General features: G+C 44.4%; 2 protein-coding genes and 2 long non-coding RNA genes across 21 annotated transcripts in view; 1 reads left to right on the forward strand and 3 right to left on the reverse strand.

Annotated features, from left to right (window-relative positions):
• LOC127301638 (uncharacterized) overlaps positions 1 to 599 on the forward strand; it is a 7,482-nt gene extending 6,883 nt beyond the window's left edge. For all 18 annotated transcript variants that reach the window (XR_011749462.1, XR_011749457.1, XR_011749458.1 and 15 more), the window contains one exon: positions 1 to 599. This exon is cut by the window's left edge. The gene's annotated coding sequence lies outside the window, so the exon portion shown is untranslated.
• A 1,879-nt stretch (positions 600 to 2,478) lies between these two features.
• On the reverse strand, positions 2,479 to 3,365 carry LOC127304021 (putative F-box/LRR-repeat protein 22). Its single transcript, XM_051334733.1, has 2 exons — positions 3,268 to 3,365; positions 2,479 to 2,878 (listed from the first exon to the last, which is right to left on the reverse strand). Exons 1-2 carry the CDS (start codon positions 3,363 to 3,365, stop codon positions 2,479 to 2,481), a joined length of 498 nt encoding a protein of 165 aa, XP_051190693.1.
• Positions 3,366 to 30,177: 26,812 nt separating this feature from the next.
• On the reverse strand, positions 30,178 to 32,920 carry LOC139834052 (uncharacterized). The gene is made up of 3 exons (XR_011749397.1): positions 32,623 to 32,920; positions 31,571 to 31,633; positions 30,178 to 30,392 (listed from the first exon to the last, which is right to left on the reverse strand). It is a non-coding gene; the product is annotated as an uncharacterized lncRNA (long non-coding RNA).
• A 2,486-nt stretch (positions 32,921 to 35,406) lies between these two features.
• Positions 35,407 to 35,821, reverse strand: LOC127301642 (uncharacterized). Its single transcript, XR_007852297.2, has 3 exons — positions 35,732 to 35,821; positions 35,578 to 35,670; positions 35,407 to 35,498 (listed from the first exon to the last, which is right to left on the reverse strand). It is a non-coding gene; the product is annotated as an uncharacterized lncRNA (long non-coding RNA).
• Between the last annotated feature and the right edge of the window lie 36,268 nt (positions 35,822 to 72,089).

The following is a 72,089-nucleotide window of genomic DNA, read 5'->3' on the forward strand; positions in this document are numbered from 1 at the left end:
GTACCTTGGTGAGCTTGCTTTGGCTCATGTTTCCAAGAGATTGGCGGCCTGCCGCAAAGGGAGGCGACACTGAATGCGCTGAGCCGATGTCATCTGAAGAATCAAGCACCAAGATACTGCTGCTTCAAGCTCTACCACTGCTCGCCGTCTCGCGGCTCCATGGCCAGGTACAGTGGCGATGTGCTTGGTGCAGTGGAGGCAAGCGCCGTGGGAGAAGAGTAACTTCGGGAGGGGTCAAGGTTGAGCAGGAGATGAAGGGGTTGCCTTGCGCAACACCGTGCTCGGTTTACCTTGGGCTCATCATCAAGGATGATGGCAGCAGTCAGGCCTGATCCGGAGGCGGTGTGGCCAGCGAGTTCTCTGCCGGAGGAGGAGGTGAGGAACAACACGAGGTTTCATATCTTCAAATCATTCAGTAATTGATCTTCGGGAAATGTATTAAGAGCGTCGTATAGAAGTTCATGATTGTTTGACTCAGTTATGGCAAATGAAGCAAATGAGCTTTTCATGTATTCTTGTTTGTAGCAAAGTATAATTTTTCAGAAGGTTGGCTTATTAACATTTGTGAAATAGTGAAGATGTTGCTTGGTCCTTTACCATACCACATGCTTCAGAGGGTGGAGCATGTCTCCATCCTCAATCCATGAGTGTGGTAAGCATCCGGTGCTTCATGCTGATATTACATATGTGTACAGGACTAGCCGAAAAATATGCAAGAAAGGTTGAACCATTTAAACTTGCCTGAAGCATGTGCTTCAAGAGCATGGGAGTTATGAAGTTGCTTCTTCTCTTGAGTGTTCTATTATCTGCGTTCGTCCTCTGAATCTGGTTGATCGTCTGTCAAGCGGAAGGAGTCAGCTCATGCAAGATGAAGAATTTTACATCATTCTGTGGGGAGATTACATTATCTTTTCAAGGGGATGCTTAGTTATGTCGTTTGATCTCAATACATTTCTTATATAGAGCCGGTATGAAAATTGGACCAGTATCCCAAGTAGCGTTAGGGATATTTTCCAATTTACTTTGCTGGTTATAGTTTGTGCCTCCAAAATTAATAACCACCACTAATTTCATTACCTCTATTACACAATAATTGGAATTCTCTTGTCAAAACAAAGGTGAACAAGGAGCCGATTATCCCAATCATTTCAGGACCAACCCTGGTATATGCGCAAGTGGCACACCCGTCCTAATTCCGTCACTCACCTGCACAAATACAAATAGGCACTTACCCGCATGGATACTTCCCAAATGAGCAATTTGGGAATTGATCTTACATTTTCAAAGGGAATGCGACGCCTTGAATCCTACTTATTGTTTATATCATTAATATATCACTTATTTGATAATTGAGAGACTACGCTTAATTTTCTTTTGAAAACTACTTCCATTGTATGTAATTTTGTTTGGTTATATGCTACAGCATAAATATTTTTCATAAGGTTTGCAACTTTTTGTTTCAAATATTTTTCATTAGTGGAACAAGATACAAGAGAACCACCAACGTGTCTTTCACCGTGTTATTCCTAACAATAATATTAGTACACCAAGCACGACCAGAACGTAAAAGTGGAAGCGCACACATAACCCAATACTCCCTCCGTTTCTTTGGACAAGGCGTATTATTTTTTCCCTTTTCACCAAAATACAAGGCGCATGTTGAGATTTAGTTGCGTATTATTTTTTCCCTTTTCACTAAAATACAAGGCGCATGTTGAGATTTAGTTGATATCTGACCAAACTACCCCTCGATATCTGATATGTTTTCAAAATTGACACTTCTAAATGTAAAAATAGTGGTATCAACTCTTTTGTCTTGAGATACATTCTTCTTGGAATTAGCAATTATCTTTTTATGCTTCTTTTATAATACTACCTCGTTTGGTATAATAATCATAATTTGGTGGAGGAGCTTATACAAAAACATAAAAACTGAAAAAATAGTGTGAAATCGTACCAAATTGTCATATCTTACTACAACACCTTGATGTAATGATGTGTCTGCAAGATACAAAAGGAGTTAAATTCCAGGCCAATTCTTAATCTTAAAATAAGCTAAAACTTATAGTTTAAATTCTGACTTGATTCTGCCATTTGCGCGATAGCGCAACAGGTCATCTAGTTTGGTTAGTTGTTACAAGGAATACATCACTGTAACGGGACTTTTCTTTTTTGTAATTATTCTTTCTTTTTTAGCTATGTGCATCCGTGTTGCCATTAAGACACAACATTGTTGTAGATGCTGGATGTAATTGGTACCTTCATGATATTAATATATTTATATTATCGAAATAAATAACAAGGGAAACATAAGCATTGAGGATTAAAAATTAACATGTTTCCACTATGAGCACAAAATCTTGAGAGATGACAAGCACCTATGCTACAATGCTAGTACTCAAAATAGAAACAAGAAAATAGGTGATCAAATAAGACTGGTGTAGTCCAAGACTCAGTTTTTGTTGCCTCAGTTAATGACTACCAATTATATGAATAGTCAGAACCATAGTCATAATCGGTGCCATGGATATTAAGATAATGGGAGTAGTAGTCGTAATCAGCATCATGGAAGTTATGATAATGGTAGTCATATCCAGTATCAGAGTAGCAATCGGATATTGTCAGATTCTTGATTCTGTCACATTTTGCTCGCAGGGCTTCATCGTCATTTAGTCGGATGCTGTAGCAGCTGCGCATGCTGAGAGTCTCCAGGCGAGGACAGTTGTCAAGAATGGTTGTCAGTTCTTCATGGGTGAACTCAATCTCAGCGAGCTCAAGGCACTGCAGCGCTGCCAGCTGTGAATTCCGAGTCAGCTCAACGAAAACTTCGCCCGTGAACTCGCAATTTTTTAGATGAAGTCTCTTCAGGGAGAGTGACCTGAAAGAGTACCGCCTAGCTGCAGTTAGTACTTAGTACTCAACGAGCAACTATGAAAAACAATGAGGTAGTATGTGATCATTGCAGGAAAAAAATTAATGACATATATGAGTGGGCATCTAAATAATCATGCGGAGTATATCAATTCAACAAGTAGTACATAGAACTTTCTATTGCGTATTAGTACTACTGTATTTACTAAGCTGAACAACAACATCGTTCTCAGTTCTATGACTACAATTGCTTCAGAAGACAACATATATAGATCGACGGTATAAATCTGTAGCAAAAGTAGAACGTTACGTACGTTTCTTTCCTAATCAAAACAAGACATCAAGATATTATTGTAACACAAATCTAGCAGCACTGAAAGAGATGTACAAACTTACCTTTCAGCAATATAAAGGAGGAGCTCACTGTTAACAAACCACTCCCCCGCGAACATCTCAAGCCTGCCAACGGAGCGGTCTACGGCCGCCTTGGCCATAGCCTACAAGCTGGCCTGATCCTTGCTCCTCCACACGAACTTGTTGTCCTCGTCCTCCTCCATTTTCACGGATCGCCACAGGCCGGGCACCTTGGCCGCCTCGAGCCACGAGTTGCACACAAGGCCCGCGCCCATTAGAATGTCGATGGCGCCCAGCTTGACGAATATGAAGGAGAGTATGTCAAGAGGCAGCTCCGCCCAGTCCCGGACCAGCAGCGTTGCCGCGGGCACGTCGTCCATTTCCTAGCAATGGCGGAATGCTGAAACCGAAAATAATCCGGATTTAGATAATCAAGAGAATCAAGTGATCAGGAACGAAAAGTTTCGTACCCCTGTAAGTTGATCCGTACCTTCGTCAGCCGGCGCCGTGTTCGTCAGTTCCGCCGGGAAGATGCGGAGCTCTAAGTTTGTGCTATTGGATGCAATTTATAGAAGCGTATGAATGAAACCATTGATTTTCCCCCAGGTTTTGGGGATAGCTGAAGGAGAACCGGCGGAGTGAAATCTTACCGTGGAACCACAATCTGACGGGCGAGAGCTGGGCAAGTAGCAGGAACGCCATCCGTCGTTGACCACAGAAGAGGGAAGGTTGTGCGTGGGAATCCGGTGGAGGCCTGCACTCGCGGGAAACCGTGCGGTGTGGGCGTGTGGTCTTTCGCGTTATGTGCCAAATTGATTAATTCACTTCAGACTTAGTTGGAAAGTAATATGAAGTAGTAATAGAGTGCTGCTATACATACGATAAATTTGCTCCGATTTCTGTACGATAGAACTTACCACACGCGAGGCAACAAACGGTTTGGCTTTGGGCTGAAAGTGTAACTTGGGACCGGGAAGAAAAGACCGTGTGTAAACAAATTTTAAATGAAGGCAGGCTTTCTTCCTTCTCTAACTCATCCCTTTCCACAAACACTGCACACATGTAGGGACTGTTACGAGTAATCGGGAGTAACCGAGAGAGACAATGAATAGAATGAATTAAGTGTATTTTACTGATAGAGATAGAATTCTTATATACAACATGAACATGCACCACGAACAGATGCGTCATTTACAGAGGCGGTTCCCTAGAGGCGACGCTCCAGGGTCTAACCGCTACGACGGTTCCCAGATACGTGGGATTACAAGTGTGGGGCCATGCGGGGATTATCCCATAATTAACGGATATTAATTATTTCTAACAGGGACGACAAGTACTGTTCATTACATTGGATGGCATCTCCAACGCGGCGACGCAAATTGGACACCCAAAACTACCGGTTGCGTCCGTTTCCGTCGGCCCGTGGACACGAAAATGGTCATTTTTAACGCGCGTCCGTTTGCGTCTGGGGTGCCTCCAGCTGACTGACACATATTATTATTCCAACATTTTTTCATTCATCAATTGAAAAGCATAATTTATCACATGCAATAAACAAAAAACAAGAAGAAACAAATACTAAAATGAAAATGGCCAGGCCCCTAGACTACCTGTTGCCCCTCGGGGCGGTTGATGACCTGGCCCCATCGTTGCCTCCCGCCCTCTTCTCCGCCGCTCCATCCGATGCACGCTCGCTGGAGCTTGGTGGGCCTCCGCGGCCTCCAGTAGCCGCTACCATAGCGCCTCGTTGGCGTCATCCTAGGCCTTCTTCAGCGTCTCAAAGGACACGACTAACGCCCTCTGCCCCGCTGTTTTCTCCTCCGGGCCAGGTCGTGCTCTAGTCATCGTTGTCGTCGTCGTCCGACTCCTGCTCTACGACCGGCGCATCCCATCGGTGTTGCTGCTCCGTACCAACGACGTGTGGGCCGCCCACTCCTCCTCTGCTTCCTGCTCCGCGTCAGCCATGAACTCCGTGTTCATCGCCGGGAGATGCCCTAAGACCCGGGACTGTGGTTATCCCCATGTGCTCCCGCTTTCACCCCGAGCTGCCTGTCATTGATTCAAAGAAACAGTTAGGGTGGTTTTTATTAATATTTGGACAAAAGTGATATAACTTTATAGAGAATGTTAACATAAACTACGATGGCCATATCTGCTCGCCGCCGCGTGTCCTACCATGGTCGGGACTATTGGCAGTTGAGTTGTCTTCTTGTCGTCGACATGGCTAGAGGGGCCGATATCGTTGGGGCCCCGACGCAAGTCCCAAACCTCGTGCTCCTGCAGCACGCGAGGCGCTGGAAACTGGCCGCGGACACTATCTTCTGCATGTCGCGGTAATTAAGGCTGGACGTTCGGGCCGAGCTTTTGGTGCCCCTCCTCCCACCTGGGGCGCGTCTATCCCTCGTGAGGCCTTTTGAGCCGATTTTTTTTGTCTGTGATCCAGCCCAAACAGACTAAAATGGAGACATTTGATATGTAAAACGGGTCTAACCTTTGAAATGTCTTAACAGTGAAGATATTTGCAGAAACAAAACAAGCTAAATCAAAAGAATTGAATTAGGAAAGGCTTATATATTTCGTAGCCGACTCCTGGCAGTACTACAGGTTTGCGTCTGAGCTGGACTTGTACTTGGGAGAGAAATAATTAGCACCAGATGAAAGGAGCAGCGTCGTACACGGATCGTACAGGTATTGTCGTGTGTGAAGCATTTTCGGTAGTAATATGTATATGTTACTACTATATGTTACAATCTCCATAGTGAGTAGTAACATATGAGTGGTGTCATGCAAAATTATATTTATTAAATTCTAGACTTATCTTGTCCTGAAAATGTGTGATGTGATGATAACATAGCTAGTTACCATAACCTTTTTTTTTCAATTAATGACTTGTCATGTCATCAAAATGCTTAGGCTGCTCATAGTGGGGACTGGTGAGTAACTTAGACTAGTAACATATGTCATGTTACTAGTCTAGGTTACTACCTTCATAGTGGGTAGTAACTTATATGTGGTGTCATGCATTATGTCATTTATTATGTTGTAGACTCATTTTGCCTTGGGGTGTGTGATGTTATGGTAACATAGCTAGTTACCACCTCACTCTCTTTCTTCATTTATTCGCATGTCATGTCACAAAAATGCCTTGAGATGTGTGATGTTACTAGCTATGTTACTCCCACTATGAGCAGTCTTAAGACTAGTCATAGTGGGGAGTAACATAGAGTAGTAACATGTGCATGTTACTACTCTATGTTACTACCTTCACAGTGGAGAGTAATATTTATGTGGTGTCATGCAAACTAATATTTATTATGTTCTAGACTCATATTATCTTGGAAAGTGTGATGTTATGGTAACATAACTAGTTACCACCTCACTCTCTTTCATCATTTATTATCATGCCATGTCACCAAGGGCCCTTTTGTTTGGGCTTCTAGGTGCTTTCCACCAAAAAAAGCAGGGGATTTGAAACAAAGAGGGTGGCTGTGCGTTTGGCTTTTCCAGAAGTAGGTCCTTCCCCTGCGTATGAGAAAAAGCACGTGTATGCGGTGCTTTCCGAGCTTTTTCTCCTCGAACCGAACAGGTGTGTTCGTTTGCCCCTTCCACCAAACGAAATTACACGAAAACTGCCACCGCGGATGCCCGACCCGGACGAGTCACAACGTTACGAATAGAAACCGAGCAAAAAAGGAAAAAAAAGAGGAAAAAAGAAAAACACCCCGTGTCTCCCCACCCTCGAGCGGAACATAGGCGAACGCGAGAAATAGGGCGAGGCTAGGGTTCCGCCGCCGCCGGCCGGAGCTTTCCCCCACCCCCGCCACCCCTCTCCTCCACGACCCCTCTCCTCCGGCGCGTCCTCCTCGGCACACCGGCATCCTCCTCCCATCCATCTTCTCCGGACCCCAGCTGCAAATCGACTCGCCGCCAGCCGCCAGAGAGTTTGCTCGCCCGCCGCCGGAGCTTGTCCCCGTCCGCCGCCGGAGTGGATCCCTGTTGCAGATCCTCGTCGGCTGCAGTCGGTGTCCATGGTGATGCAGCTCCAGGTGGACAACACACGAGAACGATGAACTCAACACGTGACGACATTGCTAACTCATCGTTCAATGCTAGACAAAATTAGTATTATTTATGTTTCTAGTATAATGTGATGGATATGTATTTTGGATTAGCAACTTGTATGATGGATATGTATTCGATGAGTAATTTATGTGAATATCCATGCATAATGATAGTATTACATAGTGAATATTTGAATTATGGTGATTGAGACATTGATTCTTACATGTAAAGCAGCAAAAATACACATTCTCTTGACTTTGAGGGTATTTCAGAAAAATCCCCATTCAACAGCTAGATAGCCAGCCAGACAGCCAAAGAGTACAACTCGAAACAGCAGCTTTGTCTGGACAACAGCTTTTCCTGCACAGCCGCACAGCTAGCCACAGCCAGCCCAAACAAAAAGGCCCCAAAATGTCTTGAGATGTGTGATGTTACTACCTATGTTACTCCCACTATGAGTAGTCTAATTGGCACTGCATGTAGTACTATGTTATTACCTATGTTATTTCCACTATGAGTAGTCTCAGACTAGTACTACTAGTAGAAAATATATAGCTGATGCATGTGTGCGTTACATTTAGAGTGCAACGGTCTTCAGACTCTTTTTTTAGACAGAAGGCTGGAAATGAGCCCGGCTTTAAATTAACGAAGCCATCACCCGGCTAGGAGTTACACGAAGAATTACAACACACACGCGCCAAACGCATACCGAACCCACAACAAAAGATAACACAGAAAATCTCAAGCTTGATCCATGACGAGGGAGCCTTGTCTTCTATTGCACCGAAGCAATCATGACCGTGTCCACACGACAAACCTCCACCGCACCAAGATTGCAACTCAAGGGGACCTCAACGATGGGCCGACCACCGAGCAGAGCTTGACGAACCAAAGGAGGGGGTCTTGCGGCGATGCCTCAAAGAAGGTGAATGACGCAAGAACGCGTCATTATCGTCGGGAGAGACATAGGTCCTGCAAAGTTTTCACCCAGACCCGAGAACCACCACCCCTAGAGTTCAGGCTAGGTCCAGACCAAAAATGCAACATCTGCACCTGGCGTTGGGATAGGCACACCGGCAGGAGCTGCGACCAGACGCCGACCTAGCAAAGCCCCCCAAGGCCCTAGCGAGGGCGCCAGCCACCACAACAGAGCCGTGTAAATGTAGCCAGGATGGTGTTGCGAGAGGGTGCTGGCTTGCTTGATGGAAGCGGTTGGGGAACCCCAAGAGGAAGGTATGATGAGCACATCAACAAGTTTTCCCTCAGTAAGAAACCAAGGTTTATTCGATCAGTAGGAGAAATGTGTGACTTCTGAAGGTGTTGCTAGCTGACTATTGACAGGGCGCACTACCGACGTCAGCAACAACGTGGAACTTGCACACAACACAACCAAAATACTTTGCCCCAATTTACAGTGAGGTTATCAATCTCACCGGTTTGCTGAACACAAAGAATTAAACGTATCGAGTGGAAAAAGATGTTTCCAGTAATTAAAAAGAACACAACTTGCAGTAAGTAACATAACAGAATTGCAGTGGATGAATTTATCAGTGTAAATGAAAGGATTGAGGTCCACAGTTCACTATAGGTGTCTCTCCATAAAGATAAATCACATGTTGGATGAACAAATTACATCTCGACAATTGACAAAATATCGACCATATATGACAAGATTATTACTATGAGATTCATTTGAGCATTACAACATAATACATAGACCGTAATCCAACTGCGTCTATGACTAATAATCCACCTTCCGGTTATTGTCCGAACCCTTCCAGTATTAAGTTGCAAGCAACAGAATATCGCATTAAGTAATGTGTGTAAAGTAAACAACAGAATTAACCTTGGATAAAATATTGTTGTTTTCTCCCTAGTTGACATAGGCATCCCCACTGGGCCTGCCGAAGATGGTACCCGAGGTTTATTGAAGGCTCATAAGTCGACGTATACGAAGCTCGGAAGCCCAATTAGCTGTTGATATGGAAAGATAGAATTGTATTAGGAATAAAGAGATTTGTAACTTTACGGGTCGAACTCAAAGAGTCTCCCGGAATATGTAACTTGTACAATACGAAACCCTCGGCTCCGCCTCCTATATAAGGGGGAGTCGAGGGACGAAGAAAGGATCGATTTCATTGTCAACATAACCCTAGTTTTCTAGTAGTCGAGTACTTTTCCGGCTAAACCCTCGAGATCTACTTGCCCTCTACTTCTACGAAAACCATAGTCTATAAAAGAGTGGATTTGGTGTTCAGATGGGTACGTGCGCACGCATCAGCCGTCGTTGGATTGGCTTTGAGATTCTGCCATCTCACTTTCTGAATTAACGATGACATACGGTGTTAAACAGAATAAAAAAATATGCATATACTCTTCCTTTTGTCCATACGTGTTTTGTCGTTGGAACTCTTCCATCGATTTTTCCCTCTCCACGCGCGCATGACCTTTCTCTCAGCATGCGCTGGCGCTAGCCCTCGTCGGAGCTCCAACCCTATCCACTCGCTGACGCTGGAGATACGGTCGAGAAGCTCGAGCAGGCATTCCGCTACAGGGAGGCAGAGGCAGGGGCAGTCGCGAGCGGACCAAGCTACGGCGGCGGCCGCGTGGGTGCTCGGCGAGAAGCGCGAAGTAGGCCGACGAGGAGGCGGCGCGCTGGAGGAAGGCGTCGAGATGACTCGTCGACGGAGGAGCAGGCCGACCTGCGGCGGGACGCACCCGACGAGCTCGTCCCCGATGAGCACAATCTTGTTGAGCGTCTCGGCCATCTTGCCGATGGAGGGCGGGATGCAGCCACCGAGCTTGTTGTGCGCGAGCACGACGACGCCGAGGTTGGTCGGGATGGGCCTGCAGAGGCGGTTGGAGTTGAGGAAGATGGCGTCGAGCGGACGGTCGAAGAGCGCCGGCGGGATGGCGCCCTGACCCGGACTACCGCTGCCCCTCTCCCCATCGTGGACGCGCCCAACGCTGCGAGGGACGCGACCGCCGCCGCCCCGCACCTCACAAACAGCCCACCGTGCAGCAGATCGAGCGCCCGGAGGAGACTGCTGGCACGTCTTCGGTCTCGACCTCGCACGGTTCAGCGGCTCGTCTTCAGTCGACCAACAGCGGCGCCGCCCCCACCCTGTGAATCCCGTTCTCTCGGGCAGCCTGCCGCACCTTTGTCTGCGGTGCTATATGTGACGAGGTGGACGAAGCTTCCACCTTTGTCCTCCATATCGGGCGGCGGCGCGGCAGTGGGTGGTGGTGAGGTGCCTCGGCGACCGGTCGGCCCTCTTCCTGGTCGTTGCCCATCTCCTGTCGCCGAGGCCACCTGAGATGAAGAGGAGCTCCTCGCTGGGATCCAGTGGTGTCTTGTTGTGCAGCTTCTCCGCAGCAGCAGTTAATAAGCTGATCCTAGATGATTATTCCGCCAAGCAAAGCAACGGTTCCAGGGGAATGGAGGTCAATGCTGGTGATAGTTTTGGCTTGCTATCTCAAACAGTAGGATGCGAGAGTACGGAGACAAGCTCATCATTAGTTGGTGAAGCACTCAGTTCAGCAAAATTTACTGACAGGGATGATTCCATGGAACCCCCAAGGACCATGGCAAGTCACCTGTTTGGTTTAGCAGACTGTTTGGCTTAGGAGACAATTCAACTGTATGTTTGCTGCCAAACCTTATCAAGCGTACTCTGGTGGGACAGATGATATACACTACTCTTTAGTTTGCTCTCGACCCTTCATGTTTGCAGTTCCTTTCATACACCGAATTTCCTGGTTAATATCTGAGCAGCATTACTTATATTTTGTGTGCACTACACAAGTAGATTGTAGGTTGCTGAACCCGAAAACCTCTGTTGATCACATTTCACTGTAGATGTTTCTTGTCTGTCATTCATACTCTTACAACACGCTTTTATCCTAAAGACTAAGCACCATTATCAGTTGGCCATTTAGTTTATTACTGCTACTTTAATTATGCATTTTATAAGGGATATTGCATTCCCTAAAAAATATGGTAGCTATCAAATTCATCGGTCTTTCTTTTCCTGAGAGTAGCATCTCCTCGGAATAAAGCAGAAAGCCTGGGTATCATAACACCCCCAGTACACCATGAATTGATCCTAGTAACTTGCTGAGAATAAAGCTATGGTCCTAGTAACTATTCCTGTTCACTCTTTGTTCCCAGATGCACTATTATCAGATCACTTCCTGATAGAAATTCAGGTTGATCATTCAAATTTTGCAGCTAATTTGTTTGCAATTATTGCAATTGATGCTACCTAATCCTTAGGGACGGCATGTGATGCTCCCGAAGGTTCCAAAATCTGCCCTAAATCAACCATGTGTTTCAGAGATTCCAAATTGTTCGTCTGTTGACATAATTCTTTCTTATAAGCACATTTATCTGTCTATTTATGAACCAGGGTTTACCTTCAGTGAATAGTTGGTTAAAAGAAAAATTACAGTACTGTAATCATGGTCTATCTTCAGAGATGAACTATGAATCTCCAAGGCAGTGGAGCAGCAGATGAGCTCAAGGTCTTGGATGAGCTATACCGGCGACAGGGAAGAAGAAGCACGCGCGAGCGTGGGCGTCACTATTGTGGCGGCCGCCCGTTTTTTGTCACCGGAGGAGCTATGGTGATGAGCTGCAGCGGCCGCGAGCGGTGGACCACGATGGTCGGGCAAGCCAACAAGCAATCGAGAGGGGAAAAGGGTCCTGGAGGACCAGCAGATCACCCTGAAACTTTTGAACGGCTCAGGGAAGCCTGGGGAGATGTGACGGCGTCGAGGTCATGTGGGGAATCGACGGCCGAGCATGGAGGAGACAGCTTCGATCCGGGCGAGGCAGAGCTCCTGCTCAAGCGGAGGAGGAAAGGAGGAAGCGGAGCTCGTCCTCTGCGCCCCACCGGCAGAGCTCCTGATTGAGCGGAGGAGACAAGGAGGAAGCGGAGCTGCTGGTCGAGCGGAGGGAGCTGCGGAAGTCAAGTGGGGGCGGCATACGGCGGCGGACGGCCGAGGCGTACGGCGGCGGATGGCGAGGGATGGCTGGGGATGGCCGGGACGGTCACAAACACGATCTTTGATTGGACCTGATGGGAGAAGAATTATAACTATAAAGGGGTTCTTTGTAAAATCTCATTTGTACCGACATTTTCCGCGGGAGCGGAGAGAGTACATGTGATTCTCCCACTTAACGTTTTTTTAGACGGCGTTAGACACGTGTCGAACAGCTAACGCGTGCTCACGTACCCATGTGATCATCGAGTTTCATCCGTAGTCTACAATCCGTAGGCATTGACAAGTCGATACCTTGTCAATTGGCGCCGTCTGTGGAAATTAGAGGCATCAAGGAGCTGATCTCGATGGCACGTTCAACATCGTTGACATCTTCGGTGGCGAGCAATGCGATGGACGGAGGTAAACAGACCAAAAACTGGTCCGGTTGATTTTGTTCCTCACCCCCCGCCCGTTTAAATGCATATGCCTATCTGGAAGAGCCAATGGAGATGAAGTTCGGGAGCTTCTACTTTTGTGTCGGGAGAGAAGGATCACATCGTATGGCGGCACCGATCCGTTTGGGACCGCTAGCGTGTGGTTCTGATTCCTCGAGATCATCATCATCAACTAAGTCGAGCGACGGTGAAACTTCGTCGACAAGCAGCATCAAGCCCGCCGCCGGCGGAGATCTCACCAACCTGTTTGGCGGGATGTCGTTCGGATCGTTCACGGATTCCGATCCGGGCAGTGATTCGGAAAGCGTCGACAGCTTAAGCTTCATCGACAAATCTACCCTTATTTAGAAGGTCTTCGCCGATCTTTACGACGGTGTCACCGATCCAGGGGATGATCAATCAAGGTGTAACACCCCAAATTTCAATAAAAAGAAAGTTAGAGAATTCCAGAAAACAAAATTTCAAACCATCAAAAACTTTTCTATTTGCATATAGTACCATGCATAGGACTTGTGCATTTGAGTGATATGCCATGATGATTGTTATTACTTGTATTTGATATTCTCTAAAACCCTAATGTGATCATATGAAGATCACCAACCAAATAGATCAAAGAGGAAGAAATTCCATAAAATGCAAAACCCTAAAAACCCTTACATATGCCCTATGGCATTTTTATAAATTTTGACCCTAGACCTATTTGGTCTTCACCATTAGTTGAGTAATGTTATTAAACACTTACTACAACTTTTGGAATCAAAGATTCACATTTCAAATGAAATTCAAACACAAATCCAACTCACATATGATAATGGTCAATTTGGACAATTCTAGTCTGATCACCACTTTGAGCCCTTGCCATTCATTTTTCCCAAACCAACTCTTGCTCACTCTTTGCACCATTTCAAAGTCAACATCAAGGTGAACAACTTTGGTGAAGAGCATCATGCCAAATTCATCTTTGATCATGAGCAAGGCTCATCCAAAGTTCCAACTTTCTCACATATGCAACATTCTACACTTAGCCATTTTGGCCAATTCTTGAATTCTAATTTTTCCACCACCACCTCAAAACCTCTCTGGTCATTTACAACTTATATCAACACTCACATTTCAAAAACTTTCACCATTTGAATTATTTCAAATTTGGTTATTTTTGAATTTCACAAATTCGGGCACTATTTGCAATAGTTGCAAATAGTGAATCTACCTAACCTAAACTACCCTAACCTATCACATTGTGTTCCCTGGTCCCCTTAAACCTTAAGTGGAGCATAGTGAGGCTAAGAGAGAGAGAGCAAGCTAGGGCATGGCCATGCCGGCCATGTCCCCGAGCTCGTCGACCTCCCTCTTCTCCCCTTGCTCCTCTGCCAGGACCACCTCGCCACCGTGCGCCAACGCGTCCCCTAGCAAGCCCTAGCACCGCCATGGTCGAAGGAACGGCGACCAGACGCCGGACGACGAGCGCCAGCACACGCCCTGGACGCCGCTCACGTCGCACGCATGCATGACGCGGACACGCCCAGTACACGCGCCGCGCCACCACCTCGCTCACTCCCTGGCCCTGCTCTCAACGCCTTGAGCACGCACTCGACACCTGGACGCCGCCAGACATGGCCAAGACCGCGACCCGTGCCCACCGCCGCCGGAGAAGGAGACCCTGCTCCGCCGCGGGCGCCACAGACACGGAAGCAATGCGAGCGATTCCGACACTCCCCGACCACGCTGTCGCTGCCAGTAGCACCGCCTGGACCCGTAGAGCATCGCCATAGCCTCGCCCAGCTCGACCAGCCACCGGAGACGCCGCGCCCATGTCGCCCACCTCACTGCCCCGCAACCCTCATGCGATTCTATAAATAGGAGGCTCCCTGGACCAAACCAACCACACCAGCTCACTCCCCACCTCTCACTGCTTTGCCACCACCACTCCACTCACTCGATCGTCGCCGGAGCAGCTCCAATTTGGAGATCGGAGCCGCCAGTACCTGGTGGACGCCACCGTCGATTGGAGCCACCCCAGGACGAGCCGCTGCTACCAGTCGACTCGCCGTCGTCCACAACTTCATCGCGCACCTTGCCAACCCTAGCTGGAGCCACGGTGAGCTCTCCGACCCCCTACCTGAGCCGCCGGTGAACTCCCCTCTCGCCGGCGGGACGATGAACCACAGCCGTTTGATCGCGTTCTAATCCAACGCCTCAGACTCGCCCGTACCGCTTCGGCGTTTAACACTCGGCCGACAAAGGGACCCTCTGTCAGGCAGCCCGCGCGGCACTGGACCGTGGCTGGGCTGGCCTTGGGCCGTTTTTAAACCTTTGAGCCCAACTAGCTTTTCCCGCCGGCCCTTTTATTCAAACTGGATTTAATTAATTCAAATAGTTTTGAATACTGCTGACACTTTGAAATTCAATAGAATTAAATTGGATAAACCAAATTGGATGAACTTTATATGGTTGGAAAGCTAGAGAAATTATCTAACCAATGCCACTGGTCCCATAGCCAGATTCTTTGTAGAATTAATGTGATAAAAATAACAAGACAGGGACTTTTCCCTATTCAAATAATTCTTAAAAATCAACCAAAATAGATATTAAGTTAATTCCAACTCTAATAGCTCACATTTGACTTATACTAATTGTTTATGCAATAAAATGGTGTGGTCACTTTGTATGATCATGCCATAGTTTAATTAATGGATCATTTGACTAGTTTAACTAGTTGATATTGTCCAAAACTATTAAAGTAAATTTTGTGAAGTCTTATACTTCATTTAAACTTGTCTCACATGAATTCATGGGATGTTTGGACCCCTGGTCCCAAACTCTCTTATATGAATTACTTGAGATTTAAATCAAATGTAGTGTTATTTAAATAGTATGAGGTGATCTACCTCATTTAAATCATCTTCACAAATGATGATGATGAACATTTGACTTAGGTCAATATGAGTTCATACATGATTGTTTGAGAAATTAAATCTTAAGAAGATTTCAATGAGAGGAAATTATTTCTCAAGAACCCTATGGAAACTATCATTTACATATGAAATACAAAGAAGTGAATTCTTTTCAAACAACACAACCCATGCACCTAAGTAGATTATTTTGTGTGCATAGAATAGTTTGTGTGTTTATATGTGATGTATGGAATAGCCATTGAATTAGTGAGTAATTATACTCGTATTCAAAGTTAGACGGTAGCACCGGAGAGTACGCCGAAGAAGAAGGTTGCTACCAAGAGGAAGAGGAGGAACAGTTTGAGAACTACCAAGGCAAGCTAATATTCTTGCAAAGTGCAAAGCCCCTTGGGGCAAGGCACCATGATTCTTATCTTTTCTTACATGAACCTATCCCAAGTTTTTACTTTACAAGTTTTACTTGTTTTCGAAAGGAGTTACTTTTATAGTTAACTTTGGTCAAAGTGCAAGTTGGTTACTAGAGTAGTGAGTTAGTCTCTTCCAAGCAAAGCAAGATAGCACCCCTCATGATTTAGAGCTAGTGCTAATGAAATAAAACTTGACTACTCTAGATGGGAACAATGGGAATTTGAAATGAATTTGAAACCTTGGAATGATGATGCATTCCATTGAATGATTTTTGAAGGTGAATGTGAACAAGAGAAGATGGTGATTGTTGATAAACAATGATGTTGGTTTGAATGCGATACCTTTCCAATTATTAAGTACCCCCACAATACCTGATTATGGGTAAGGCTTAACTGGAAGTTTATGCGTCTTAGTATGGGTTCCCTCTGAACACACGTCATAGGGGTTACGCTTGAGGCTGCCTCCGTTGTTGAGAAATGATGTGAAATTGAGGTGAAGTGTACGGCCAAGCCCTGTGCAGTTCCCAGGTTGACAGTTGGTCTTCACTGGGAGGCCAAGCTCATGGGGAGAGGTGCTCATACTAGGACTTGTAAGTGAAAGGTTATGGTTGATGATCCGCGTACTGTGTTACGATGATTCGGGGTAATCCCGACGGATGAAATCAAATGTTGTGGCACAAGTGTGCAACCTCTGCAGAGTGTAAACCTATTCGAATAGCCGCGTCCACGGTTACGGACGGTTGGAAAGGCCATACAGTTTCCGATGTCATATCTTTGAAAATGATGTTGAAAAGGATGATGGTGAAATGACTTGTGGTGAATTGAATTGAAATCACCACTTGAATGGTGGGAATGACACTAATGTTCCCACTTGAGTTAGTTAGCACTTGAATAAGCTTTTCTCAAACTTTGTGAACTAAAACTAACTTTATGCAAATAAACTAGAACTTAGCAAACCATACTAGAAATGTCTAGCACTTACATTAGTATTAGTTTGCGAGTACTCAACGTACTCACGGCTTTGTCCCTGGCTATTCAAATGGCCAGAGTATGAAGATGACCAAGGAGATGACCAGCAGGACGCCTACGACAACTAAGCGCCTTCCGACGTCAAGCGTTGGCCTGTGGACTAGAGAGTCCTTGGATCTTACGCTTCCGCTATGTTGAACTATGAACTTGTGTTTGTTCGTTGATCAATAGATCAACTATTCGTGTAATATGGATCATGTGATTCCAAATTTGTAAGACTTATGGTTTGTAATGAATGATGACTGTGATACTTAACTATTATGCCTCGCAACAACAATATTCCTGGGATTGCGATGTATGACATAATAGGCATCCGGACTTAAAAATCTGGGTGTTGACACAAGGCCAACGTACCATCAAGTCTACGTGATTGGTGAGTCAAGTCGTCCCGAGGATGAAACATCAGAGACTTTCGATGATTTGGGAAACCCATACATCGATCCCGCTGATCTTACACGAGGTTTAGGCAGCAAATATGTCGGGCCTACACCGCGTCACAGAGTGCAACTCTCGCAAGCAGCATGGGATAGAGCGACAACGGCCTTGAACGGTATAGATCTGTTGTCCACCGCCGCGACGGTGGAGGAGTTGCAAGCATTCCAGTACTGGCTCGCGCGTGCTCGCCGAGAAATAGAGAAAGAAAGGCAGATACTTGAAAAGAGAAAAGCGGCAGCCTCCGCGTCGAGCAGGCGAAGAGCGGAGCTAAGTCGACAATCAGGTACTTCGGGAGGAGACAGTCACAGAGCAGCTCGCAATAGGGCAAGGTCGCGGATGCAGCATATACCTGAAGACGAGAGGGAGAATTTGGTCCAAAACCTCGACATGTCCTTTATGTAGATAGACACAAGGGGAAATATTATTCCCAAGACACCAGAAGTTGAATATATGGCGACCCAGGCTTTCATATTGGCATCCAGCCCACCTCCAGGAGATCCAAGAGAAGCATTGTACAATATGGCCATGGCAGGAGTTGGAGCCATGGGAACAACGTTCGCAGGTACAAGTACACCTCCCGAAGGCACTCCAAGGCAAAATAGTCCACGACCTACATCGGTAGTGCAAGACCCTCCAAGAACGAGTGGTGCGAGAGATACAGTGACACAGACGCGGGTTGATAGAGCACGACAAGAAAGGAGAGAATGTTGCCGCTCACCAGAGAACGATGAGGAGGATATGTGCGGACTCCCTTGTTTCACCCGACGAGTTCGTAAAACTCGGGTCCCATCTGGGTTTAAGTTGCCCGACAACTACAAGAAGTTCGATGGCCTGCAAGATCCTAAGGACTGGTTAGTCGAGTACCTAGAGACGGTGAAATTGACGGGTGGAACTAAAGCAATGGCCATGAAGAGCATCCAGGGGCACTTGAGTGGAGCAGCACGGTCATGGATAAAAAATCTACCACCTGGATCCATCGACAGCTGGGAAACTTTCGAGGACATATTTGTGAAGAATTTCCTATCCACATGCAAGAAACCCGCGTCATTGGAGCAACTAAGGTCCTGCAGACAAAAGTATGATGTACCAATGAGGACGTATATCCAGAGGTGGAACATCATCAAAAACTCGGCAGAAAACATATCTGACGAAAAAGCAATATATGCGTTCGTTGCTGGAATCCGAAGAAGGGATTTAGTCGAGGATCTGGAAAGGACTAATCCAAAGACAATAGCAGCACTTATGGAAATAGCGAATTGCTGGGCGGATGTAGAAGATGTTGTTCACAAAAAGCGGCATAGATCGCCCGAGGACGACCGCAGCCGAAATAATCAAAACAGATGACGTTTCTCTCGACAGTTTTCCGATTACGACGGTCCTGGCCAAATATCGGATGGTTTCCGAGCAACTGGTGGAAATAATAATCGAGACGATTACCAGAGAAGCAACGAGCAGCAGAGCGATCAACGGGACGCTCCCCGTCCAAGCAGACAAAATAACGGGCCTAGGTTCTAGAGGCCATATGTATCACCCGAGGATCTCCTAAACGGACCATGCCAAATGCACTTTTTCCTCGATAATAATGGGAAGAGGCACTCAGGGCATCTGCATAAGGATTGCCGAACTTTCCTAGCACTGCACAGATATGCAGGGCATACCAACGCGCAGGCAGTAAACAGGAACCCCAGGGGCCAAGGATAGAGATTCCCCTTCCACCTCCACCCGCAATCACGGATGAAAATCGACACCAGTTGCAATTGGCGGCACCTCCAAGCAATGGTCCGTATATCGACACCAATGGGGCCGTCTCGATGATTCAGAAGGGCAGGCCCTCCAATAGAGCTCAGAAAGTGATTTCGCGACAAGTCTTTATGGTAGAAAAGATGCCTCCGCCAAAAATCGAATACCTGAATTGGTCGGGGAAGGCCATCGGCTTTACCATAGCGGACCACCCGCAGCAAGTTCCACGACCAGGTGATCTCTACTCATGCTTCTTTTCCTGTAGACAGTGTTGGGCCTCCAAGAGCAGAGGTTTGTAGAACAGCAGCAAGTTTTCCCTTAAGTGGATCACCCAAGGTTTATCGAACTCAGGGAGGAAGAGGTCAAAGATATCCCTCTCAAGCAACCCTGCAATCATGATACAAGAAGTCTCTTGTGTCCCCAACACACCCAATACACTTGTCAGATGTATAGGTGCACTAGTTCGGCGAAGAGATAGTGAGATGCAAGTAGTATGAATGTATATGAGCAGTAGTAACGGCGCCAGAAAATAGCTTGCTGGCGTGCAGTTGATGGTAGTAATATTGCAGGAAGTAAAGATGCAGTAGAACAGTAAATAAGCGATGATTGCAGTATTTGGAAACAAGGCCTAGGGATCATACTTTCACTAGTGGACACTCTCAACATCGATCACATAATAAAACCACTCTACACTATCTTGTTGGATGATGAACACCATTAATTGTGTAGGGCTACAAGAGAACCTCAATGCCGGAGTTAACAAGCTCCACAACATTCGATGTTCATATTTAATTAACCTTAGAGTGCATGATAGACCAACGCAATTATACCAAGTACTAACATAGCATGCACACCGTCACCGACAGACTATGAAAGGAGGAATAGATCACATCAATACCATCATAGTAATAGTTAACTTCATAATCTACAAGAGATCACAATCATAGCATATACCAAGTACTTCATGATGCACACACTGTCAACATTACATCATGGAGGAGGAATAGACTACTTTAATAACATCACTAGAGTAGCACATAGATGAATAGTGATACAAAGCTCATATGAATCTCAATCATGTAAGGCAGCTCATGAGATCATTGTATTGAAGTACATAGGAGAGAGATTAACCACATAGCTACCGGTACAGCCCTTAGCCTCGATGGAGAACTACTCCCTCCTCATGGGAGACAGCAGCGTTGATGAAGATGGCGGTGGTGTCGATGGAGATGCCTTCCGGGGGCACTTCCCCGTCCAGGCGGCGTGCCGGAACAGAGACTTCTGTCCCCCAGATCTTGGCTTCGCGATGGCGGCGGCTCTGGAAGGTTTCTCGTACCGTGGCTTATTCGTATCGAAGATTTAGGTCAGGGGGCTTCTTATAGGCGAAGAGGCGGAGTCGGGGGGGTTACGGAGCCACCACACAATAGGGGGGCGCGGCCCCCCTCTTGGCCGCGCCAGCCACATGTGTGGGCCCCCTGTGGCCCTCCTCTGGTCCCTCTCGGGTGTTCTGGAAGCTTCGTGGAATTATAAGATGCTGGGCGTTGATTTCGTCCAATTCCGAGAATATTTCCTTACTAGGATTTCTGAAACCAAAAACAGCAGAAAACAGGAACTGGCACTTCGGCATCTCGTCTATAGGTTAGTTCCGGAAAATGCATAATAATGACATAAAATATGTATAAAACATGTAGGTATTGTCATAAAACAAGCATGGAACATAAGAAATTATCGATACGTTGGAGACGTATCAGCATCCCCAAGCTTAGTTCCTACTCGTCCTCGAGTAGGTAAACGATAACAAAGATAATTTCTGAAGTGACATGCTACCAACATAATCTTGATCATACTATTGTAAAGCATATGAGATGAATGAAGTGATTCAAAGCAATAATAAAGACAATGATTAAACAACTGAATCATATAGCAAAGACTTTTCATGAATAGTACTTTCAAGACAAGCATCAATAAGTCTTGCATAAGAGTTAACTCATAAAGCAGTAAATTCAAAGTAAAGGCATTGAAGCAACACAAAGGAAGATTAAGTTTCAGCGGTTGCTTTCAACTTGTAACATGTATATCTCATGGATAGTTGTCAACATAAAGTAATATGATGAATGCAAATATGTAAATATGTAAGAATCAATGCACAGTTAACACAAGTGTTTGCCTCTAAGATGGAAGGAAGTAGGTGAACTGACTCAACATAAAAGTAGAAGAAAGGCCCTTCGCAGAGGGAAGCATGGATTGCTATATTTGTGCTAGAGCTTTCATTTTGAAAACATAGAGAGAGCATAAAAGTAAAGTTTTGAGAGGTGTTTGTTGTTGTCAACGAATGGTAATGGGCACTCTAACCCCCTTGCCAGACAAACCTTCGAAGAGCGGCTCCCATGAAACATTTTTATTTTTAGGTGGCACTCCTTCCAACCTTGCTTTCACAAACCATGGCTAACCGAATCCTCGGGTGCCTGCCAACAATCTCATACCATGAAGGAGTGCCTTTTTATTTTAGTTTTATTTAGATGACACTCCTCCCCACCTTTGCTTTCTCAAGCCATGGCTAACCGAATCCCCGGGTGCCGTCCAACAATCACATACCATGGAGGAGTGTCTATTTTTTGTAAAATTATGAAGGTTAATTAATTGGGGCTGGGAACCCCATTGCCAGCTCTTTTTGCAAAATTATTGGATAAGCGGATGAAGCCACTAGTCCATTGGTGAAAGTTGCCCAACAAGATTGAAAGATAAACACCACATACTTCCTCATGAGCTATAAAACATTGACACAAATCAGAGGTAATAAATTTTGAATTGTTTAAAGGTAGCACTCAAGCAATTTACTTTGGAATGGCAGAAAATACCATGTAGTAGGTAGGTATGGTGGACACAAATGGCATAGTTATTGGCTCAAGGATTGGGATGCATGAGAAGTATTCCCTCTCAATACAAGGCTTAGGCTAGCAAGGTTATTTGAAGCAAACACAAGTATGAACCGGTACAGCAAAACTCACACATATTGCAAGCATTATAAGACTCTACACCGTCTTCCTTGTTGTTCAAACCCTTACTAGAAAATATCTAGACTTTAGAGAGACCAATCATGCAAACCAAATTTTAGCAAGCTCTATGTATTTCTTCACTAATAAGTGCAAAATATATGATGCAAGAGCTTAAACATGAGCTATAACAATTGCCAAGTATCAAGTTATTCAAGACATCATACCAATTACCACATGTAACATTTTCTGTTTCCAACCATATAACAATTAATGAAGCAGTTTCAACCTTCGCCATAAACATTAAAAGCTAAGAACACATGTGTTCATATGAACCAGCGGAGCGTGTCTCTCTCCCACATAAGCATGCATTTATTCAAACAAAAACAAAAATAGAAACAAATAGACGCTCCAAGTAAAGTACATAAGATGTGACGGAATAAAAATATAGTTTCACTAGAGGAACCTGATAATTTTGTCGATGAAGAAGGGGATGCCTTGGGCATCCCCAAGCTTAGATGCTTGAGTCTTCTTGAAATATGCAGGGATGAACCACGGGGGCATCCCCAAGCTTAGAGCTTTCACTCTCCTTGATCATATTGTATCATCCTCCTCTCTTGATCCTTGAAAACTTCCTCCACACCAAACCCAAAACAAACTCATTGGAGGGTTAGTGCATAATAAAAAATTCACATGTTCAGAGGTGACACAATAATTCTTAACACTTCTGGACATTGCACAAAGCTACTGGAAGTCAATGGAACAAAGAAATCCATTCAACTCAGCAAAACCGGCAATGCGAAATAAAAGGCAGAATCTGTCAAAACAAAACAGTCCGTAAAGACGAATTTTTTAGGTGCACCAGACTTGCTCAAATGAAATGCTCAAATTGAATGAAAGTTTCGTACATATCTGAGGATCACTCACGTAAATTGGCAGATTTTTCTTAGTTACCTACAGAGAACACTGCTCAAATTCGTGATAGACAGAAATCTGTTTCTGCGCAGTAATCCAAATCTAGTATCAACCCTACTATCAAAGACTTCACTTGGCACAACAATGCAATAAAAGAAAGATAAGGAGAGGTTGCTACAGTAGTAACAACTTCCAAGACTCAAATATAAAACAAAATTGCTGTAGTGAAATAAAAACATGGGTTATCTCCCAAGAAGTGCTTTCTTTATAGCCATTAAGATGGGCTCAGCAATTTCAATGATGCTCTTGCAAGAAATAAGAGTTGAAGCAAAAGAGAGCATCAAAAAGAAAATATGAAACACTTTTAAGTCTAACCCACTTCCTATGAAAAGGAATCTTGTAAATAAACAAATTCATGAAGCATAATGCAACAAGCATAGAAAGACTAGACAAGCGCAACTTCAAGATTTTCAACAAAAAGAGAGGTGTTTTAGTAACATGAAAACTTCTACAACCACATTTTCCTCTCTCATAATAATATCCAGTAGCATCATGAGCAAACTCAACAATATAACTATCACATAAAGCATTCTTATCATGAGTCTCATGCATAAAATTATTACTCTCCACATAAGCATAATCAATTTTATTAGTAATAGTGGGAGCAAATTCAACAAAGTAGCTATCATTATTACTCTCATCAAGTGTAGGAGGCATAGTATAATCATAATAAAATTTACTCTCCATAGTAGGTGGCACCAAAAGACCACTATCATTATAATCATCATAAATAGGAGGCAAAGTATCATCAAAGAAAATTTTCTCCTCAATGCTAGGGGGACTAAAAATATCATGCTCATCAAAACCAGCTTCCCCAAGCTTAGAATTTTCCATATCATTAGCAACAATGGTGTTCAAAGTGTTCATACTAATATGTTCCATGGGTTTTTTAATTTTCGCATCAAACCATCCATGTCTTAACTCAGGAAATAGACTAAAAAGCTCTATGTTGCTTTCCATTATGCCTAACTAGTGAAATAAAAACAAGAAAAAAAAAGATGCAATTGCAGGATCTAAAGGAAATAGCTTCGAGCACTTACAACGACACCAGAAAATAACTTAGTTACCTGGGACCAGAATGTGACTGCCTTTTACCTTTCCTCCCCGGCAACGGTGCCAGAAAATAGCTTGATGTCTACTCACGCTTCTTTTCCTGTAGACTGTGTTGGGCCTCCAAGAGCAGAGGTTTGTAGAACAGCAGCAAGTTTTCCCTTAAGTGGATCACCCAAGGTTTATCGAACTCAGGGAGGAAGAGGTCAAAGATATCCCTCTCAAGCAACCCTGCAATCACGATACAAGAAGTCTCTTGTGTCCCCAACACACCCAATACACTTGTCAGATGTATAGGTGCACTAGTTCGGCGAAGAGATAGTGAGATGCAAGTAGTATGAATGTATATGAGTAGTAGTAACGGCGCCAGAAAATAGCTTGCTGGCGTGCAGTTGATGGTAGTAATATTGCAGGAAGTAAAGATGCAGTATAACAGTAAATAAGCGATGATTGCAGTATTTGGAAACAATGCCTAGGGATCATACTTTCACTAGTGGACACTCTCAACATCGATCACATAATAAAACCACTCTACACTCTCTTGTTGGATGATGAACACCATTAATTGTGTAGGGCTACAAGAGCACCTCAATGCCGGAGTTAACAAGCTCCACAACATTCGATGTTCATATTTAATTAACCTTAGAGTGCATGATAGACCAACGCAATTATACCAAGTACTAACATAGCATGCACACCGTCACCGACAGACTATGAAAGGAGGAATAGATCACATCAATACCATCATAGTAATAGTTAACTTCATAATCTACGAGAGATCACAACCATAGCATATACCAAGTACTTCATGATGCACACACTGTCAACATTACATCATGGAGGAGGAATAGACTACTTTAATAACATCACTAGAGTAGCACATAGATGAATAGTGATACAAAGCTCATATGAATCTCAATCATGTAAGGCAGCTCATGAGATCATTGTATTGAAGTACATAGGAGATAGATTAACCACATAGCTACCGGTACAGCCCTTAGCCTTGATGGAGAACTACTCCCTCCTCATGGGAGACAGCAGCGTTGATGAAGATGGCGGTGGTGTCGATGGAGATGCCTTCCGGGAGCACTTCCCCGTCCCGGCGGCGTGCCGGAACAGAGACTTCTGTCCCCCAGATCTTGGCTTCGCGATGGCGGCGGCTCTGGAAGGTTTCTCGTACCGTGGCTTATTCGTATCGAAGATTTAGGTCAGGGGCTTCTTATAGGCGAAGAGGCGGAGTCGGAGGGGTTACGGAGCCGCCACACAATAGGGGGGCGCGGCCCCCCTCTTGGCCGCGCCAGCCACATGTGTGTGCCCCCTGTGGCCCTCCTCTGGTCCCTCTCGGGTGTTCTGGAAGCTTCGTGGAATTATAAGATGCTGGGCGTTGATTTCGTCCAATTCCGAGAATATTTCCTTACTAGGATTTCTGAAACCAAAAATAGCAGAATACAGGAACTGGCACTTCGGCATCTCGTCAATAGGTTAGTTCTGGAAAATGCATAATAATGACATAAAATGTGTATAAAACATGTAGGTATTGTCATAAAACAAGCATGGAACATAAGAAATTATCGATACGTTGGAGACATATCACCAGGACAATCTGCCTTGATCCTACCAGAGGTAATCGCAGGATTCGATGTTTCACAAGTGTTCATAGATGGAGGCAGTAGTTTAAACCTCATGTATGCAGACACATTGAGGAAGATGAACATATCATTGACAAATCTAATAACAACTGACACGCGTTTCCATGGTATCACACCGGATAAGCCAAGTTACCCATTTGGAAAGATCAACCTCGGCGTTCAGTTTGGAACTCGAGAAAACTACAGAAGAGAGAAGCTGGAGTTCGAAGTCGTGGATTTTTCGTCACAGTATCATGCTTTGTTAGGGCGACCCGCTTATGCCAGGTTTATGGCAGTACCACACTACACATATTTGTTGTGGAGACTCCCTGGACCCAAGGGCCCAATCACAGTAAAAAGCAGTTTCGCGCTAGCTGATAAGTGCGACAAGGATTTTCATCGGCTGTCAGAAACCTTCAGGATGCAAGCAGAATATATGGCGTCAAGGCTAACAACTGATTATGATGTGTTGCCTGACGGAGGGATACCACTGAAGGATCCAACCTTTGGTACCACCAAAAACTCAAAGGAAGTACATATGCACCCGACAGATCTTAAGAAGATGACAGCCATCGCAACAAACATGGATCTCGCACAGGAAAGCGTGCTCGTTGAGTTCCTCCGTGAGCGCTGGGAAATCTTCGCATGGTGTCCAGCTGACATGCCAGGAGTACCCAGGGAACTTGCCGAGAACCCTCACAACTTGGATCCAATGGCTAAACCAATCAAACAACCTTTGCGGCGTTTTTCGGAACCAAACCGCAAAGCTATGCTGTCAGAAATTAATCGACTCAGAGAAGCGGGATTTATCAAAGAGTTACACACAGAAGCCACATGGGTAGCTAACCCAGTGTTGGTCCCGAACAAAAAACACAGAGGTCCTTCGCATGTGCGTCGACTTCACGTGTCTCAATAAACACTGTCAAAAGGATCACTTTCCCCTCCCGATGATCGATCAAATTATCGACTCCACGACAGGTTGTGAACGTCTTTCCTTCCCGGACGCATATTCTGGTTATAACCAGATCCGACTAAAAGAAGAAGATGAAGTCAAAACAGCTTTCATAACACCTTATGGTGTGTTCTGCTATAGAACGATGCCTTTTGGGTTGAAAAACGCGGGAGCCACTTATCAGAGGATGATGCAAAAGTGTCTCACTACGCAGATTGGCAAGAACGTTCAAGTATACATCGACGATGTTGTCATAACAACAAAGCAATGATCAACCTTAATCGAAGATCTCAAGGAAACTTTTGATAACCTCGACAAGTTCTGCCTCAAGCTAAACCCGACGAAATGTTCTTTTGGCGTCCCTGCAAGAGAGCTTCTCGGGTTCCTGGTGTCGGCAAGAGGAATTGAGGCTAACCCAGAGAAAATTCAAGCCATCGTCACAATGCGGAAGCCAACCAAGCTAAAGGAAATACAACAGCTAACTGGGCGAGTCGCGGCCTTAAGCAGATTCATCGCCAGGCTGGGAGAAAAGGCGTTGCCATTTTACGCGTTGATCAAGCAAGGAGAAAAATTCGAGTGGAACGAAGAAGCAGACAGAGCCTTCGAGGACCTCAAGCGCACAATCTCGACACCACCAATACTGGTGGCGCCTAAAGAAAATGAACCTCTCCTGTTGTATATTGCAGCCACACCTCAGGTGGTTAGCACGGTACTTGTGGTCAAAAGAGAAGAAGAAGGAAAAGTTCATGGAGTACAGAGGCCGGTATACTTCATCAGTGAAGTTTTATCGCCTTCAAAACAGCGGTACCCACAGTATCAGAAGTTAGCATATGGAGTGTTTACAACCGCAAGAAAATTGCGACACTATTTTTCGGCGCATCCGATAATAGTGGTCAACAAGGCGCCTTTATCAAAGATGTTAAACAACCCAGAGGCTACGGGTCGTGTCTCCCTTTGGGGAATAGAACTTCCCCTCGGGACATCACGTATGAGAAAAGAAAAGCAATAAAATCGCAGATCCTACCAGACTTTGTCGCAGAGTGGATGGAGCTGCAGAATACGGGACCCCCGGATTTGTCGAGAACCTGGACCATGAACCTCGACGGGTTCAAGAGGCTAGAAGGAGCTGGAGCAGGCGTGATATTAGTATCACCTCAAGGAGACAAGATGAAATATGTGCTACGGATGACGTTCCCCAACGCATCCAATAATGAGGCGGAGTATGAAGCACTCATACATGGGATGAAGATGGCGAAGGCCTGTGGAGCAACCTGATTAAAAAAATTCGGTGATTCACAACTGGTGGCTCAATAGGTGATGAACCAGTGCGACGCAGTCAATGACAGTATGATAGCATACAAAGAGGTATACAATGAACTCGAGAAACTCTTTGACGGGTGTGAAGTAAATCATATCAGCAGACTCAACAACGATGAAGCCGATGTTCTGGCAAACATCGGATCGCAATGTTTAGCAATACCACCCGACATATTTTGGGAAGAAATAACTGAAAGGTCAACCAAGGCGAAGAAACATCCAAAGAAGAAGGAAAAGCTTGAGAATGACTCGGGGCTCCATCAGGATCATAAGCAAACACATCGGGAGATGAGGAGGAATCACATGAGGTAATGGTGGTGCAAATTCCTTGGATGCAGGTTTATGTAGCATATATCCTAAGGAAAGAAATACCTGAAGACCCGGTAGAAGCCAGACGAGTTATTCGACGATCCAAAGCTTTTACTGTGGTAAAGGAGAGCTGTATAAACGAAGTATATCGGGAGTATTGCAGAGATGTGTTACACCCGAGTAAGGAAGAGTTATTCTGAAGGATGTACACGAGGGAGTATGCGGACACCACGCAAGCAGTCGAGCAATAGCAGCCAAGGTTTTCAGAGCGGGATTTTACTAGCTAACAACAATAGAAGATGCATAGGACATAGTGCGTACTTCCGATGCGTGCCAAAGATTTGCGGCAAAGCCTCATTCTCCGGTAGCAGAGTTGATGCCAATACCCTTGTCATGGCCCTTCGCTCAATGGGGTCTCGATATGGTGGGAAAGCTACATAAGGCGTGGCCAGGAGGATACATATATATGCTTGTGGCTGTCGACACGTTTACCAAGTGGATCGAGGCAAAACCAATAACTTCGCCAGATGCAGCATCGATGGTAAGCTTCGTCAAAGGCATCGTTTTCGATTTGGCGTCCCTCATAGCATTGTCACGTACAACGGCAGCAACTTCACCTCCAAGGAACTCAAGGCATATTGCGCAGAGGTAGGCATCAAACTACACTTTGCGTTGGTTGCACACCCGCAAACCAATGCACAAGTCGAGAAAGCAAACGGTGTCATTTGCAATGGCATCAAGAAACGATTGATAACACCTCTGGAGAAAGCTCGACACACTTGGCCAGAAGAGTGGCCTAGCGTCTTATGGAGTATACGGACAACACCCAATACAACAACACGGGAAACCCCGTTCTTCTTGGTCCATGGAGCCGAGGCAGTGCTCCCGATAGAAGTAGAACACAATTCTCCAAGAGTGGCGGAGTATGATGAAGAAACTTCGAGAAAAGCACTAGAAGACGATGTCGACGCACTGAATGAGGCTAGAGATGAGGTGCTGTCAAGAGTCACCAAGTACCAGCAAGACTTGAAAAATTACCACAGTCGACGTTTACGTCCAAGGTCTTTTCAAGTTGGCGACCTAGTTCTTCGGCTTACCCAAGACAGTCATGAAAAGTTCGAGTCGCCATGGGTAGGACCATACATCGTCACAGAGGTGATCGCAGGAGGAGCGTACAAAATAAAGGACAAGAAGACAGGGGTCGCAGAGCCAAATCAATGGAACATGGCGCAGCTTCGGCGTTTCTACGCATAGAAGTCAAAATAGAAATATGCATGTAAACATACAATGTACTGAAAAAGCTCGCGAGTTTTCAGGCGCACTCTTTTCCTTTCAGGGCACCGAGTGGGGCTGAAAAGTTTTTAATCAGGCGGGCCTGCGATGCTTCAATATAGTAAAGATATTGGTGATATACATCTTTTTTGACAGGCTTGGGGGTTTACAATTCACAAAACCGACAAAATAGACTCGATCTTTACAATATATGAAACACAAATTATTTGCCTTGGTTACAACACCTCGCAAGTCATAAATATACATACGCCTATTGAAACACTCGGGGGCTAGAGAAGGAAGAAAAAATAAAAACACATAGTTCTCGCAATATACATACTTGTGAGAACCGGAACTTAACCTTCCGACCCCCCCCCCCCCCCTTGTTACTCGTCAATCCCAAGATCAAATTGACGACACAGCGAAATGAATATCATTGCAGAACGTGCAAAGAGTAATAATTATTACAAAGTTTGAGCCACATGGTGAAATGTCTTGTGACATTTATTACAACCAGAAAGCACAGTGGATAATAAAATGCGAAGTAACTCCATCTCAGCCACAGGCAGTCGATGTAGTCCACGAGGCCTCACTCCTCAGCGTCGTCATAGTCGCCATAGTCTTCACCATCTTCATAGTACTCTGAATATCAACAAAAGTTTTGCCATGAGTACATTTCGTACTCAACATGCCCCCTCGATGCAAGCCCTAATATATCTACATGAGGCTTCAAAGGAAGGCTGTAGGTTCTTTTGCATAAAAGCCAATTTTATTTGCAATATATATTTGATAAAAGAAGTTTTAGACGAAAACATGTTTTATAATGAGTGTAATATTTCTCATCAATGTGGTTGTCCTCGACAACTCACGTATCTCATAGGATTCAGATTCTAAGGGAAAGAAGGAAAGGAGATAGAGAGAGAAAGAGGGAAATAGCAAAACAGGTTCCTGTATGTCAAGAAAGATTCATGTGTCGTCCATGACCGTGGACACGGCTATTCGAATAGTTTTTAACTCTGCAGAGGTTGTACACTTTGCCCACACGACACAACCCCGTCTTGTTGCCCACCAGTGGCCTCTGGTTTAGTACACACCATTTGGTGTACCGGCAGAGGGATTGTGACAAGGTCTTTTAGCTAGATCCCCCAAAGGTGTGACATGCCCACCGGGTCTGGCGCACGGTACTGAGAGTACGTCCTCAAACCGGTCCCCCCATCTGTGCCGAAGGTTCTCCCGTAGGCAGCCACCTCATCTGCGGTACGGCGACATCAACACCTAAGGCTGACTAACTTACTTAACCAGGCCAGTGCCCATATAGCATGTGGTTGTACGGTTGTCACAATCTTCAAATCCAAGACTTATTAGGACCCTTATGCGGCACGAACGACGGATTGCTCCCTCCAACTAGTGAAGGGCAGCCAATCGCTCCTTCAACATTTGATTCAGCTGTCGCCCGCGCCATGTTTAGATGGTAAGTTTCACCCAGAGTAGAAGAGAGAGAGTAGAGGAAGCAACAACGGCTAATCAGCGTAGCTCAACGAGCTCAACAACTTTCAAAAAGGGTATGTTTGACCCGAAGGTCGATCAATTCCTCCAAAGAGGCAATAGTCCTAATAATTATTTAGCATGCTAAGCATCTCTACTCTATCAGGATAATTATATAATCTCTACTCAGGGTATCAAGTAAAAGGCGACAAGCAGATCAAGGTTGGTGTGTCAATCGACACGCTAGCTACTGGAATAAAATAGCATATATATTTGTAAAATATAAAATATCATGCAATTTGTAAAACTAGGATAAATATGATGAGAGGGCATGCCTTCGTTGTCAAACTCCTGCCCTTCGCCTCCTTGGTCGTGATCGTACCACTCTCCGTTCCCTCCTAATCGTCGTATCGAAGCAATAACAATACAAATAAATACAAGCAATACAACGAATAAGATGCAAATGAAAAGTGAATAAGATCCAAATAAAAAGATCCAAATAATAGGTCCGTGTCTCTCGTTTGGCTTACATACAGTACATGAAAAAGACCGGAATGACGACTGGTATGGGATTTAGGTTAACTAAGGAATAAGACGTGGCTACTGTTCCATATCGGATAACAAGATAATTTAGAAAACATATTAAGCGAACATGTTTAGATGACATAGAATTAATATGTAATGTGCAACCAGACTACATGCTACTAGTCATAATCATGCATATATAAATGATCTAAGATTAGAATATGCCGCAGTGAGAAATGTCTAAAATCTAACATGCATAAATCTAGTCCGCAAGTATGATGAGCAAACGACACTGATCACGGTCTACAAATAGCCTGACATGATCTAGTGACAACACGCAGACTAAGTAACCATCTAGAAAATATTTGCAAGACTTTAATTACTAACAATTACACAAAAGCTAACCATATGAAATCATTTGCAATTGTGCTACGATCAAACTGGACTATGGAAAATGCATGAACGACTACTAGCAGTATACTAGCTAGGAATAGGCAACTGCTAGCAGTAGTATACCAGACAGATGCAACTCGACCGTATGCTTACTTGCTTAGACTATACTGACATGCATGATCTATGCCTCTAGTGATGCCACACTTTCAACTCACGTTTCAAAAAAATAGGTTCAAGACGTCGGATATAAACATCACTTCTGGTTTCGTCAAGTAATATGGAACGTTTTCTAGTTTGGGCTCAAGAACAGGAAACGTGTTCTAGATGGCGTAACATGACCATGCCACCGGATGGCATTCGGTTCACCGGCGACACGACGAACTACCGAACTAGGGTTGAGGATCATGTCTAGGAGGTAGCTCTATGGATGGGGATCGCGTTTCGAGCAAAAGAAACGGCTGGTTCTCACCGAGTTCGTCGCAGTTTGAGGTAGACGTCGGCGACCAGAGTTGACGTTGGTGCCGTGGGTGTCGTTGGTGAGCAGAGATTCTTCCTTATGGTTCCGTCGATGAACTCCCCCTCCTTCCGTGATCCTCTTGGCGCAGCAGCTCCGTTCCTCGTGCCCCGAGTCGTCGGGAACGCGAGCGGCGTCCGACGGCGTTCTTGCGAGTGTGGCTTGCTGTGTGAGAGCCTATGGCTCCAGCGATGGCTTGGGATGAAAGAGGGTAGCAAGGCGTCGGTCTGAGCCTGTATAGAAGAATGATGGGCGTTCTAAGGGACATGCTTAAAGAGATGTTTATGGAAGGTAATGGCAGCATTTTATGGTGACGTTTATGGCTGGCGTTTCACTTGGCTGCAATTGTGCGTGGGGATATGGGGGATATGAAGAAGAAGCAGCGCGGGGCTTCGACTGACTGGGTGTGCTGTGCTCCAACTCATGCGTACGAGTCCTACACTCCTGCTTCTGCTGGCGCTGCTGGCCTCACTCGGTCCGGACCAGGTGTGTCGCTTGCTTGTCGAGGCGGTGAGCCTAAACTGATCTTGATTCAGTTGACGGTGAGAGGAAAAGAAAGAATAAGATGAGAGAGATGGAGCGATGGGAAGAAAAAGAAACAGGTAAACAAAAGGAAGATCGTGCTAGTATAGTTTGCCAAACCGTGCATGCATGGCTAAGCTCAAATTACTACAACAAGTAATCCTGTTGCGATCGGCGGCTTCTCAGCGATTTGCCGGTCGCGCTTGTTTGTGGCCGTCCGATCTCGGACAGATGGACTAATGCTGGCCCCCTCCCTCAGACTCATCCCTCTTGGATGACTTCCTAAAAAAATCACCGTTCACCCACCTGCTATCCCACCCCCCGGCGCACTCCAAACCCTAAGATGTGGTGGCCGCCTTCGGCGCCTACCGCCGCCCGGACTCCCCAGCCCTAGCTTTTCGCTCCACCAGCCGAGAAGAGAGAGAAAAGGGGATATCCGTCGCCGCCCCATGCCACCGCTGCCCCAGTACCCCGGAAGCTCCCGGGAGAGCCACCCTGGTCGGAGGCGAGAGGAGGGGACGCGTCGGGGAGGTGGTGTAGCTTCAGGCTACGACGGTCGAGTAAGGAGGGGCGAGGAGTAGGCCCTCCCACAGGACCAAATGAGAGGGACATCGGGCGGGTACCGCAGGGGAATGCCCTGCCTTACGGCCGTTGCCGAGGATGAGGGTGCGAGCCCAGGCTCATTTACATCGTGTACGGCGACTCGACAGGGGGAGCGCGAGGGACCTCCAAACAGCACCCGAGGACAAGACGGAGGACGGCGGTTCGTCTCTCTCTCCCTTGGCGGCATGTCGGGAAGGAATGGACGTTGGTGGCTTGCCGGACAAGAGGCCAGAGAGGCGGCAGCTCCCTGGCACAGATGTCTTCCACGGCAGGGGTTAGCACTTCTAGGGCGCGATTATTGCCATCTCACTGAGATTTTACTCCCTGAGATTTTCGGTCCTCATCTGAGTTGATCTATTGCCCAGGTGAACGACCTGCAGGACTTGGCAAGGAGGAGATCGCTGGGGTCATTTTCATAGGTGTGGAGTTTCCTGACTCACACTCAACAACTCCACCTTGACCCTGTAACGGATTCACCATTGTTTCCAGCCGGTGACGCAGGTTGAGGTTTGTCTGCAAGCATATGTCTTTCTTTGCTGCAATAAATAATCCATTTTGGAATTCTGAATGTGGTTTGGGCGTTTAAGCCCAATAGGAAACATGAGCTTTTTAGGATTTAGATTGCACATGTAAAGTCATCAATCGGAATGGTTTCGAAGTCAACTACTTGGATTTGGGTCAGTGTTCTTTGCTGGTAAAAATAACAAGCTTCATATTCCACCACATTGCACCTTTCATTTTACATTTTGTTTTTATTTAAGCTACTCAATTCTTGATGTTCTGTATCTATTCAGAGGTAATTATGTTGCAGGCTGGAAGCTATCAAAGACTCCACACCATTTATTATCAATAACCTAGCATAAAAAACATCTTCGAATAAGAATGGATGTTTCACAACGCTCAGTTTAAGGTTGTTTTCCATTGGTCTACTCCATCTTGCTTTTTTTTCTATTGAAAAGATATTATCATCTTTGGTGATGAAAAATACCGACTTGTTGGATGGACAGTGTTGTGTCAAAAGATATAGCACTCTCAATTTAAATATATGCATGCGGCAATGATGTACTGGGAGTCACTAGCATAAAAAAGCTGATTAAAAAACCTGCACAAATATATGCCTCTGGCAATGAAGTACCGGGAGTCAACAACTACTTAAATCCAGATCATCCATGTACGTGGTAAAGTTCATCTCATTTATTTTTCTCCATCGTGAAAACAACATAGTCGAGGATCACCATATGCATATTTGATTTGTTATGTTTCTATTCACGTGTGTCCACCTCGATTTTTCCATTAATTCTGCCAGACTTACCTCAACACATATGTATATTGAGAATTCACGGTGAACTGTAAGTAATTATCCATCAGATCTGGCTGATGTCTATCTTTAGGATGTATTTACATGGTAACTTATGTCATCCCTTCTAGATTTCCATGTTGTTTTCAACTTCCCAACTTCCATCGGCAGATCGGTCTAAATAAAGCAAAGGCAGCCCCGATCCAATGCACACTCTCACCAAACCAGTTCATGTTTAACCTTTGAGTTTCCGTAGCTTCTGAATCTTTACCACGATGCAATATAGCTCTCCTTTTAGTCCGATCAATTCCCAATTTCCCATGATGATGGTTGCAGCGGACACATGTTTCAAGAGCAGGGTCCAACAGCTGCCGATGGCGACGCGTGTCGAGGAAGAACAAAGAATCACCTAGCGGGGAAAAGGGTCAGTTTCTCTATTTTCTCTCATATATTATTTTCTTCACGCTCGGATATTTTTTTGTAATCACCATTTCTCACATCCTGTCACCATTTCTCATGTCCTGATAGAGAAGTATCCCTTGATGACGTCTAGATAGTGAAGTATCCCTTGATGTTTTGGCCTGAAAATTAAATGAACTGATTAAAAATTTGCTCCAGTTTGCTAGCTAGATAGTGAAGTACCCGTTGAGCCTTGATGTTTTGTCCTGAAAACCTAACTGATTGAACCTTTGCTCCAGTTTGTGTGGTCTTGCAGAATAGCCTGCTTGGTGGATTTAGTCACATATATGATTAGTTTTACTGGAAAGGTGAAGTAATGACATTGGTTTTTATGTTAGTGGAGGTGCTACAAAATTTATCTTATCTTGCAGGCTGTGTGTGCGCTCTTTTCTTGGTAGAGGATTATTTTCCGCCGATGATCCCTTTATTTTTCTGAATAATAATTTGAGAATCCATGGATAATATCAGTTCAACCATGATATGCAGGTCAAATTTGCTCTATGTTTTCTACTTTCTTTCTCAATAGATTTCAGGATTTAAATCATTCCCAAATGTTAAATGTGCCATGTGTAGTGTTGAGAGTGGATCTAAAGACATCATTATGCACTTTTAATTTTCATTCGTGCCCTCGAGCAGAATTATGCAGTCTACATAGAGAAGTATACGAATGGTATCACAAAATCTATCATGGATGCTTTGAAAAGTATCACATCTAACCTTCAGATTTGCATTATCTGCACTTATTACTTCATTCCTATTTTTTCATCCAGTTTCTCTGGTATTTTGTATGAACACTTAATAACGTATAAGTGCAGATTTCCGCTATATTCAACACAAGTAACAAGTTTCATATGTTGAGATCACGTTCATAATATCTTTTCCCATTGTAATGACATCAAACTACTCGATATGCATCTATACACCATATTGTTCTTCTCACCATAAACAGCTCATTTCATATAGCTAACATTGTATAGTCCTAATTATTTTTCACCATTATCTTCTGTGATGCATTATCAATCAATGGATATATGTCCCTTTTAATTCGAGAGTAGCATAAGAGGTTTTTTTTTGAAATAAAAAGAAATACTCACTAGAATGGAGTGGACATTTCTCATCGGAGTTAACCTTCTTTTGATGTAGTGTTAAGAGTTACTACTTCTATTCTTTATTATTGCTTTGTGTAAAACATTCATGTGCCATAACTGAATGTGGTAATACACTTTATTAGTAGTAAACCACTTTCATTATATTGGTATAATTAATTTTTAGTTTGTATTGTAACAATTCTGATTTTGGAGAAAGTTGAGTAGAATACTGCCAGCATACAATTAGAGAATAATACTTCAAAGCTTCAAGTTATTATATTCATGTACATTTTTCAGTTAATTTCCATAATTGGTTCAATCATCATCCAAGTGTTACTAGGATAAATGTTTAGTTTATTTTTGATATTTCTACTTGCTAAGAAATGAATGAAGTGAGAAAAGGTGCAATCATAGTGGATTTGGTTTCAGCTCTAATTTGAGCTAAACAGGAGATCATAGCCCCATAAGATTGCTTGCAAGCAACCAGAAGGTTTGAATATTACCCTAACAAGATATCCATCTCTTAGTTACCAGATTGATTGTTTTCTTTGGTTTTCACAATTCAGTGATATGGAAGAGAAATAGTCCTGTGCTAACATCCTTCCCATTTGAGCAAAAAGGGTGAAGCCATAGTCGTAAACTGAATTTTCCTGCTTAGTTATCACCATTTTAAGATCTTATTTATGTTGTAGGAGTTTCCTATACTAGCTTAACATTACAAGTAACCTACTTGACAGAAGAAAAATTAATTTAGGCATGTAATGACCTGAAGGAGAATAATTCATTATCTCGAGCAGAAAAAATAGTTCAACCTTATGTCCCATTTTCCATTCATGTAAAAGCACTTTATGTTAGTTTGAATAGTATTTGAACATGTGCTTCAGAGAATGCTTTTTAGCGCATCAAGGTTCTGTTTCAAGATTAGAACTTAAGAAAAAATAGACTTGATAATGATGAAAGAAGGTGGGTGAACTCATTTCAAGTTGCCCTTGCTTCGAAATTTAGTATTACTATTTCTGCATCCGTAGAGAAATAAACCAAAAATCTGAAGGGTTTGTAGGACTTGCACAATAACCCTAGGCTCAGTGGTTCTATGTTGTAAGTTATTTATTCTCATTGAGTAGTATTTATGGAATACACTGGAGATCAAGAAGTTTTAGCTTTGAAGTTAAATGTCACACATGGGAGCATTTCAAAATGTTGCGATACTACTAAAAAGGAACACATATTCTGAATTACATCATGTATACCTATGTACAGAAGGTGGTCGCAGAGTTGAACATGCGTGTCATATACCTGCTATTTCAGCACTTGTTGAATCATTTTAATCTAATTGGATTTTCCAACTTTTTTTTTGAGAAAATATTGGATTTCTCTAACTAATGGTCTTGGATTTTTACAGACGAAGATGGGTTTGGGACATGTGACGAACAGTTTGCTCTTAGATCTGCCGCTGAAACAATGCCTCCCAGAACACTTCTTTCCAAAAATTAGAGTATCCAGGCCTGGAAAAACCTCGATGTGATAAGCTTGGTGATATTTGTGAATGGTTATATTTTTAAAATTCTGTACACAGCATTGTACTATTGTTCTTGGAGGAAAGTAACTGAAAACTATTGGGCTCCTTTATAGTATATTTTTTGGAAATTAGTGCATTGCTCAAAATGAGAAAAGATTCAAAAAATAAATAGTTGTGTGCATTTTTTTTATGCTACCGTACAACAAGGATTCACGATCCGCTAGCATAATTTAGATTAAGAAGTTGATAGTATTAGGAGCCAATAACATTTTTTTTGTGAAGGAGGAAAAAACGTTGGTGTGGTTAATATGTGTAGCTTGACTGCTAGCTCCTTGGTTGTTATCCTTTGTACTTTAGGAGTTTCGGTTCTAGAGTTGGATCAACGTTACGGTATTTAAAGTAACTATTTGCATGTGATGATGCTAATATCCTTCTAATCCAGTATGATACATTTTGTTTATTTAAATCTCTATGCACCATGTCTGAATATTTGTATGTGCACTTATCATGGTTAAGCATGCCAAGATCGTGATCAAGATCATTTGTTGTTATATTGCCTCGCCCCTATGCAATATGGAGTACCTTGCAATATGGAGTACCTTCTTAGGTGAATGCAAATATTTGTTGTTGCCTGAATTGGACATTATTTCCTAGGCAGAAGGATTTCATATTTTCCGCCTTTGCCCAATAGCACTCTAGATAAATGCATTGTTCTTATATTGAGTTTTGAATTATTTTGCTTAAAACATACGTCGTAATACAACATTTATGCCCTCCAAGAAAGAGACATTATAAGCCCAATAGAGAGGACAATGTCCACAAAAATTACACTACTTGCAGTGTCACGTGTTATTGTAAGGTTACATTAGCGGTAATACCTACATTAGGTAGCACCGATTTCCGGTGCATGTAAATGTGCCCCTGGTCTACAAGGTATGCATTATGTGGCAAAGCAAGACAAAAAGATTTTGAACATCTTAAATTTCACCGATCCAGCGAAGCACACCTAATCTTCTATGTATATGATGGTATTAAAATAAAATAAACACGTTACGAAGGATATATATACATCTAAAGAACAGATTCAGACCCACCCTAATGTCAAAACGCAATGTAGCCGGCGAGGCGAAGCTCGCATATCCTTCTAGTGTACATATAGGTCGTTGTCCAATGGGATTTTAGGAAAAGCACCAATAAGAAACAAAATGGCAACCGGAAAGCAGATCCAAACTTTTAAGAAAACAAGTACTCTGAGAAATCATTCCTCTTCTTTTATATGTCAAATTAATTTCAAAGCTTTTGAAATTAAGTTTAACAACTCCAAATAAAATATTTATTTTTATTCGACCGCGTTGCAACATCCTTTGTTTAGAGAAAAAAAAATCCAGTCCGTAAAAAAAATCAGGATGTTACAATTCTACCCCCCTAAAAGGAATCTCGACCCCGAGATTCGGCCTAAGAGAAAAGATTTGGAAACTCCTCCTGAAGGGCATCTTCCCGCTCCCATGTCGCTTCTTCTTCACTATGGTTGCTCCATTGAACTTTGCAGAACTTGATCACATTCCTCCTAGTTGTCCTTAATTGTTCATCGAGAATTTTAACAGGGTACTCTTCATAAGTCAAGTCATCTTGAACTTCTATGGCATCCAGCGAGGTTTTCCGAGCCTCTTCCTCTGGCTTATCAAAACATTTCTTAAGCTGAGACACATGGAACACGTTATGCACTTTCGACAGCTTCTCTGGTAGTGCTAACTCATAAGCAACTTCTCCACGTCGGGCGGTGATTGTAAAAGGTCCAATGTATCGAGGTGCTAACTTTCCCTTGAGTCCAAAACGTCGCATCCCGCGAAGTGGGGATACCTTCAAGTACACCTCATCACCTTTCTCAAAAGATAACTCATGTCGACGTCTATCGGCATACACCTTTTGTCTAGACTGGGCAGCCCGTAGTCTTTCCTGGATCATCTTCACTTGTTTGTCTGCCTCCTCTAGAGTATCGGGTCCAAACACTTGGTTCTCTCCCACTTCATGCCAATTGAGTGGGGTACGACACTTCCGTCCATATAAGGCTTCAAATGGAGACATCTGCAAGCTTGCTTGAAAGCTATTGTTGTAAGAGAATTCTGCGTATGGCAAACTCTTGTCCCAAGTGCGCTGGCAAGTTAGAGCACATGCCCGAAGCATGTCTTCTAAGATTTGGTTCACTCGCTCGGTTTGTCCATCAGTCTGCGGATGGTAAGCAGTACTAAAATTCAACTGTGTGCCCAGAACTTCATGTATCTTCTTCCAAAACCTTGAGGTGAACTGAGTACCTCGATCAGATACAATCTTTTTAGGAACTCCGTGTAGGCAAACAATTCTAGCCATGTATAACTCAGCCAATTTCTCCCCATTATAAGAAGTCTTCACCGGAATAAAATGAGCTGACTTGGTTAATCGATCCACGATGACCCAGATAGAATCATATCCGGAAGATGTCCTTGGGAGTCCTGTAATGAAGTCCATCCCGATTTCTTCCCATTTCCACTCAGGGACCTTGAGCGGTTGAAGCAATCCAGCAGGCTTCTGATGCTCAGCCTTGACCCTTCGGCATACATCACATCTTGAAACATACTCCGCAATCTCACGTTTCATGCTTGACCACCAGAAACTATCTCTAAGATCATGATACATCTTTGTACTTCCCGGGTGTATGGAGTATGCTGATTCATGCGCTTCCCTCATGATTGAATCCTTGAGATCCTTTTGGTCTGGCACCAATAAACGATCTCGAAACCAAATATTTCCCTTTTCATCCTCCTTATACTCAAGTGCTTCTCCCAACTTGATCTTTTCTCGAATCTCTTCGATTCCCTTATCATTTTGTTGAGCCTCTCTAACTTGATCCTCTAGAGTGAACTTGACTTCTAGTACATCCTCATTCTCAGCGAGGCTCACATTCAAGTTTAACTTCCTGAATTCCTCATGAAGTTCTGGTTGAGCTTCTTGAATCATCAAGTTATTACAATAAACCTTTCTGCTCAACGCATCAGCTACGACATTCGCTTTACCAGGGTGGTAATTGACGCCAATATTGTAGTCCTTAATTAATTCTAGCCATCTCCTTTGTCTGAGGTTCAAGTCTGGTTGAGTGAAAATGTACTTCAAACTTTTGTGATCCGTATATATTTCACAACGGTTACCAATAAGATAGTGCCTCCATATCTTCAAGGCATGTACCACGGCAGCCAATTCCAAATCATGGGTAGGATAGTTCACTTCATGAGAACGTAATTGTCTTGATGCATAGGCTACAACCTTGCCTTGTTGCATGAGCACACAACCCAACCCTTGTTTAGAAGCATCACAATAAACTTCAAAGTCCTTTCGAATATCCGGCAGTATTAACACTGGAGCAGATGTCAATCTTCTCTTGAGTTCTTGGAAACTCGTTTCGCAAGCTGGTGTCCATTCGAACTTGTTATCCTTCTTTATCAATTGTGTCATCGGCCTTGCAATCCTTGAGAAATCTTCTATGAAGCGGCGGTAGTATCCTGCAAGTCCAAGGAAACTGCGTATCTCTGACACATTCTTTGGTTGTTTCCAGCTAAGTACTGACTCCACTTTAGCTGGATCCACTGCTACTCCTTCAGCTGAGATAACATGACCAAGAAAGTCCACTTGCTTCAACTAAAACTCGCACTTACTAAACTTTGCATAGAGTTGATGTTCTCTAAGCCTTTCCAAAACAATTCGAAGATGTTTCTCATGCTCTTCTTCATTATGAGAGTAGATCAATACATCATCAATAAACACCATGACGAATTTATCCAAGCAATCCATGAACACTTTGTTCATGAGATTCATGAAGTAAGCTGGTGCATTTGTGAGTCCAAATGACATCACCAGAAACTCATACAGACCATACCGAGTAACAAAGGCTGTCTTGGGTACGTCTTCTGGTCGGATCTTCAACTGATGGTATCCTGACCTGAGATCTATCTTTGAGAAGACAGAAGCTCCTTTCAACTGATCGAACAAATCATCGATCCTCGGCAAAGGATATTTGTTCTTGATGGTTACTTCATTTAGGGCACGATAATCCACACACATGCGCATGGTACCATCCTTTTTCTTCACAAACAACACGGGTGCTCCCCATGGTGAGGTGCTCGGTCTAATATATCCCTTCTCTATAAGCTCCTGAATTTGCTTCTTCATCTCAGCTAGCTCATTTGCTGGCATTCTATATGGTCTCTTTGCTATAGGAGCGGTGCCTGGGACTAACTCGATGGCAAACTCTATCTCACGGTCTGGTGGTAGACCTGGTAACTCATCCGGAAAGACATCTGAGTATTCCTTAACAACTCTAACATCTGACACAACCATCTCCTTCAAGCTGTTCAACAAGCTGTCAGCTGCAGTATGGCTTGTTGACTTGGGTTTGTAGTCCACAACAATTCCTTTATTACTGGTTAACGAGACCGCCCTAAGGCCACAATCTATCATTGCCTTGTGTTTTCCTAACCAGTTCATGCCCAGAATGACATCTAACCCTTTAGAGTCTAACACTATGAGGTTTGCTAGAAACTCTACTCCTTCGATCGTTATGATCACGTTAGGGCATTTTAAACCCGTGGTAAGAATTCCCCTAGGTGATTGTACCGCCATTGCCCGACTCATACCCTCAGTTTTCAAATGATGTTTTTCAACAAATTTCTTTGAAACGAATGAATGGGAAGCTCCAGAATCAAATAGTACTGAACCATAACATGAGTTGATCGGGAACATACCAAGAACAACATCTGAGGCTTGCTGAGCTTGTTCTGCTGTGATGTGGTTGACTTGACCACGTCCAGGCTGTCCTGAGGCTTGATGTCCACCTCCTGGTGTAGGCAGTATGCCTCGTCCACGTCCCGCTGCTGGTGTCTTAGCTGCCGACCCTAAATTAAACTTTACTGGCGTCACCCCCGTGTTCTTGCTCGGGCACCCAGCAGCAAAGTGACCCTCTATGCCACAATGGTAGCATGCCCTTCCTGCAGTGTTGGCATGATTTCCTCCAACTTCAGCCCTTGGGGTACGGTAGGCGTTGTGCTGGAAGTTATTAGGTTTTGCAGTTTTGGTACTTGCTCCACGATAACCTGGGTGGTTATTGTTCTTCTGACGTGAGCTTCCTGCTCCATGTTGACCTTGTGGTGCTTTGCGCTTGCGATGTTCGTCTAACTCCCTCTTAGAGTTCTCTTGCAGAATAGCCTTGTTGACCAAGCTTTGGAAATTGGCGAACTCATGCGACACCAATCTGTCCTTCAGACCTAGGTTCAAACCCCTCAGAAATTTAGAAATCTTGTCTGCCTCAGTGGGAATATCCGCTCTTCCGTAGCGAGATAATTGGGTAAAATGATCCCAGTATTCAGAAACTGTCATCTTCCCTTGAACTAGAGCTCGAAATTCATCCCTCTTCAGCTCCATGAGACCAGCAGGAATGTGTGCAGTCCGGAATGCTTCAGAAAACTCATTCCAAGTGATCCCCTCAGCATCATCATGCGCTTCGCAATAGTTCTCCCACCAATCTGCAGCCACACCCTTGAGTTGGTGTGCAGCAAACTTCACACGGTCTTGAGCATTGACATTAACCAAATTGAGGTTTCGGCGCATGTCCTTCAGCCAATCATCTGCCTCTATAGGGTCTGCTGATCCCGCAAAAGTGGGTGGCTTTGTCCTCATGAACTCTGCTAGCCTGGACTGTTGTGGAGGATGATTCTGATTCTGGTTTTGGTTCTGGTTTACCAGGTTCGCGGCCATCTGCTGCAGTAACTGGGTTTGCATCAGCATCACTTGCGCCATGTCAGGTGGCGGTGGTGGCGGCGGCGGCGGCGGTGGTGGTGGTGGTTGCTGTCCCTCATCCTCAGTGTCCGTGTCAGTGTCCTGGACTTCACCCTCGAAGAAGTTCTCCTCAAAAGCGGGTCCACGACCACGTCCACGACCGCGACCTCCGCGTCCTCCACGACCACGACCTCGGTTCCCGTTCATCCTGTTGTCTCTCAAAGTTAGGATAGACGAGAGGGAAATAAACTAACCCATAACCAACATATAAGAAAGTAAGCATGGAAAATCCAAATAAAACTCCAAGCAAATTATTTTGAAAAAAAAAGGTTTTAGTATGACTACATAGAACAACAAACAAATGTAGTCGATACTCATAAAAAACGCTCTAACATACGTAGTACCTATCTAAAGGGTTCTACAAAAACTCATCCTATATGTTTGTCTTCTCTTGGTATCTTCGGCCTTTTAGAATGAAGTGCTTGATATAAGAGTCTTGAATCCATGTGTTCTTGAGATGACTTCTCCTAAATAGGAAATGGTATACTAAAGAAGTAGCTAGGGAAGAAGAATCAAAACACAATGGTGAAGAAGGTGAGACAAGGAATAGCAATAGTCAAGAATTAGACTACGAGGATTTTTATAAATAACTTTTTTTTGTTTTTAACAAAAGAATTTTTTTTCCTAAAGGTTTTCCATTCTAACTAAGGCCACGTGACTAGGTCGACGTCGGCTCTGATACCACTTCTGTGAGAACCGGAACTTAACCTTCCGACCCCCCCTGTGTTACTCGTCAATCCCAAGATCAAATTGACGACACAGCGAAATGAATATCATTGCAGAACACAGAACACTGGAATATCATTTCGCTGTGTCGTCAATTTGATCTTGGGATTGACGAGTAACACAGGGGGGGTCGGAAGGTTAAGTTCCGGTTCTCACAATACTTCTCGCAATATATAAGATATTTCTTTGTTATAGGAAAACTCGGCAGAAGGAAAATTTTCATTCATCTCCCACAAGGTCATCTATGTTTATCCTTTTGCCTTCTGCAGGAGCACCCATGGAATCGGCGTAATGATTCTCGGTGAAGTACTCAACATCCATCTGAAGAAGATCCTCAATCATCTTTTCGGCTACGGGTGTTACCTCGTCGTTGATCCTGTTGACGTTTCTCTTTCGTTTCCTTAATCTGGCATGACAAAGTTCAACAACGTTGGGCATGTCTAACTTCGGGTGGCAGAGTTGTAGCATGATCATAGCAAATCTAGCACCAACAAGTAATTGGGCTTTCACAAAACCATGGATCCGATCTATAGTTTTGAACTTATTCATCAATTCAGGAAGAGTTTTTGGCTGACGATTCTGAGGAAACATGGCGTTATAAACCATGGCTAGAGTTCAGGTGCAGAATTCAAGGTACTCTCGCACCTGACCAGCTCGATCATGGAACCACACAATTTGTCGGGTTCGGTCCGGGGAAGCCCAGAAGCTGGAGTTGTTTTGTTGAGCAAGGCGAAGAAGAACTTCAGATTTCGCATCAACACACTGATCTTCGGTAGTAGCATCCAAGAAGGAGCCTACCCATGTCAAGAACTATAATGAGGATCGAAAAACTTGTCCACGGGCAAGGAAAAGGAGAACACAAAAGGAGGAACTTACCCGCCATATCCAGACTTGCGTCAGTCAGCATATCAAGCATATAATTTTCTCGAGAGGTGGCCTGTAAGGCCTCGGTAACCGCAAACTCTTTCAATTTCAAGGACTCTTGAGCTTGCTGAAGAGCTATTTTATCCCGCTCAGAAGATTTGCAGGATTGTTCCATGACAGTAAGAGATTGTTTCTTCATGGCTTGGAGTTGTTGCCGAAGTTCAGTTAATTCTAAGTGATTTGAGTTAGCACACGAAGAATCGTTGAGGAAAACATCACCAGACATCCGTTCTAAACGAGACGTGGCAGGGGAGGCAGATGATGGTCCAACAGTCTTAGAATAATTGTCAAACACCAACTGGAAGAAAGGAAAAGTAGATATCAATTACCAAATGAGAAATCTTTCCTTTTTCCATTCATAAAGTTGAAATATTTACATAGGCGAAGATTCATTACAAAAGATCGACTTCTAGTAAGTCGGCAAAAGCAGTCGCACATCATAAGGATGTCGACATCTACCAAAAGAAAGAGAACAAATGGAGGAGTAAGTAGGTCTACTTGAACTCCGGCTTGGCAGTACTGGAGGAGGCAGCTGGTTTGTATCCGAGGAAGGAGAGAATCTTCTTCGAGTGCAGCTTGGTAGCCTTAATCAAGGACGTCCACTTCTCCTTGTTTATCCCCTTCGTCTCACCAGCTTTTGCCCAGCCGACGTTTTGCTGGCTCTCGACAACCAGGGCTATGGTACCTTCAACGCCAACCTTTAAGTTTTCCTGCCAAAAATCTAGCCCAAGATCCTCCTCAGGAATGAAGTGCCTGGCAAGCTCAGAGAAGGTATCTGGTTGTTTTTGCTTTGGGAAGAAGTAGGGGAAGAGGCGTGTAAAAGCGGTCCGCACATCGACAATACTGCGGTGCGCCAGATCCCCATGAATTTCAAGGAGGGAGAGGGCGTCGAGAAGACGATCCTCCTCAGCTTCCTGAAGCACAAAATCTTGACCCATTTTTCCTGCTGAAACAAAATTCGGGTTATCAACAGATATGAGGAGAGTAGAGTGCTCCGGCCATGGCCAACTACGAGGTTGATCCTACGCCTTGGCTTCCGCATGGACATCAAATCATTGATGGCGGCCCCACCCGTCTACCCAGGACTTTCTATAGTCCTTCGGTCGATCCACCTCGGCGCCATGACAACATCTGCGTCGCTGAGCTTTTACCTCCACCGCCAGCTCCTTTGATCCCGCATTGGAGGCAGCAGGTACGGATCTTCATCGAAAATCACCTGCAACGCACTGTGGAGGAAGTCCAACCTTGCTTGTTGGGGCTAGCTTTCTATCGTCTGCGAAGCCCTGCCGCTACAGCTGCTTTGGTGAATCATGTGCCTTATCAGATACAGCAGGGGGTTTTTGTTCGATTCCTGAAACATGATGATAGGGATAATCATAGAGCTGTTCAGGGATTTCGTAATGGTTGGCTTATGTTCCTCAGCATCCCTTTGGATTTTAGGACAGACTATGACTTAGCTAATGCCATCAGCTCTTTTGGGAAGTTACTGCATTGGCATCAAGATGATGCTCTGCTTGAGAGGACGATTTGTTATGTGGCTTTTTCTTCTGAAGCAACTGTTCCCAGGGATGTAGTGTTTACCAAATTTGCTTCTGTTGGTGCGATCAAGGAATCATGGACTGCTGCTTGTTATATTTTAACTGCTGAATTTGCTGATGCTCTGCCCAATGATGAGGACCAGATGCCTGTCAATGGTAACCCACATCCATTGCCTGGACAGCTCTTGCCAAATTTGAATAACTTTCTGCTCCCACAATATCCTGAAATTGGTTGGAATGACCCTATGCCTATGAATATTCCTGAACAAGTGCAACCTCCAGAACAGGGCTTTCAGCATCCACAGATTCCTTTGGATCAAGACCAAGGCAATGATCAAGATCAGGTGATGGAAGTGCAGGGGGAAGTGCAAAGAACGACAATGTTCTAGAGCAGCAGGTGGAGCATGAAATTCAGCAGTTCAATGAGTCAGCTGTTATTGATTCATCAAGTTCAGAGGGTTCAGTTAACATGATGCAGGGGCCCCAGCAGATGATTGTCAACACAATTGAGCTTCAATTTTCTGTTCTGGACAAAGACCTTATCTCTTTTCTGGACAGACAATTTCCCAGATATAAAAACTGCATGGATGGTCTGATTGTGGGCCCTATCTTGCCTACGGGTTTATTGTTGGATAAAATCTCTAAGGAACTAATTCCTAGCATGATTATGCACACAATTCCTGCTGCAGTTACAGTCAATAAGCTTGCTTGGCTTAAGTGTTCTAATGACATCTTCAGGCTGCAGAATAATTGCTTTATGACTCCTGCTGATATGGAACCTCTTGCTAGGAGAGTGGCAACCAGGAAAGGCAAGAAAGTCATCCCACCAAGTTCTAGGGTCACAAGGAGTGCTCTTAAAGCTCAGATGAGCATTCAGAAGCATACTTGGAGGAATAAGGATAGGAGCTCTGCTGCTGGTGTCTCTTTGTTCACTGATCCAGTGGATAGCTCAGACTGGAATGAGAGTTCAGTCAGGAGGTGTACAAGGCACATGGCTAAGACTGGTGGGTACAAGTTTGAATTCATGAAGGACAAAAGCACAACAAGGAAGAAGGCACAAGCATCCAAGCCTGATGAAGCAGAGGAAGAGGTGGTTCCTTTCATACCAGTACCAACTCTGCAACACATTGGTAGACAGCTGCAGATACCAGAAGAAGAATTGACAGAGGAGAGGCTTATGGCTACTTCTGATGACTCCAAGGGCACCACATCAACCAGTAATGATGATTGAAGGAATTTGTAATGCAATCAGTGTAGCTTTTGTGTCAGTTCATGAGGAGGCTTTTGAGAATGCACAACTTGTTATTTTAATCACTATCTGTAATGACATTATTAAGTACTCATGTGGTAATGAATTCTCTTTCTGTGACCTGCTATGTATGGATCACTTTGGCTACTACCAGTTTGGTTTTCAATGAATAGTTACTCAAATTTGAAGGTTGACTGGAATGTGCTCTGTTGGAATGTTAGAGGCTTAAATGATAAAGATAAGAGACTAGCTGTATACAACAAGATTGATGAGAGTAATTGTGCCATTATATGCTTGCAAGAAACCAAATGTGAAAATTTTGAGCACTCATTCATCAGGACTTTTTGCCCTAAACGCTTTGATAGATTTGTGTTTGTGCCTTCCATTGGTGCTTCTGGAGGTATTATAGTTCTTTGGAACAGTAAGGTTTTTATGGGCACTTTAATAGAAACAACTCATTCGGCTATTAGAATGCAATTTGCTTCTGCTCACACTGCTGAAATTTGGACTATGATTACTGTTTATGGACCTTGTAGAGGGGTTATGAGGGATGAATTTGTCCAATGGTTATTTGATTTGGATATCCCTGTGCATGATAATTCGTTACTTCTTGGAGACTTCAATTTCATGAGATCAGTGGATAATAGGAATAAACCTGGGGCTGATATGGCAGACATTTTTCTCTTTAATAATATTATAAGTCATCTGGGTTTATTGGAGCTGCCTCTAAAGGGAAGAAGATTCACTTGGTCCAATATGCAAGCTACTCCACTCTTGGAGCAAATAGACTGGTTTTTTACATCTTGTGAGTGGACATTGAGATTTCCTAATACAATGGTTTTTCCACTTGCAAAATCGACATCTGATCATACTCCCTGTGTGGTATCTATCTCTACCTCTATACCAAAGGCAAAGGTTTTTCGATTTGAGAATATTTGGTTAGAGCAGCCAGGATTCATGGAAGTGGTTACAAAGGCTTGGAATTTGCCAGTAAATAAGAAGAATGTGGCTTCAAAGATCGATCGCAAAATTCAAAAATCTTAGATATGCTTTGAAGAAATGGGGGAAAGGTCTATCACATTTGAAGATACTTATTGAACAATGCAATAAAGTTATCCTATTTTTGGACAATTTGGAAGACTCCAGAGACTTGAATAGAGCTGAATTCAATTTTAGGAATATTGTCAAGACACATCTGAAGAAACTTTTGAGTATACAATCAAACTATTGGAGGAATAGATGTACAATTAGATGGATTAAATTAGGAGGAGAAAACACCAAATTTTTCCATGCAAAGGCCACTGAAAGGTATAGGCATAATGTTATATCAGTAATAAAGGATGAGCAAGGAAACCCTTTGGTGGAACATAACCAGAAAGCTAATGCATTGTGGGCTTGTTACAGAAATAGAATGGGAGTTACCAATGATAATGCAACACAAGCCAATATATCACATCTGATTACTCCAGTGGAAGGTTTGGATATCCTGTCTAAGGAATTTACCATAGAGGAAATTGAGGGAGTTTTGAAGCATTTGAAAACTGATAGAGCTCCTGGACCTGATGGTTTTAATGGAATGTTTGTCAAGAAATGCTGGAATATAATCAAGGATGACTTCATTAATCTGTGTAGGGATTTTCACAAAGGACAAGCCCCCCTGGAAAGTATTAATAGTTCATACATAACCTTGATTCCTAAGAATTTGTCCCCAGAGACAGTGAATGATTTTAGGCCAATTTCTTTAACAAATACATGTCTAAATTTTTTGACAAAGTTGGCTGCCAACAGGTTACAGTTACAAATCAAAAGTTGCATTCATGAAAATCAATATGGATTTATAAGAGGGAGAACAATTCAAGACTGTCTGGCTTGGACTTTTGAATATTTGCATCAATGTCATAAATCCAAGAGAAAAGTGATTCTACTTAAATTAGACTTTGAAAAGGCTTTTGATACAATTGAGCATAAGGCTATCATCAAGATAATGGAAATTAAAGGTTTTGATTCAAGTTTCATTCAGTGGGTTAAAGAAATTCTGACTTCTGGTTCTTCTGCTATCCTGTTAAATGGTGTTCCTGGGAAACCTTTCTTGTGCAGAAGAGGGGTCAGGCAGGGTGATCCTCTCTCTCCTTTGTTGTATGTTCTTGGTGGTGGCCTGTTGCAAAGTTATGTGAATCATGCTTTCAGAGAAGGAACATTAAAGGCTCCAATTCCCAATAGAGGCAGTAATGATTACCCCATTGTACAATATGCAGATGATACTATTATCATGTTGCCAGCTGAGGCAGATTAGTTACAAGTATTGAAAGAACTACTGGAGGAATATTCTGCTTTTACTGGGCTCAAAGTCAATTACCACAAATCATCACTTATTCCTATCAACATATCTCAAGCTGAAGCTGAGGCTCTGTCAACACAAATACAATGTTCTATTGCATCAATGCCCTTCCCATATCTTGGCATTCCTATGGGCACTACTAAGCCAACAATAAGAGATTTATCTCCCCTAACTGATAGAATTGAAAGAAGGCTCACTGCTTCAGCCTCTTTCTTATCATATGGTGACAGGTTAATTCTGGTCAATTCTGTATTGTCATCAATGCCCATTCATTATCTTAGTACACTACATATACCAGATGGAGCAATTGAGGTAATTGATAGAGCTAGAAGGAATTGTTTGTGGAGAAAGAAAAAAGATGATGATAAAGCACACTCCCTGGCCTCTTGGGAGATGATTTGTAAACCAAAAAACAAGGGTGGCTTGGGTATCATTAATCTGAAAATTCAGAATAAATGTCTTATGTTGAAGCAATTGCATAAATTCTACAACAATGTGGATCTTCCCTGGGTCAAGTTAATTCGAAACTCATATTATTATAAGGAAGTCCCACATGCAGTTACTATCTGTGGTTCCTTTTGGTGGAGGAATATTATGAAGCTAATTGATACTTATAGGAAAATGACACATTGCAATTTGGGGAATGGAGAGACAATCCTATTTTGGACGGATAATTGGAAAAATATGTTCTTTGATGAAAGGTTTCCAAGACTGTTTTCATTTGTCAAGGATAAACTTATCTCGGTAAATGAGGCATTACAGATTTCTGATCCTGCACAAGCTTTTCGTCTCCCTCTATCAAATGAAGCTTCAGATGAGTTCAGAATGTTACAGAGCATTTTGAGAGGTGTTGTCACATCAGAGAATCAAGATCAATGGCTTATTTCATGTAACAAAAATGGAGATTTTGTCCCAAGTCAAGTATACAGATTAACCTACCAACATATTCCCTCTCATTTTCCATCTCAATGGATCTGGAAGAGTAAGTGTACATCAAAGCATAAATTTTTTGCTTGGCTCATTGTGCATGATCGTATCAATACAAAGGATATGCTTAGAAGAAGACATTGGAATGTCACATCAGACCACAGTTGTGTGTTATGCAGTACCCACGCATTGGAGGATTGGTCACACTTATTTTTTGAGTGTATGTTCAGTGTGAGAATTTGGATATATCTACAAGTTAATTGGGTACATGGTTCTGGGCCAGAGATGTTAAAAGAGACTAAGAGAAGATTCAAAGGCCCCTGTTTTACAGAAGTTATAATTCTTGCATGCTGGAATATTTGGAAACAAAGAAATAATAAGATCTTTAAAGGCATGCAGCCAACTTTCAGGAATTGGAAAACTGGCTTCATTACAGATGTTACCCTTCTTAAGCATAGGGTAAAGGAGAGCTCTATAGGTCTTTTGTCATCATGGATTGACAACTTGTTGTAATCAGTAGGTAGGTAGTTGTTGTACATATTTTTTCTTAGTCTTTTGTACATATTTTCTTTTGATAATGAGCAATAAAAGGCTGTGGGGGACTCCCCTACAGTAGTTAAGTTCAAAAAAAAAAACAGATATGAGGAGAGTCACTCTTAGAAGAAGCAGGAGAGAAGTGATCGAATAACTTACTGACAAAGCGCCGATTCTGCGATTCTAGGCGGCCTATGATGTCCTCTTCACTCGCACTTTGTTGAGTCGTCTTCTCGCTCAAAGCATTTTCAACGACAAGGAGTCTTTTCGAAGATCTCCAACAGAGGCAGCGTCTTGCTCAACTTTCTTCCGAGTTTTTTCGCTCTGCTCAAGCTTGATAGCAAGATCATCGGTGCATTTGTTGGCTTTGGCGAGGGCCTCTGACGAAAATAGAAGTTATAGGAAGGTTAAGTCAAAATACAATATAGTTAAGTCAAGAAAAATCTTTGAATCTGCAGGAAGCAAGGTTTACCTTTCAAATCTTCGACAGTATCACGGTACCCAATAAACTGAGTACGGAGATTGATGAAATGTTTCATTAGAGGCTGCAAGAGAAAGTTGGCATGCAAGCTCAGAAAGGAAAACCTCGATAAACGATAAACAATATAGATGCAAGAAAACTTACATCATCCAAGGAAGGAGGTGTCGAGCTTCCAGCAAAATAGTCGTAGCTTTCGCCAAGTTCAATCCTTGGTCTTTTAGGCGAAGGGGCTCGGGGGCTGGCGACAGGAGTCGATGCTTCCTCCTCATGTTGCCGAGGAGAAGAAGGTTCTTCGGCAGCACATCGCGCTTCAGAAAGAACCAATATATTTGACGTACTCGTGGGAGCCGTCACATTAGGTGTGGGTTCTTCTTCTTCGCCACTGTCAAGGAGAAAAAGTGAGGATGTTCATAAAGAATACGCAAAAACAATGAATAGCGAAACTTACGAGCTAATAATAGCGTCCTCGTAAGGGCAGAAACCACCCTTTTCTTCGGGAGAAGCTTCCTCGGCAGGTGACCCAATGGGTTTGGAGGTGCCGGAATCTTCGACTTCATCCCTCTTCCTTTTGTTCTTTGGAGAAGCAGCGGAAGGAGGAGAGCATGATGATTCGGAAGCTTCTAAGTCTGTCTCTTTATCGGACGAAGCCACGGATTTGTGAGATCCTGCGACTTCACTCTCAGGGCGAGTAGTGATCTGCGAATCATCGGTAACAACGACTCGTTCATCAACCTCCCCACCCTTAGGTAGGGGAGGCAGTGAAGATAAGACTTGATGGTTCTGTAGAAGGAAAATCAACACCAAGGGACAGTTAAGTAAGACATCAGTCAACAGCAAGACAGTAAGACAACAAGATAGCAGTCGAAAATTAAAGGAAACTTGAGAAAACAAGTTAAGCAAGATAGTAGTCAAAAAAATATAAACTCGAGACACAAGTTACTTACTTTGGGGAGGGCGTTGGTGCCACTGTATGGTTCCACGCGACAAGCGGTTGGAACTGTGTCTTTCTTGCTCAGTGACGAAAAACATCGGACAAGCTTCTCCAAATCCTTCACAGAAAGATCTTTGGATATGCGGTCGACATCTTTTTCGCCAGCATACAACCAGAGGGGGGTTTTGCGAGCCTGTAGAGGATGCACCCTGATCCTAAGGAAGTGCGCAGTAAACGATAGTTCCTTACCGCGGGTGTTCTGAAGCTCATGGATGCGCTTCATCAGCGCATCTGTCGCCATCTTCTCTTCTTCGGTAGCTTCCGCATCCCATGATCGGCGCCGAAGGATCTTTGCGCCACCATCAAAGGGCGTGATGTTGTAATCCTGCGAGTCGAGGTACTCCTCGCAGATGTATAGCCATCTCCTGCGCCACCCTTGGATGGAGTCAGGGAATTTGACGTCGAAGTAATTGACGTCGGGACGGATACAAATAGCAACACCACCTACATTGTAGTTGGTGTTGTGGGAGTTGTTGCGGCGAATGTAAAATATGCGTTTCCACGGGCCCCAATTTGGATGAGTCCCGAGAAAGCAATCACACAAGGTTATGAAGATGGAGATGTGGAGGATGGAGTTGGGAGTCAGCTGGTGTAGCTGCAGCCCATAGACAAAAAGTAATCCACGGAGGAACTCGTGGATGGGGGTGGACATACCGCGGATGAGGTGGTCGAAGAATGTTACCCGATATCCGATGCGAGGTGTAGGGAAGCTCTCCTCCCCGGGAAAGAGCAGCCCCTCTTCCTTCTTTGTCAGCCCAAGCTTCTTGAGCATGTTCACGTCTTGGTTTGAGATCTTGGATCTCTCCCATCCAGAGATCTCAAATTCTTCTATCGCCATGTTGGTTCCTGGAGCGGTATGTCGGAGGAGCTTGGTGCGCGGTGGCATTCAAATGAGTGGTGGAGGAAAGTGGAGATGAGAAGCAGCGCGTTGAGTTTGGGGGAAGGCACTGGAGATTTTTGCAGAGAGGGGAAAAGTTGAGCGGCGCAGCGAAGGGGAAGAATGAGGAAGAAGAAGATCATTTATACCCGGAACGCAATTCGTCACGCCGTTGGATAAAAAGGAAATGAATCCAATGCCTTACACGTGTTATCAGGGGTAAAATCGTATATTTACTGAGAAGTTACCGGGCAGGCGCCGTAGCACGCGTGCCAGGAAAAGCGGAGGACGTGTGCCCCTGATACGTCTCCGACGTATCGATAATTTCTTATGTTCCATGCCACATTATTGATGATATCTACATGTTTTATGCATACTTTATGTCATATTTATGCATTTTTCGGCACTAACCTATTAACGAGATGCCGAAGAGCCAGTTGCTGTTTTCTGCTGTTTTTGGTTTCAGAAATCCTAGTAAAGAAATATTCTTGGAATTGGACGAAATCAACGCCCAGGGGCCTATTTTGCCACGAAGCTTCCAGAAGACCGAAGGGGAGACGAAGTGGGGCCACGGGGCGCCGCCACACTAGGGCGGCGCGGCCCAAGGGGGGCCCGCGCGGCCCTAGCGTGTGGGGCCCCCGTGCGGCCCCCTGACCTGCCCTTCCGCCTACATATAGTCTTCGTCGCGAAACCCCCAGTACCGAGAGCCACGATACAGAAAACCTTCCAGAGACGCCGCCGCCGCCAATCCCATCTCGGGGGATTCAGGAGATCGCCTCCGGCACCCTGCCGGAGAGGGGAATCATCTCCCGGAGGACTCTTCACCGCCATGGTCGCCTCTGGAGTGATGAGTGAGTAGTTCACCCCTGGACTATGGGTCCATAGCAGTAGCTAGATGGTTGTCTTCTCCTAATTATGCTTCATTGTCGGGTCTTGTGAGCTGCCTAACATGATCAAGATCATCTATCTGTAATGCTATATGTTGTGTTTGTTGGGATCCGATGGATAGAGAATACTATGTTATGTTGATTATCAATCTATTACCTATGTGTTGTTTATGATCTTGCATGCTCTCCATTATTAGTAGAGGCTCTGGCCAAGTTTTTACTCTTAACTCCAAGAGGGAGTATTTATGCTCGATAGTGGGTTCATGCCTCCATTAAATCTGGGACAGTGACAGAAAGTTCTAAGGTTGTGGATGTGATGTTGCCACTAGGGATAAAACATCGATGCTATGTCCGAGGATGTAGTTATTGATTACATTACGCACCATACTTAATGCAATTGTCTGTTGTTTGCAACTTAATATTGGAAGGGGTTCGGATGATAACCTGAAGGTGGACTTTTTAGGCATAGATGCATGCTGGATAGCGGTCTATGTACTTTGTCGTAATGCCCAATTAAATCTCACTATACTCATCATATCATGTATGTGCATGGTCATGCCCTCTCTATTTGTCAATTGCCCAACTGTAATTTGTTCACCCAACATGCTATTTATCTTATGGGAGTGACATAGGCATCCCCAATGGGCCTGCCGAAGATAGTACCCGGGGTTTACTGAAGGCCCACTACCCGAAGAATAAGAAGATTCGGAAGCCCAAGATATTATTAAGGAAAGCTAGAGTTGTAATAGGAAGCATTATTTGTAATCTTGCGGGAGGAGTTAGAAACCTTCCCGGACTCTGTAACTTGTACAATACGAATCCCTCGGCTCCGCCTCCTATATAAGGGGGAGTCGAGGGACAAAGAAAGCATCGAATCATTGTCTCTCAAACCCTAGTTTTCATAATCGTCGAGTACTTTTCGGCTGAAACCTTCGAGATCTACTTGCCCTCTACTTCCAACTAAACCCTAGTCTACAATCCGTAGGCGTTGACAAGTTAATACCTTGTCAATTGGCGCCGTCTGTGTGAACTAGAGGCGTCAAGGATCCGATCTCGATGGCACGTTCAAGATCGTCGACTTCATCAACCGCAAGCAACGCGATGGATCGAGGTAAACAGATCGCAACTGGTCTTGTCGATTTTGTTCCTCACCCGCCCTCCCGTTTGGATGCATATGCGTATCTGGAGGAGCCTATGGAGATGACGTTCGGAAGATTTCACTTTCGCGTCGAGAAAGAGGGATCGTATCGTGTCGAAATTCCGATTTCATCGGGATCGTCGGCGGTCGATTCCGATTTTTCAAGCTATACATCGTCAACCGAATCAGGAGAGGAAGAAACTTCATCGTCACGCTTCATCAGCAACAGGGCAAGAGAAAAACTTGCCAAGATCTTCAGCGACATGTTGTTTGAGTCATCTGCGGACTCCTATATAAGTGATGGCTCAAGCAGTGTCGACAGCTACGACTTCATCGACAAATCTACTACAGTGGGCAAGGTCTTCGCCAATCTTCATGATGGTGTCACCAAACCCAACATAGATCTGAATTCAAAGTATCATCAGATTTATGTCATCGGAGAGCCAAGTCGTGATCAGGAGGAAACATCTGAGGCTTTCGACGATTTGGGAAATCCATACGTCGATCCCTCTGATTTGCGACGAGGCCTAGGCAATAAATATATCGGGCCACAGCCGCGAGATAGAGTCCAACTTCCGCAAGCAGCATGGGATAGAGCCGCAAGGGCTATGGATGGCTCAGAACAAATGGCCACCACAGCCACGCCAGAAGAATTACAAGCATATCAATACAGGCTCGCACGAGCGGCAAGGGAATTGGAAAAACAGACAGCTGAGTTAAACAGAAGAAAGGTGGCAGCCTCTGCATCAAGTAGGCGCAGGGCAGAGCTGAGTCGACAATCTAGAACTTCGGGTGATAGCCACAGGGAAGCTCGGAACAGAGCAAGATCAAGGTTACAAAACGTACCTGAAGGAGAAAGAGAGCACTTGGTTCAAAACCTCGACATGTCTTTTATGTCGATAGACACGAGAGGAAACATCATCCCCAAGACACCAGAAGCTGGGTATATGGCGACACAAGCTTTCATCCTTGCATCCAGACCACCCCCAGGAGATCCAAGGGAGGCATTGTACAACATGGCAATGGCAGGAGTTGGAGCCATGGGAACGGCATTTGCGTCAACACCTCCCGAAGGAGCGGCAAGGCAAAATAGCCCACGACCTGCGGCAGCAACAGCAGCAGCTCCCGAAGGACCAAGTGGAGCAAGGGACACGGCAGCACAAGCAAGGGTCGACAGAGCGCGACAAAGCAGAAGGGAACATCGGCAATCCCCAGAGCTAAACGACGAGGATATGTGTGGTTTGCCATGCTTCACAAGGAGAGTTCGAAAAACTCGAGTCCCTTCAGGATTCAAGTTACCCGATAACTTCAAGAAATTCGACGGCCTTCAAGATCCAGAGGATTGGCTAGTTGATTATCTCGAGACGGTGAAGCTCACAGGAGGAACCAGAGCAACAGCTATGCAAAGCATCCAGGTGCATTTGAGTGGAGCCGCACGATCTTGGATAAAGAAACTTCCTCTAGGATCTATCGACAGCTGGGATAGCTTCGAGGACGTGTTCATCAAGAACTTCCGGTCCACATGCAAAAAACCTGCGTCATTAGAGGAACTAAGGGCGTGCCGACAAAAGCCAGACGAGACAATGAGAAAGTATATCCAAAGGTGGAATATCATCAAAAACTCGGCATAAAACATATCTGACGAGAGAGCAATAGACGCATTTGTCGCAGGTATCAGGCGTGGAGATTTTGTTGAGGACTTGGGGAGGACCAATCCAAAGACAGTATCTGCTCTAATGGAAATAGCAAACAGATGGGCAGATGGAGAAGATGCTGTTCACAACAAACGGCATAGGTCGCCAGAGGAAGACCGCGGTCGAAATTATCAACCAAGGCGACGATTTCCTCGGCAGTACCCGAGCTATGACGCTCCAGGTCAAATCTCGGTGGGCTTCCGAGCAAGCACCGGAGGAAACAACAGAGATGATTACCAGAGAAGCAATGAGCAACGAGGCAACAACAAAGATGACTCCCGAAACAATAGGTAAAATAGCGGGCCAAGGTTTCAGAGACCTTTCGTGTCTCCCGAAGAGATGATGAACGGGCCGTGTCAGATGCATTTTTTCCTCGACAGCAACGGAAAAAGACAACAGACATCTCGAAGAATTGTAGAAATTTCCAGGCAATGCTAAGGTATGCAGGGCATGCTAATGCTCAGGCGGCACAGAGAAATCCTCGAGAACCTAGGAGTGAGATTCACTTGCCACCTCCTCCCGCGATTACGGACGACAATCGACATCAGCTCAGAATAGCGGCAGCACCAGCACCACCGCCTTACGTTGATCCTAACTCCAACGGAGCAGTCTCGATGATTCAGAAGGGAAGGCCATCCAATAGAGCTCAGAAAGTAATCTCGCGGCAGGTGTTCATGGCAGAAAAAATGCCTCCACCAACAGTCGAGTACCTTAATTGGTCAGGGCAAGACATTGGCTTCACCATAGCGGATCACCCACAGCAAGTTCCTCGGCCAGGGCAGTCAGCACTCATACTACCAGCAGTCATCGCAGGATTTGACATATCTCGCGTGTTTATAGATGGCGGCAGCAGCTTAAACCTTATGTACGCAGATACACTAAGGAAGATGAACATATCCCTAGCAAACCTGAAGCCAACAGACACGAGATTCCATGGTATCACACCAGAGAAGCCAAGTTATCCGCTGGGGAAGATTAATCTCGACGTTCAGTTTGGGACTCGAGAAAATTACAGAATCGAGAACTTGGAGTTTGAAGTCGTAGATTTTCCGTCACGGTACCATGCTCTGTTGGGACGACCAGCATATGCTAGATTTATGGCGGTACCACATTACACGTACCTGTTGTGGAGGATGCCTGGACCTAAGGGACCAATCACAGTCAAAGGAAGCTTCGCCCTAGCCGATAAATGTGATAAGGATTTTCATCGAATATCAGAAACTTTCGGGATGCAAGCTGAGTATTTGGCGTCAAGGCTCATGACTGACTACGACGTACTGCCAGACGTTGGAAGGCCAAATAAAAAATCAACTTTCAATACTGAGAAAAATTCTAAGGAGGTGCAGATTCACCCGACAGACCCGAAAAAGACGACGTCCATCGCAAACGACATGGACCTCGCATAGGAAAGCGCGCTCGTCGAGTTCCTCCGTGAGAACTGGAAAATCTTCGCATGGTGTCCAGCTGACATGCCAGGAGTACCCAGGGAACTTGCCGAGCACCACCTAAACTTGGATCCACTAGCGAGACCAATCAAACAACCTTTGCGACGTTTTTCGGAACCAAACCGCAAGGCTATGCTGTCAGAAATTGATCGACTAAGAGAAGCTGGTTTTATCAAGGAGTTGCACACAGAGGCCACATGGGTAGCAAATCCAGTGTTGGTGCCGAAGAAAAACACTAAGGTCATTCGCATGTGCGTCGACTTTATGTGTCTCAATAAACATTGTCCAAAGGATCACTTTCCCCTCCCGAGGATCGACCAAATTATCGACTCCACGGCAGGATGTGAGCGTCTTTCCTTTTTGGACGCATATTCTGGCTATAACCAGATCAGATTAAAAGAAGATGATGAAGTAAAAACAGCGTTCATCACACCTTACGGCGTGTTTTGTTACAGAACAATGCCTTTTGGTATGAAAAACGCGGGAGCAACATATCAGAGGATGATGCAGAAATGTTTGGCGACACAGATTGGAAAAAATGTGCAAGTGTACATCGACGACGTCGTCATAACGTCAAAAAAGGGGGCTGACACGCGTACAGCACGCGACCGTTGGGAACCCCAAGTGGAAGGTGTGATGCGTACATCAGTAAGTTTCCCTCAGTTAGAAACCAAGGTTTATCGAACCAGTAGGAGTCAAGAAGCACGTTGAAGGTTGATGGCGGCGAGATGTAGTGCGGCGCAACACCAGGGATTCCGGCGCCAACGTGGAACCTGCACAACACATACCAAGTACTTTGCCCCAACGAAACAGTGAGGTTGTCAATCTCACCGGCTTTCTGTAACAAAGGATTAGATGTATAGTGTGGATGATGATTGTTTGCAGAAAACAGTAGAACAGGTATTGCAGTAGATTGTATTTCAGATGTAAAAAATTGGACCGGGGTCCACAATTCACTAGTGGTGTCTCTCCCATAAGATAAATAGCATGTTGGGTGAACAAATTACAGTTGGGCAATTGACAAATAAAGAGGGCATGACCATGCACATACATATTATGATGATTATTGTGAGATTTAATTGGGCATTACGACAAAGTACATAGACCGCTATCCAGCATGCATCTATGCCTAAAAAGTCCACCTTCAGGTTATCATCCGAACCCCCTCCAGTATTAAGTTGCTAACAACAGACAATTCAATTAAGTATTGCGCTTAATGTAATCAATAACTACATCCTCGGACATAGCATCAATGTTTTATCCCTAGTGGCAACAGCACATCCATAACCTTAGAGGTTTCTGTCACTCCCCCAGATTCACGGAGACATGAACCCACTATCGAGCATAAATACTCCCTCTTGGAGTTACTAGCAAAAACTTGGCCAGAGCCTCTACTAATAACGGAGAGCATGCAAGATCATAAACAACACATAGATATAAATTGATAATCAACATAACATAGTATTCTCTATTCATCGGATCCCAACAAACACAACATATAGCATTACAGATAGATGATCTTGATCATGTTCGGCAGCTCACAAGACCCGACAATGAAGCATAATGAGGAGAAGACAACCATCTAGCTACTGCTATGGACCCATAGTCCAGGGGTGAACTACTCACTCATCACTCCGGAGGCGACCATGGCGGTGTAGAGTCCTCCGGGAGATGAATCCCCTCTCCGGCAGGGTGCTGGAGGCGATCTCCTGAATCCCCCGAGATGGGATTGGCAGCGGCGGCGCCTCTGGAAGGTTTTCCGTATCGTGGCTCTCGGTACTGGGGGTTTCGCGACGAAGGCTATTTGTAGGCGGAAGGGCAGGTCAAGGGGTGTCACGAGGGGCCCAGGAGACAGGCCGGCGCGGCCAAGGCTTGGGCCGCGCCGCCCTACCTCTTGGCCACCTCGTGGCCCCACTTCGTTGACTCTTCGGTCTTCTGGAAGCTTCGTGTGAAAATAGGCCCCTGGGCGTTGATTTCGTCCAATTCCGAGAATATTTCCTTACTAGGATTTCTGAAACCAAAAACAGCAGAAAACAGCAACTGGCTCTTCGGCATCTTGTTAATAGGTTAGTTCCATAAAATGCATAAATATGATGTAAAGTATGCATAAAACATGTAGATATCATCAATAATGTGGCATGGAACATAAGAAATTATCGATACGTCGGAGACGTATCAGCATCCCCAAGCTTAGTTTCTGCTCGTCCCGAGCAGGTAAACGATAAAAAAGATAATTTCTGGAGTGACATGCCATCATAACCTTGATCATACTATTGTAAATCATATGTAATGAATGCAGCGATCAAAACAATGTAAATGACATGAGTAAACAACTGAATCATATAGCAAAGACTTTTCATGAATAGTACTTCAAGACAAGCATCAATAAGTCTTGCATAAGAGTTAACTCATAAAGCAATAATTCAAAGTAAAGGTATTGAAGCAACACAAAGGAAGATGAAGTTTCAGCGGTTGCTTTCAACTTATAACATGTATATCTCATGGATATTGTCAATGCAAAGTAATATAACAAGTGCAATATGCAAGTATGTAGGAATCAATGCACAGTTCACACAAGTGTTTGCTTCTTGAGGTGGAGAGAGATAGGTGAACTGACTCAACATAAAAGTAAAAGAAAGGTCCTTCAAAGAGGAAAGCATCGATTGCTATATTTGTGCTAGAGCTTTGATTTTGAAAACATATAGAGAGCAATAAAAGTAAAATTTTGAGAGGTGTTTGTTGTTGTCAAGGAATGGTAGTGGGTACTCTAACCCCCTTGCCAGACAAACCTTCAAAGAGCGGCTCCCATTTTATTTTATTTTTGTGTGGCACTCCTTCCAACCTTTCTTTCACAAACCATGGCTAACCGAATCCTTCGGGTGCCTGCCAACAATCTCATACCATGAAGGAGTGCCTTTTTATTTTAGTTTTATTATGATGACACTCCTCCCCACCTTTGCTTTCTCAAGCCATGGCTAACCGAATCCTTCGGGTGCCGTCCAACAATCACATACCATGGAGGAGTGTCTATTTTTATTAATTAATTTGGGACTGGGAATCCCATTGCAGCTTTTTTTGCAAAATTATTGGATAAGCGGATGAAGCCACTAGTCCATTGGTGAAAGTTGCCCAACAAGATTGAAAGATAAACACCACATACTTCCTCATGAGCTATAAAACATTGACACAAATCAGAGGTAATAAATTTTGAATTGTTTAAAGGTAGCACTCAAGCAATTTACTTTGGAATGGCGGAGAAATACCATGTAGTAGGTAGGTATGGTGGACACAAATGGCGTAGTGGTTGGCTCAAGTATTTTGGATGCATGAGAAGTATTCTGTCAACACCCGGATTTTTAAGTCCGGATGCCTATTATGTCATACATCGCAATCCCAGGAATATTGTTGTTGCGAGGCATAATAGTTAAGTATCACAGTCATCATTCATTACAAAACCATAAGTCTTACAAATTTGGAATCACAAGATCCATATTACACGAATAGTTGATCTATTGATCAACGAACAAACACAAGTTCATAGTTCAACATAGCGGAAGCGTAAGATCCAAGGACTCTCTAGTCCACAGGCCAACGCTTGACGTCGGAAGGCGCTTAGTTGTCGTAGGCATCCTGCTGATCATCTCCTTGTTCATCTTCATACTCTGGCCATTTGAATAGCCAGGGACAAAGCCGTGAGTACGTTGAGTACTCGCAAACTAATACTAAAGTAAGTGCTAGACATTTTAGTATGGTTCGCTAAGCTCTAGTTTATTTGCATAAAGCTAGTTTTAGTTCACAAAGTTTGAGAAAAGCTTGTTCAAGTGCTAACTAACTCAAGTGGGAACATTAGTGTCATTCCCACCATTCAAGTGGTGATTTCAATTCAATTCACCACAAGTCATTTCACCATCATCCTTTCAACATCATTTTCAAAGATATGACATCGGAAACTGTATGGCCTTTCCAACCGTCCGTAACCGTGGACGCGGCTATTCGAATAGGTTTACACTCTGCAGAGGTTGCACACTTGTGCCACAACATTTGATTTCATCCGTCGGGATTACCCCGAATCATCGTAACACAGTACGCGGATCATCAACCATAACCTTTCACTTACAAATCCTAGTATGAGCACCTCTCCCCATGAGCTTGGCCTCCCAGTGAAGACCAACTGTCAACCTGGGAACTGCACAGGGCTTGGCCGTACAATTCACCTCAATTTCACATCATTTCTCAACAACGGAGGCAGCCTCAAGCGTAACCCCTATGACGTGTGTTCAGAGGGAACCCATACTAAGACGCATAAACTTCCAGTTAAGCCCTACCCATAATCAGGTATTGTGGGGGTACTTAATAATTGGAAAGGTATCGCATTCAAACCCACATCATTGTTTATCCAAAAATCACCATCTTCTCTTGTTCACATTCACCTTCAAAAATCATTCAATGGAATGCATCATCATTCCAAGGTTTCAAATTCATTTCCAATTTACATTGTTCCCATCTAGAGTAGTCAAGTTTTGTTTCATTAGCACTAGCTCTAAATCATGAGGGGTGCTATCTTGCTTTGCTTGAAGAAGACTAACTCACTACTCTAGTAACCAACTTGTACTTTGACTAAGGTTAACTATAAAAGTAACTCCTTTAGAAAACAAGTAAAACTTGTAAAGTAAAAACTTGGGATAGGTTCATGTAAGAAAAGATAAGAATCGTGGTGCCTTGCCCCAAGGGGCTTTGCACTTTGCAAGAGTAATAGCTTGCCTTGGTAGTTCTCAAACTGTTCCTCCTCTTCCTCTTGGTAGCAACCTTCTTCTTCGGCGTACTCTCCGGTGCTACCGTCTAAATTTGAATATGAGTATAATTACTCACTAATTCAATGGCTATTCCATACATCACATATAAACACACAAACTATTCTATGCACACAAAATAATCTACTTAGGTGCAGGGGTTGTGTTGTTTGAAAAGAATTCACTTCTTTGCATTTCATATGTAAATGATAGTTTCCATAGGGTTCTTGAGAAATAATTTCCTCTCATTGAAATCTTTTTAAGATTTAATTTCTCAAACAATCATGGATGAACTCATATTGACCTAAGTCAAATGTTCATCATCATCATTTGTGAAAATGATTTAAATGAGGTAGATCACCTCATACTATTTAAATAACACTACATTTGATTTAAATCTCAAGTAATTCATATAAGAGAGTTTGGGACCAGGGGTCCAAACATCCCATGAATTCATGTGAGACAAGTTTAAATGAAGTATAAGACTTCACACAATTTACTTTAATAGTTTTGGACAATATCAACTAGTTAAACTAGCCATAATATCCATTCATTAAACTATGGCATGATCATACAAAGTGACCACACCATTTTATTGCATAAACAATTAGTGTAAGTCAAATGTGAGCTATTAGAGTTGGAATTAACTTAATATCTATTTTGGTTGATTTTTAAGAATTATTTGAATAGGGAAAAGTCCCTGTCTTGTTATTTTGATCACATTTATTCTACAAGGAATCTGGCCATGGGACCAGTGGCATTGGCTAGATAATTTCTCTAGCTTTCCAACCATATAAAGTTCATCAAATTTGGTTTAGCCAAATTAATTCTATTGAATTTCAAAGTGGCAGCAGTATTCAAAATCATTTGAATTAATTAAATCGAGTTTGAAATAAAAGGGCCGGCGGGAAAAACTACTGGGCCAGATTCAAACTGAGCGGCCCAAACCAGCCCAGCCACGGTCCAGTGACGCGCGGCGCGCTGACAATGGGTCCCGCATGTCAGTGACTTATTTAACCCGAAACGGTATGGGCGAGTGGGGTGCGTTGGATTAGATCGTGATCAAACGGCTGTGGTTCATCGTCCCGCCGGCGAGAGGGGAGTTCAACGGTGGCTCAGGTAGGGGGTCGGAGAGCTCACCGTGGCTCCAGCTAGGGTTGGCAAGGTGCGCGGTGAAGTTGTGGACGACGGCGAGTCGACTGGTAGCAGTGGCTCGTCCTGGGGTGGCTCCAATCGACGGCGGCGTCCACCAGGTACTGGCGGCTCCGATCTCCAAATTGGGGCAGCTCCGGCGACGATCGAGTGGGTGGAGTGGTGGTGGCGAAGCAGTGAGAGGTGGGGAGTGAGATGGTGTGGTTGGTTTGGTCCAGGGAACTCCCTATTTATAGAATCACATGAGGGTTGCGGGGCACTGAGGTGGTCGACATGGGCGTGGCGTCTCCGGCGGCTGGTCGAGCTAGGCGAGGCTATGGCGATGCTCTACGGGTCCAGGCGATGCTACTGGCAGCGACAGCGTGGTCGGGGAGCGTCGGAATCGCTCGCATTGCTTCCGTGTCTGTCGCGCCCGCGGCGGAGCAGGGTCTCCTTCTCCGGCAGCGGTGGGCACGGATCGCGGTCTGGCGGTTGTCTGGCGGCGTCCAGGTGTCGAGTGCGTGCTCAAGGCGTTGAGAGCTGGCCCAGGGTGAGTGCAGGTTGGCGGCGCGGCGCGTGTACTGAGCGTGTCCGCGCGCATGCATGTGCGACGCGAGCGGCGTCCAGGGCGTGTGCTGGCGTGCGTCGTCCGGCGTGTGGTCACCGTTCCTTCGACCATGGCGGTGCTAGGGCATGCTAGGAGATGCGTTGGCGCACGGTGGTCCTGGCAGAGGAGCAAGGGGAGAGAGGGGAGGTCGACGAGCTCGGGGACATGGCCGGCATGGCCATGCCCTAGCTTGCTCTCTCTCTCTCTCTTAGCCTCACTATGCTCCACTTAAGGTTTAAGGGGACCAGGGAACATAATGTGGTAGGTTAGGGTAGATTAGGTTGGGTAGAAACACTATTTGCAATAGTTGCAAATAGTGCCCGAAATTTGAATTTGCAAAATTGTTCAAATTTGAAATAATTCCAAAGGTGAACCTTTTTGAAAAGTGAGTGTTGAGATAAGTTGTAAATGACCAGAGAGGTTTTGAGGTGGTGGTGGAAAAATTAGAATTCAAGAATTGGCCAAAATGGCTAAGTGTAGAATGTTGCATATGTGAAAAGGTTGGAACTTTGGATGAGCCTTGCTCATGATCAAAGATGAATTTGGCATGATGATCTTCACCAAAGTTGTTCACCTTGATGTTGACTTTGAAATGGTGCAAAGAGTTAGCAAGAGTTGGTTTGGAAAAAATGAATGGCAAGGGCACAAAGTGGTGATCAGACTAGAATTGTCCAAATTGACCATTATCATATGTGAGTTGGATTTGTGTTTGAATTTCATTTTAATTGTGAATCTTTGATTCCAAAAGTTGTAATAAGTGTTTAATAACCTTATTCAACTAATGGTGAAGACCAAATAGGTCTAGGATCAAAATTTATAAAAATGCCATAGGGCATATGTGAGGGTTTTTAGGGTTTTCCATTTAGTGGATTTTCTCCCTCTTTGATTTATTTGGTTGGTGATCTTCATATGATCACACTAGGGTTTTAGAGCATATCAAAAACAAGTAATAACAATCATCATGGCATATCACTCAAATGCACAAGTCCTATGCATGGTACTATATGCAAATAGAAAAGTTTTTGTTGGTTTGAAATTTTGTTTTCTGGAATTCTCTAACTTTCTTTTTATTGAAATTTGGGGTGTTACAAACCCTTCCCCCTTACAAAAGATCTCATCCCGAGATCGAAAAGAAAGTTAGGTACTAAAGAGATCTGGGTACTCCTTCTTCATGAAGTCTTCGCGTTCCCATGTGGCTTCATCCTCGGTATGATTGCTCCACTGGATCTTCAGAAACTTGATGCTTCGGGTGCGGGTGGTTCGGTAGGCTTCTTCCAGGATGCGAATCGGCACTTCGCGGTAAGTCAGATCCTTGTTGATATCCACCGATCGGTGATCGATGTTCTTGAACACTTCGGTCTTCTCCGGGACTTCAAGGCATTTCCGGAGAAGTGAGATGTGAAACACGTCATGCACTGCCGACATTTCTTCAGGCAACTCCAGTTGATAAGATACTTCACCTCGGCAGCTGAGGACTTTGAAAGGTCCGACATAGCGGGGTGCAAGCTTTCCTTTCAGCTGAAACCTTTGCATTCCTTTTAAGGGGGATACTTTGAGATAGACGAAGTCTCCGATCTCAAAGGTCATCTCCCGACGTCTCTTGTCGGTGTAGCTCTTCTGTCTGGATTGCGCCGTCTTGAGGTACTCGCGGATCTTGTGGACTTTCTCTTCGGCTTCACGAAGAACATCTGGGCCAAAAACTTGGCTCTCTCCGACTTCTGACCAGTTTAGGGGGGTACGGCATTTCCTTCCGTACAAGGCTTCAAAGGGGGCCATCTGTAGGCTGGCTTGATAGCTATTGTTGTAAGAGAATTCTGCGTAAGGTAGGCAGTCTTCCCACTTGGATCCGTATTCCAGTACGCATGCTCTAAGCATGTCTTCCAGTATCTGGTTTACTCTCTCAGTCTGTCCGTCGGTCTGAGGGTGATAGGCGGTGCTGAAATTTAGGCGAGTGCCTAGTCCTTCATGCACTTTCTGCCATAACCTTGAGGTGAACTGTGATCCTCTATCTGACACTATCGATTTGGGGGTTCCGTGCAGGGCGACTATTCTGGAGATGTAAAGTTCAGCTAGCTTTGGGCCTTGATAGGTGGTTTTGACGGCGATGAAATGGGCGACTTTGGTCAATCTATCGACCACTACCCATATGGAATCATTGCCTTTGCTGGATTTGGGCAGTCCGGTGATAAAGTCCATTCCTACGGAGTCCCATTTCCATTCTGTAATCTGGAGGGGTTGTAACAGTCCAGCGGGTCGTTGATGTTCTGCCTTGACTCTCTGACAGATGTCACACTTAGCGATATAGCTACCGATCTCTCTCTTCATTCCGTGCCACCAAAATTGTTCTTTCAGGTCCTGGTACATCTTGGTACCTCCGGGGTGGATTGAGTAAAGGGTGTCATGGGATTCTTGCAAGATGACTTGTTTCAAGTCAGAGTCCGATGGTACGCAGAGACGTTCTTTGTACCAAAGAACTCCGGCTTCGTCTACGGTGAATCCGGGGGCTTTTCCTGCGGCTATCCGTTTCTTGATTCCGTCAATGCTAGCGTTATCCTTCTGGGCTTCCTTGATCTGACCAACCAAGGTGGGTTGCAGTTCTATGCTGGCTAGGAATCCGTCACTAACAAGTTCAAGTCTGAACTGTTCAAACTCTTGGTGCAAGCTGGGCTGTTCGGTTGCGAGCATGGAGTTCAACTGGCACGGCAGTCGACTCAAAGCATCCGCTACCACATTGGCCTTGCCGGGGTGGTAGTGAATCTCCATGTCGTAATCCTTGATCAGTTCGATCCATCGGCGTTGTCTCATGTTCAACTCTTTCTGGGTGAATATATATTTGAGGCTTTTGTGGTCGGAGTAGATTTCACATCGATTACCCATGAGGTAATGATGCCAAACTTTCAAGGCTAAGACCACGGCTGCAAGCTCGAGGTCGTGGGTTGGGTAGTTCTGTTCATGTTGCTTGAGTTGTCTTGAAAGGTAGGATACAACCTTGCCTTCTTGCATAAGCACGCATCCAAGTCCAGTCTTGGAGGCGTCGCAATATACGTCAAAGGGCTTTGCGATATCTGGCATGATCAGGATTGGGGCTATTGTCAGTCTACTCTTGAGCTGTTGAAAGCTCGCTTCGCATTTGTCGGTCCACTCAAACTTTCTATCCTTCTTCAGCAGTTGGGTCATTGGTCGAGCGATGCTCGAAAAACCTTCTACAAATCTGCGGTAGTATCCGGCTAATCCAAGAAAAGCGCGGACCTCGGTTTGTGTGGTTGGGGCTTGCCATTCCATAACAGTTTTGATTTTGGCGGGATCTACAGCAATTCCTCCTGAAGACAAGATGTGTCCCAGGAATCCAACTTCTTCCAGCCAAAACTCACACTTGCTAAACTTGGCATATAACTTGTGCTGTCTAAGGGTTTCTAGGACAATCTCCAAATGCTGTTCATGTTCCTCTTCGGACTTGGAGTAGACGAGAATGTCGTCGATGAAAACAACGACAAACTTGTCCAAAAAGTTCATGAAGATCTTATTCATGAGATTCATGAAATAAGCGGGGGCATTGGTCAGTCCAAACGACATGACGTTGTACTCATACAACCCATATCTGGTGGTAAAGGCAGTTTTTGGAATGTCGGTGGCTCGGATCTTCAGTTGGTGGTATCCAGTTCTAAGATCTATCTTGGAGAAAACTCTGGATCCGGTGAGTTGGTCAAACAAGTCTTCGATCTTGGGTAGGGGGTATTTGTTTTTGATGGTGACGTCGTTAAGCTTACGATAGTCCGTGCATAAACGATTTGCACCATCTTTCTTGTCGACAAACAAGACGGGGGATCTCCAGGGGGATGCACTCGGTCTAATCAAACCTTTGGCTAACATGTCATCTATTTGCTTCTTCAGTTCCACGAGCTCGGTTGCGTTCATGCTGTAGGCTCTCTGGGCTATGGGTCCAGTTCTGGGGATTAACTCGATGATAAACTCGATATCCCGATCAGGGGGCATACCGGGTAGATCATCCGGAAACACATCAGGGTAGCGACAAACGACCCTGATTTGATCCAGAGTTGGCTTGGATACACTTTGGTTGCAGGTAAATTTTCTGGGTAGTTTTTCAGAGACGTGCTCAACTACGATACCGGTGCTGCTAGTCATGGTTATGGCTTTCTTGGCACAGTCTATCAATCCATTGTGCTTGGACATCCAGTCCATTCCGAGGACAACTTCCAAACCTTTGGTTCCAAGTATGATTAGATTTGCAAAGAAATCTACATCATGGATTTTGATTGGCACATTTTTGCAAAATTTTCTGGCTTTGGTGGTTGATCCGGGGATTTGAACTATCATAACATGCTTCAAACTGAGGGGTTGAATTTTACTTGTTGATGCAAAGTCTTCGGTGACAAAAGAATGAGATGCTCCGGAATCAAACAATACTCTGGCGGGGATGTGGTTAACAGAAAACATACCCAGTACAACATCTGGTGCTTCCTGGGCTTCTTCGGCGTTCATGTGGTAGAGGCGGCCGTTGCGGTTGTTGGGGTTGTTGGGGGCGAACTTCTTGCCGGTGGAGACACGGCGTTGCTGCTGAGCAGGTGCAGCGGTGTTGCCGGCGAGCTTGGCAAGACGCTTGGGACACTCGTTGGAGTAGTGCCCCACTACACCACACTCATAACAAGTGATAGTGGTCTTGTCCTGCTTGTTCGCAACGGGCACGGCATTGCTTCCGGTTCTGGGAGCGGTGTTGGTGTTGTTGTTGTTGTTGTTAGGGGCTCGGGGTGGAGCGCGGTTGTAGTTGTTGTTGTTGTTGTAGCCTCCTGACTTGGAGTTTCCTCCACTCCGGTTCTGATAACCGGGGCGAGAGTTCTGCATCTGTGGTTTGTTGTTTCTCGGAGTGAAACCTCCGCTTGAGCTAGGGCGAAACTTCTGGGGGTGGCTTGATCCACTCTGATTCACCATGCGGCGCTTGCGGTTCTCATTGGCTTGGTTTAACTTGCCCTCCATCTGGATGGCTGAGTCAACAAGGGCTTCGAGGTCGGCGAAGGGGATGTTGACGAGGACAGTCTGCATCTCATCATGCAGTCCGTTCAGGAATCTCTCCTTCCTCTTCTCAACGGTGTCGGTCTCATCAGGGGCATACCTCGACAGTGTGAGAAACTTGTCGCGGTATTCAACCACCGTCAGGCGACCTTGTTTCAGTTCACGGAACTCATCCCTCATCTTCTTGATAAGACCCGGGAGTACATGGTACTTACTGAACTTGAGTTTGAAATCCTCCCAAGTCATGAATTGACCTCCGTTCATGGCACGGGTGCTTGTCCACCAAGCGCGGGCTGGTCCAGCGAGATAGCGAGTGGCGAACAAAACTTTCTCGTTGGCTTCCACTCCGGCTACCTCCAGATTGTTCTCCATAGTCTGGAGCCAATCGTCGGCGTCGAGGGGCTCCTCGGTCTTGCTAAACACCGGAGGGTTGGTGTTTTGGAAGTTCTTGAGCTTGGATCCGGGGTGGTCATGATTTCCATGGCCTTGGTTGGCGATGTTCTGCAAGGCGATGAGGTTGGCTTGGCGTTCGGCTCTTTCGGTTTCCCGGTCGGCAAGCATGGTTTGCAAGCAGATTGCGGATCGCGTTGTTGGTGCGATTTGGAGGGGCCATCTGAAGATGTAGAAGATTATGAGATAAGAGGGAACATTCTATGGTTCATTTTGGTTAAGTTTGAAAAACATTTGAAAACTTGTAATCTTTTCATGACAAACATAACATTCATTCATTCATGCAACACATAGTACAAACTACACACATACTCCAA

The sequence above is a fragment of the Lolium perenne genome, chromosome 7, assembly GCF_019359855.2.
Source record: "Lolium perenne isolate Kyuss_39 chromosome 7, Kyuss_2.0, whole genome shotgun sequence".
NCBI classification, from domain to species: Eukaryota; Viridiplantae; Streptophyta; class Magnoliopsida; order Poales; family Poaceae; genus Lolium; species Lolium perenne.

Coding starts and splice junctions, on each gene's coding strand:
- LOC127304021 (XM_051334733.1), bottom strand. CDS start 3,365: ATGGCCAAGGCGGCCGTAGACCGCTCCGTTGGCAGGCTTGAGATGTTC. Junction 2,879..3,267: donor CTCCTTTATATTGCTGAAAG/GTAAGTTTGTAC, acceptor GTACTCTTTCAG/GTCACTCTCCCTGAAGAGAC.